At 40.1% G+C, this 58,360-nt stretch overlaps 3 protein-coding genes and 1 long non-coding RNA gene across 7 annotated transcripts; 3 read left to right on the forward strand and 1 right to left on the reverse strand.

Annotated features, from left to right (window-relative positions):
* Positions 1-208: 208 nt before the first annotated feature.
* Positions 209-30,951, reverse strand: LOC135977357 (uncharacterized). Its single transcript, XR_010594812.1, has 3 exons — positions 30,703-30,951; positions 29,811-29,925; positions 209-315 (listed from the first exon to the last, which is right to left on the reverse strand). It is a non-coding gene; the product is annotated as an uncharacterized LOC135977357 (long non-coding RNA).
* Positions 8,592-14,782, forward strand: LOC101946677 (keratin, type I cytoskeletal 24). The gene is given in 9 exon segments (XM_024100784.3): positions 8,592-9,183; positions 9,708-9,790; positions 10,192-10,348; positions 10,581-10,742; positions 10,842-10,967; positions 12,218-12,435; positions 13,725-13,777; positions 14,438-14,536; positions 14,539-14,782. Coding segments are annotated over 9 exon segments (1,518 nt in total). The 5' UTR covers positions 8,592-8,658; the 3' UTR covers positions 14,634-14,782.
* KRT222 (keratin 222) lies at positions 17,406-27,288 on the forward strand. 2 transcript variants are annotated; one of them, XM_005294112.5, is made up of 6 exons: positions 17,406-17,578; positions 19,569-19,697; positions 20,660-20,880; positions 22,318-22,394; positions 23,323-23,431; positions 26,505-27,288. In XM_005294112.5, the coding sequence occupies exons 1-6, from the start codon at positions 17,483-17,485 to the stop codon at positions 26,716-26,718; spliced, it is 846 nt and encodes a 281-aa protein (XP_005294169.2). In that variant the 5' UTR covers positions 17,406-17,482; the 3' UTR covers positions 26,719-27,288. The 2 variants fall into 2 exon arrangements, with proteins under 2 accessions (XP_005294169.2, XP_008160957.2); XM_008162735.3 differs by lacking the exon at positions 17,406-17,578 and adding an exon at positions 18,625-18,761.
* Positions 30,952-34,542: 3,591 nt separating the features above from the next.
* Positions 34,543-58,114, forward strand: SMARCE1 (SWI/SNF related, matrix associated, actin dependent regulator of chromatin, subfamily e, member 1). Of its 3 annotated transcripts, none has more exons than XM_024100679.3 (11): positions 34,543-34,936; positions 39,372-39,422; positions 40,525-40,568; positions 42,715-42,882; positions 45,162-45,242; positions 46,465-46,596; positions 48,963-49,134; positions 52,897-53,069; positions 54,319-54,420; positions 55,103-55,313; positions 56,118-58,114. In XM_024100679.3, exons 2-11 carry the CDS (start codon positions 39,416-39,418, stop codon positions 56,327-56,329), a joined length of 1,302 nt encoding a protein of 433 aa, XP_023956447.1. In that variant the 5' UTR covers positions 34,543-34,936; positions 39,372-39,415; the 3' UTR covers positions 56,330-58,114. The 3 variants fall into 3 exon arrangements, with proteins under 3 accessions (XP_023956447.1, XP_005294171.1, XP_042700527.1); XM_005294114.5 differs by having other exon boundaries at positions 34,589-34,936; positions 42,715-42,819; XM_042844593.2 differs by having other exon boundaries at positions 34,617-34,769.
* Positions 58,115-58,360: the final 246 nt, after the last annotated feature.

A 58,360-nucleotide genomic window follows, 5' to 3' on the forward strand; every position in this document is an offset into this window, starting at 1 on the left:
AGCAGCTAGCAACTACCATGACACTATTTTTAGCCCACACAGTTGCATCCGACGAGTGGGCATTCACCCACGAAAGCTTATGCTCCAATACATCTGTTAGTCTTAAAGGTGCCACAGGACTCTCTGTTGCTTAGTGCAAAAAATTTTACTCAAAATATCCAGAGTACAAAACTAAGTAAAAGGCAACAGCAGTAATTTAATGTAAGCATTCAAAGTTACTAGAATTCAAAAGGATATAAAAAACAGCAAAGAAAGAAATGTTCACACTTACCTTTTGCTGTCAGAAATTTCTATGCCTTGCCAGGAAGATGTTCTCTACACAGGAATGGCAAAAAGAAAGAAAAAAGAAATTTAATGCTAACTAAGTGAAAAATAAAGAAAATACACTACCTGCACACTTTTTGCAGTACATAAGGTTCTCCTCTTAAACTAGATGTTTCCCTTCACACTACAAAATGATTGATGCACATGAACCATGATGTCCAAAAACACCCTCGCTTCCGAGAAGCGCCAACAACTCACAGATTACTTTGGCTATGCAGCTAAAAACATCAAAGAAAACTGCTGCTGCAAGAAGCCACCCTTGGGCACTGAAGAAGATGGCAAACCAATCAAGGTATATAGAAATATTTTCCAAAGCCAAGGTCTATAAGGGTGAAAGACAGCTGCAACCGGCTGCAATTCCAATGGGGAGCTGTCTAGCTAACCATGGTCAGAAAAGAATTGGGATGCAATGTTTTGATTGATCTGAAAGATGCTCTGGCCTATCCTGTGTGGAGGACCTACGAATCAAAAGTAGGAATCCAGTGAAATGATATATTTAGAGAAAGAAACACTTTGTGTAGATGTGACATCTTTTTCATTTAGCCAATGTCTGTTTTAGAAAGTAACTGTCATAGCAGGATTTCAACAATTTTTGCCATTTCACTACAAGATTGTGCACTACATTATCATTTACTTCAGAGCACTGCCCCACCCACAGATCAAGGGGGGAAAGGGGATGAGAGAGGGTGTAAATTACTTTTCATGAAGCAGCTTACTCCCTGCTGTGCACCTAGCCAGCTACTGCGGCTAGAGGTGGGAGGGACCAGAGCTAAGGCTCCTTCCATTTTCCATCCTTCTTTGCCCCCTCCCCACACATTTCCCCAAACTAGGGAGTATAAGGCACTAGCCCCTGTTATCTTCACCGCAGTCAAAATCATAATTTAAGCGTGGCCACGGGAGGGAATAAGTACAGACCTTACTCCCTTGTGTGGCCAAGTAAGGGCTGTGACATTTAATCCACTAGAGACCAGACAACCCTTTCTTTAGCCTATCTGCCACCAAGGGTATGTCCAGACTACCCGCCAAATCGGCGGGAAGTAATCGCTCTATCGGGGATCGATATATCGCCTCTCGTCTAGTAAAGTCATGAATGGTGTGGAGGTTCTCATAACAAGAACCAGAGGTCAACTAATGAAATTAATAGGCAGAAGGTTTAGAACAAACGAAAGGAAGTACTTCTTTCACAGAATGCACAATCAACCTGTGGAACTAGTTGTCAGTGGATGTTGTGAAGGCCTAAGGTATAATTGGGTTCAAAAAAGAATTAGATAAATTTGTGGAAGATGGGTCCATCGATGGCTATCAGCAAGATGGTCTAGGATACAACCCCACGCTCTAGGGTTCCATATGCCTCCAACTGCCAGAAGCTGGGACTGGACAACAGGGGATGGATCATTCAATAATTGCTACTCTGTTCATTGCCTCTGAAACATCTGGCACCAGTCACTTTTGGAAGACAGGACACTGGGCTAGATGGACCATTGGTTTGACTTAATATGGCCATTCTTATGTTCTTACTATCTTCTCAAATAAAGAAATCTCTACAAGATAACCATCTTCAAGAAGTCCTACAAAAGGATGATCTAAATCAGTGTTTTTTAAACTGGGGTCCGCGGACCCCGCTGATCAACTCCCTCCACTCCCTCCCAGCGCCTCCTGCTTGTTGCTGGGTTTGCCGGATTCCTACCTGACCTGCCGAGAACCAGCTGTGCTGGTGGAAGCAGCAGGCAGGTGGAGCAGCAGCATCGGGGGAGGGGAGGGACCCGAGCTGCAGGGGTCACTTGGACAAAAAGCCAAGCCAGGTGACTTCTCTGGAGCAGGGGATGCCCCTTCTGCCCCCTGCTCCACTGCTGTATGCAGCTGCCGCTGCTCCTGTCCTCCACACACACACACACTTCCTCCCCGAATCCCTGGCCACCCCAGACTGGGAGCACCCTCCTGTCTGCTGTGCGGACACCTCGACATCAGTTCTCCCCCCCAACCCCCATGTACTGGGTCTCCACTGAGCTGGGGTGACGGGACAGGGAGAATCTATGTGTGCTGCTGCCTCTCTGGGTCTGGCAGCAACTGCTTGTGTCTCAACAAGCCTTCAGGTGCCTGATCCTGAGTGCTTTCTTGAAGAGAGTGTGCTCAACAATCACACTCACAGACAGTCCCCTCAACACAACACACATGGTGTGTGTGTGTCTCTCTCACACAGTCCCCCCAACACATACACCAGGACTCCCTGCATCCAGGTTACTTTCCCCACCTGGGTTGTGCGGTGAGATTAGCATCAGGAGCTGCTGCTCTCCTGCCTCCCCTACGCAGCCCAGGCAGGGAAAGTGACCTGGCTGCAGGGAGCCCTGACATCGCTCCGTGCTCCCCCCTCACAGCCACCTAGGAGTGCGCGGGGCAGAGGAGCAGCAGTGCCGTGTGGGAGCAAGCAGCAATGCCAGCTGCTCTGTCACTGCATCCAGGTCAGTTATCCCATGTGGGTGCAGGAGGAGGATGCAGAGGTTAGGGGCACAGGCAGGGGGCAGGGGCTGGGGTGAAGAGGGCACAGTACAGGGGTTGGGGCGGAGGAGGGAGCTGCAGGGGGAAGGAGTAAAGGGTGTGTAGGGATTAGGGGCACAGGCGGGGGGCAGGGGCTGGGGTGAAGAGAGCACAGTGCAGGGTTGAGGGTGCAGGAGGGAGGTGCAGAAGTTAGGGGTTCAGGGGTTGGGGAGCAGGAGGGGACGGGGGTTGGGGTGAAGAAAGCACAGTACAGGGGTTGGGACGGAGGAGGGAGCTGCAGGGGAAAGGAGTAAAGGATGTGTAGGGATTAGGGGCACAGGAGGGGAGTGCAGGGGTTGGCGTGAAGGGGGCACAGTGCACAGATTATTCATAGATTCATAGATTCTAGGACTGGAAGGGACCTCAAGAGGTCATTGAGTCCAGTCCCCTGCCCGCATGGCAGGACCAAATACTGTCTAGACCATCCCTGATAGACATTTATCTAATATTTAGGGGCACAGGAGTGGAGTGCAGGGATTAGGGGTGAAAGCACAGTGTTGGGGTTAGGAGTGAAGGGAGGGTGGGGAGCCAAGGGGGGCCAGGAGCAATGTGGGGAGGCACCACACCCTCGGGGGCTAGGCACATCAAAATGCAGGGAAGAAGAGGGGCAGAGGTGGGCGGGGTGGGGTCTTGGGGGAAGGGGTGGAGTGGAGGCGGGGCCTGGGGCTGAGCGGGGAGCTTGGGGGTCTGTGAAAAATTTTAAATCAAAATGGGGGCCCTTGGGTTGCTAACGTTTGATAACTGCTGATCTAAAGTATAGTGGAAAAAAATGGAGATGATAAAATAAATTATTTTGACGAAAAATGCTCTCATCATTAATGAGATAATATATCAAATATGTATCTTACAGTTACACAAATTACAGCAATCTAAACTGCTCCCCGTTAGCCCAAAAGTAAAGTGGAAGTGGTGGAGCCAGGGCCAGCATAGCAGGCTGGGCACATGTCACTCTGTACTCAAAAAATAAGAATGCCATGGCAGATCCACCAGGTGCCACTAACCCACCGTAACCCTGCCCTGTACTACATAGGCGAGCTGCTTAAGAACGAAGATATAAGAAGCATTAGATGCCAAGGTAATAGGTGCAATTAGATTAGATTTGATCAAATAAAATATCCTCTGCCCCCACATGCATTAGTGCAGGATTCCAACCTAGCATGCAAAAGATCTTATTTAAGATTCTACTGAAATGTATAGTATTTTGTTAAAATATCCATTAAAAAGTCTATCAGTATTTCTCCCTTGTAAAACAGTGAAGACACTGTTCCTACAATTTGTTCCCTCCCTCGCTTTAGGGTTTTTCTTTCTGATGAAGCAACCATTTCCCAGAGTTCAACCCTGGCTATTTTCCAAACATTAGGTATCATTTCAAAGTGGTAAAAATTACAATCCTGCAAAAAATACTACCAATTAAGGAGTTTTTTATATCTTTGTTTTTAATCTAAATTAGTAGCAAAACCCTTGTTGACTTCAACTGGAGCAGTATTAGTCCTACTATATAACCCAAGGGCTCACTTTGCTTAGCAAGATGTTATGATACAATATGAATTTCACTCATGGTGATTAAGCACAAAACAGATGTCACTACTATGCTCCAGAGGATTGACGTTCGAATGACTGCTTTAGAATAGATAATGTTTTCACCTCCCAGCTCATAGAGAGCAGAGAACATCATCGGTTCTATTGTCATGCATTACTGACTGTTAGTCTTAGTGACAGTATATGCTTGAATGAATTGAAAAACAATGAAGGGCCAAACATTTAAAATTAACTGGAATTCCTGAAATGATACATTTCTTTGAGGAGACTGGTTCCATTTTTGGTCAATGGTTTGTTAATCTCCTGGGCCTTTAGCTCCACCTGTCCCAGTTTTTCTACCTCAGCACAAAATCTGTAGTCCAGGTTCTCTTATTTGCTATAGACCCTTTACATGGGCAGCAAGAAAGAGTCACAAAACTGGCTTAATTCACTAGTTGAGGATTACGTGGATATTCTCAGCATACGGGAATCTCCAGGTGGAATAGCCATTTTTAACATAGCCACTACCTTGCAGTCCCCAGTATAGGGAGCATGGCTGCATAAAAGGCCAGAGTGCCTCTATGTTCATGTTCTTTTACTGTCAGAATGTCCTCTTAGAGCCACAGGTAGCCAGACATAGTGGTATACTGTAGAACCCTTGCGGCTGCTCTAAATTGAGCCAGGGGCTGAAGTGGCCTTCAGCTAGACTCAACAACAGGAGCTGCAAAGGTGGCCCAATGACTTCAATTCACCTTTTAAAAACACAACCTCTGTCCCAATTCCTTGATGTATATATAGAGGGGAGATGCAAGGTGCACCACCCATTGAGTGTGCAGCCTACTCATCCCCCAGCATGTCCTGCCAACTTTCTTCTACCTCCTACTATCATTTTGGAAACATCTGCCCTTATAGTGGCACATATACATATATGAAGCAGTCCTCACCCACTTCTGAGAACAAGGACTGAGCCTGTCCATGGATCTTGCATGTAGTGAGTAAATGTGGGTGAGATTCATTCTGTTCTTCTTGTTCTGTAGACCCACACAGGGGTAAGGAATAGTCTGTCTCTTTGCCTTCATGGTAACATAGAGCTGACTGAGCATATGTAAAAAATGAGCAACTGAGTCAAACCAGAATGTTGTGGTTGTTTTGTACCATAGAAACACTTCAAGTAACAAGTATCCGAGGGGGAGCCGTGTTAGTCTGGATCTGTAAAGAGCAACAGAGAGTCCTGGGGCACCTTTAAGACTAACAGATGCATTGGAGCATAAGCTTTCGTGAGTGAATACCCACTTCGTCAGACGCATGTGGGCACCTGTTAGTCTTAACGGTGCCACAGGACTCTCTGTTGCTTTTTACAAGTAACAACTAACCTATATCTAGGAGTGAAGCACTCCGTATTGGAAAGGGGCTCATTTTTGATTGATCTACTTTGAGGGAAGTTTAAATAAATCCTGACAATGTTGTACGATACATTATTTATTCCTCTCTTCTAAATGAGGCTTCCAATTAGCTGAATTACATCTGGGATGGAAACATCTTTCCCCTCCCACTGTACAGAAGGCTGAAAAGTGTTTTGGTTCTTTTAGGATTAGAGAAAGATCTTTCTCTAATGTATATCATTTACAGGTATTGATCCAAAGATCAGGCATGAGTTGACAAAGCTATTTTTGTTTAAAGCTGAATACAAAAGTGACAAAAGGTTATACAGTATTTTGCTCAGTTTAAAGAGACTTATTTTATATTTTAATGATTTTTCTAAGTATCTAAAAACAATAAAATACAAGTTTAAAAAAAAATAAGTATACACATATTCATTGCAAAAAGACCATTAACACAAGAGAAAGAAGTGAAAATCATCTCCCCGGTTGAGAGAACGGCAGACAAAGCATTATCTTTTCACCTTCTTGTTATGATCTATTAAACACAACACTGCTCAACACAAAGTCACCTACATGTTCTACACAAATACTCTGAACTTCAGTCAATTGCACAATGACACTGGGATCCAAAGGAAGGATTTGCACAGGCATCTAAGGGTGAGCTATACTAGTAGCCTCAATACCTCAACCAATTAAAATAAATCACATGCAAAAGGAAACTCAATTTATTAAACAACAGAACATTCAAACAACCATGTACATTATCCACTCCTCAGTTACTGCAAAGATCATCCTCAAATCAACTCAGAGTACCTAGCATTCACTGGATTTTAAGCTAAAAGGTTGGTACAAAATTTATAATAAATAATGCATACATACAGCATGTTGGCCCAATTCAGCAAAGCAATTAACCACATGCTTCAATTTAAGCATGTAAATCCATCCCTGTTCTGCAAGTCACTTAAGCACAGTCTTAACTTTTAGCAGATTGAAGAATGTGCTCAAGTGCTTCAGAGAACAAGGATGGACTTACTCAAGTTTTAAAGGCAAGTGCATAAGTAACTGATTTCTGAATTGGGGCAAATTCTGCAGAGTAGATTACTTTAATTGCACTCAAAAACAAAACAATGTAAAACTTCAGAGCCTAGAGGTCCACTCAGTCCTACTTCTTGATCAGCCAATCGCTAAGACAAACAAGTTTGTTTACATTTACAGGAGATAATGCTGCCCTCTTCTTATTTACGTCACCAGAAAGTGAGAACAGGCATTTGCATGGCACTTTTGAAGCCAGCATTGCAAGGTATTTATGGGCCAGATATGCTAAACATTCATATGCCTCTTCATGAAGCACCATTCCAGAGGACATGCTTCCATGCTGATGACACTCGTTAAAAAAATCGGTTAATAAATTTGTGATTGAACTCCTTGGGGGAGAATTGTATATCCTCTGCTCTCTTTTACCCACATTCTGACATATATTTCATGATATAGCAGTCTCGGATGATGACCCAGCACATGTTGTTCATTTTAAGAATACTTTCACTGCAGATCTGACAAAACGCAAAGAAGTTACCAATGTGAGATTTCGAAAGATAGCTACAGTACTCAACCCAAGGTTTAAGAATCTGAAATGCCTTCTAAAATCTGAGAGGGACAAGGTGTGGAGCATGCTTTCAAAAGTCTTAAAAGAGCAACACTCCGATGAGGAAACTACAGAACCTAAAACACCAAAAAAGAAAATCAACCTTCTGCTGGTAGCATCTGACTCAGATAATGAAAATGAACATGCGTCGGTCTGCACTGCTTTGGATTGTTATCAAGCAGAACCCGTCATCAGCATGACGCATGTCCCATGGAATGGTGGTTAAAGCATGAAGGGACATATGAATCTTTAGCACATCTGGCACGTAAATATCTTGCGACACCAGCTACAACAGTGCCATGGGAATGCCTGTTCTCATTTTCAGGTGACATTGTAAACAAGAAGCGGGCAGAATTATCTCCTGCAAATGTAACCAAACTTGTTTGTCTGAGCGATTGGCTGAACAAGAAGTACGACTAAGTGGACTTGCAGGCTCTAAAGCCTTACATTGTTTTATTTTTTTAATGCAGTTATTTTTTGTACATAATTCTACATTTGTAAGTTCAACTTTCATGATAAAGAGATTGCACTACAGTACTTGTATTAGGTGAACTGAAAAATACTATTTCTTCTTTTTTACAGTGCAAGTACTTGTAATCAAAAATAAATATAAAGTGAGCACTGTACACTTTGTATTATGTGTTGTAATTGAAATCAATATATTTGAAAATGTAGAAAACATCCAAAAATATTTAAATAGTATTCTATTATTAACAGTGCGATTAATCATGCAATTAATTTTTTATTGTGCAATTAATCGCGATTATTTTTTTTAATCGCTTGACAGCCCTATTAATTAATTATCAAAGACAGAAATTATAAGTTTGGTGGTAAGAATGATAAACATATGTCACTTGAAATTTTGCTCTATCTTCTTCGGGAATTATGAGAGTTATGCCTGAGGACTGGAAGAAGAAAAGGAATTACTCATCTATGATTAAAATGTAATAATGATTCTTTAGCTTTGTTCCACCCTTCTCTATTCCTGATATAACAAACATCTTCAGGGCACTAACCTCTTTACATGAATGGTCACCATTGACTTAAATGCTAATTAGGAGAAATCATCCAATCCTGGCTAACACTATGCTGAGTTGGCAAAACAAAAATATTTTGCCATAGGTAGGAGGAATCCAGAAAGAAACACCCTAATAATTCTGTATAAAAAGGTAAAGGAACTGCCTTCCCAAGACATTCTCTCACTCTACTTTGATGCCTTTGTTACACTTTAACAACTAATACCACCACTAAACCACTATGTCTCTTCGTATTGCTAGTGGATCCAGGAAAGTTTCCTCGTTTGGTGGAGGTGGTGGATCAGTCAGAGTATCCCGCATAGGAGGAAGCTTTGGTAGTGGGAGTGTATGTGGTTTGGCTGGGGGATCCGGTGTCGGATTAGGGAGTGGATTAGGAGGGGGAGCAGGTGGTAGCTTTGGTGGGGGCTTTAGTGGTGGTTTTGGTAATGTATCAGTTGGAGGAGGCTATGGAGATGGCTACTGCCGTAGCTCATTTGGGGGCTTGGGTAGCGGCTATGGTGGAGGCTTTAGTGGGGGCTTTGGTGGAGCTGATGGCAGCCTTCTGTCTGGTGGCGAAAAGGGAACCATGCAGAACCTTAATGACCGCCTAGCTAAATACCTGGATAAGGTGCGTGCTCTGGAGGAGGCAAATGCTGATCTTGAACATAAAATCCGGCAGTGGTATGAGAAACATGATCCTGCTGCTGCTGGATTACGCTATGACTACAGCAAATATTACCAGATAATTGAAGATCTTAAGAATCAGGTAATAAATAATTTTTCAGCACTTTACAATGGTATGCAGCTTGTAACCATATCGTGTGTTAAACTATAACTCACGAGCAGTGCACGAGTTATTACCAAATGAGAAATTCTGCTCAGAGTAATTTCAGACATTTATCATTTTCTGTTGACATTAAGAATACTTAAAGTAGTTGACTTTAAGATGTAATATTTCTACCAACGGATTTTTCACACACATTCTTGTTAATTTAATATTACTATAAAAGTATCTATTTTACTATTAAGCATGTTCAGTATTTTTACTGTTTATGTATGAAAATTAATTTGTTAACCTGGAAAGGAAATACTTAATTTTTAAAAAAGGGAAAGAAATCATATCTCTCTCTATGTTTAAACCATATATAAACAAATTATTTTTAAAATCTGCATTTTTCATTTTAGCCTCTAAATTTGCCCAGTGCTGCCTCAAAATTAAATGCAAAGGATATTTTCATAGTAGTCAGACAAATATTGCCTCTTTCCTTATCTATCTTTCTATTTATCCAGATCATCTCTGCAACTATTGACAATGCCAAATTAGTCTTGCAGATTGACAACGCAAAGCTTGCTGTTGATGACTTCAGACTTAAGTGAGTTCAGTGAAAACTACAGTTAGTAATGATGGGGTAGTAACAACTTGGGCCACCTCACGACATTTGTTTTTAAAGCAGAACTCACCATTGTTTTCTGCTTACAAACGTATTAAAAGAAATATGAAGTACTATTCCAAAAATGTTAACAATATTAAAATCAATTTTATAACTATAATATGCAATAGAGCTATATTTTTAATTTTAAAAACTATTAAAACTTTTGCCAAATCACAAAAAAAAGAATATAAAATAAACAGATAATAAAAATGCATTATTCTCACATCTTCTCTAATGACATTCTGTTTTATTAATAACAAATATTTTTCTTGCAAGGAAAAATTAATTTTTCTTTCTTTCTGATCTGATTATATTCTCAAAATTCTCCTAACACTTTAAAGGTATGAAAATGAGCTGTTCCTTCACCAAAGTATTGAAGCTGACATTAATGGTCTGCGTAGAGTCCTAGATGACCTGACTATGACAAGATCCAACCTGGAAGCACAGCTTGAAAGCCTGACTGAGGAGCTAGTGTATCTTAAGAAGAACCATGAGGGAGTAAGATCTTTGCCTTCCTTTTGCAAATATAGGTCCCAGTCCAACTCCCACTGAAGTCAATGAGAGTCTTTCCATTTAAAAGTGGTTTAAAAGTTAAATGATTTATGGGCAATTTACTATTTCAAAACATTCAGATTTTGACACTTAATGATTTCAGTTATTTAATTTTTCCCTGCTTCTGCAATTGCAATATATTTAAAATTTTAAATCTCCTTGTCTTTCATTTAACCAGGAAATGAAAAGCTTCCAGCATGGCTCTACGGGTGAAGTGAATGTAGAAATTAATGCTACTCCAGGAGTTGATCTAACAAAGCTTCTTAATGAGATGAGAGCTCAGTATGAATACCTTGCTGAGCAAAATCGTAGGGAGGCCGAAGAACAATTTAATAAAATGGTAAAAATATGACTGATAAATTATCTGAAAGCATATTCAAATCCAAAGATTTGTTTTATCACACTTTATTCACTATATTGTATTATGACTTTTCCCCAGAGTCAACAGCTGCAGCAACAAATCTCTGATGATGCTGGTGCAGCAGACTCAGCCAGGCATGAAATAACTGAGATCAAACGTACTCTCCAAACTCTGGACATTGAGCTACAATCCCTTCTGGCCAAGGTCTGTAATAGCTGCCACTTAAGGTAGCCTTTATAATTCAAAATTCTTATTAAAAACATTTACAGTATGCATAACAGCTTTATCCACTAGTTCAGCATTATGTAAGGGCATATTTGCATTTACTATATAATTGTTTCTAATATAGACATGTGTTTTGATAGCTCTCCTTAGTCTAAGCCCAGAGAAACAACTGTAATTCTAAATTAAATACTACAGTCTATAGAGAATGAAGAATGGTGAGTTTGACTAGTTAGAAAGAATAATCAAAATAAACAGATTTGTTTCGAACAGTCTCAAAAACACTTTATAAAGTTTTGTAATAGACATGGCTTCGAAAGAGGCATTCCAGCAATATTCCACCTTCATTACACACATGCCAGTTTATCCACTTTCAATGGAACTTTTTTTTTTGGCAAGAATCCAGTATGGAATATGGCCCACTGCCTTTTAAGTAACTGTAAAATGACTGAATATGTGTTTGGGGAATGCTGAATATTCAATAATCCCCTGGTGGCCTATTCAGTATTTTAATATTTACATATGATAAACCATTAATGTAAATAAAAAACAACAGGGTATTAAAATTAATGCCATCCAACATTTTGGCATCAAGTTGTTTTATCATGTTCTCTCAGTGACTATATTTTTCATTCATTCTGATCTGTGAAAAGACTACATCGAAAGGCTCTTATGGATTTCTTCAGAAGAGCAGCCAATAGCCAAACTACTTATCTCCAACATCTCGCCAATAAGAACAAATATGAATTCCTTTCAAACATCTCTATAGCAAATAATCATGCACCAAACAAATTAAATTCTTATATTCCCACTTTGACCTTTCATTTGTTTTCATAAGCTTAACATACAAGTACAATTGTTTTACATGCATATCCAATTAATTTAATAGATTTTACTTTGCATTGTTTGAGAAAAGTGTTACAGAAGAAGCAGTGTATATAGCAATAAAACACTATAAAACTAGTAATATAAAACTAGAAAACTATAGTGAGAAAGAGAGAAGAGAAAGGAAAAATTATTCCAGAGAATAATTTTCAACATAAAAACTAGTGGTATTGAAAACTGATAGAGAAAAAAAATGTAATGTTCGTTCGATGTAAGTGTTATGACTCGGAAAATAATTTTTTCTACTTGTCTGGTATAAATTATTTTCACTGTTAAAGAACTTTTTCCTTGTCTGTAATCAAGCATTTCAGCTTAATCAGTAACATGCCATTGTTATGCACTGACAGAAATGCTCCCTTGAAGGCACCTTGGCAGAAATTGAAGGAAACTACGGTTGTCAGCTTTCACAAATACAGCTTCAGATTAGCAATCTGGAGGAACAATTAAAGCAGATCAGATCTGAAATGGAATGCCAGAATGCAGAATATGAACAGCTCCTGGGCATCAAGACACGTCTAGAGATGGAGATTGAGACCTATAGGCGACTGCTAAATGGAGAAGGAGGGTAAGCAAACAGCCTGAAGAAAAAACTTATTTCAGTTAGATGAATTTATTTTGAAAAACAGAACACTAGACATAAGAAATAAACATCAATATAGTTTATTCCATGTTCTGTGCGTAGAGGGATAAATCCTGTAAGGTGCAGATCATTCCAGTTAAGTGCTTAACTACCTGAAATTCCACTGACTTCAGTGGAAGCTGAGGGCCTTCATAACCTTGCATGAGAGCTGAACACCATGCAGGACTGAGCCCACATTTCAAATAGGACCTATAGAAAGCATCTTCTTTTTCAAGAGGAGGATTTTTTCTTCTCTATTACACTATAAATCTGACCCTGCAATGTGATGAGTCAGTGTGCTCTTAAATCCACTGACTTCAATATGATTTGAAGTCATTGAGAGATTAAAAGTTTTGGACTCTGTATGTATTTTGTCTAAATAATATTTACTAAGAAGGATATTTCTTTCTTAGTAGCACATTTCATTAAATGTTCTTCAGAAATAAAAATATTTGTGAGGCTCTGTTGTGGGATGCAAGGACCTAATTCAACACACTTTGAAGTCAGTCAGAGCCTTGCAATGCTCACTGAAATAGACCTAAGTGTACTGAAAATAAATTGCTGTATCAGTTCTCTGTTCTGTCTCAGCAGCTGCAAATATTATAGAACTGTACATTATGTGCAGCTGCAAATACCTGAAAATGACTCCAGTTAACAGAATATCCACCACAGAAAAATTTTCATTTTATCAATCAAGGATAAAAGAGCAGTTTGATCTTACATCTGTATTTGATAAACAATTTTATTTAATTTTTATCCTGTAAAGCATTTTGGTGGAATCAATTATTCACCTTTTTGTTTGGCATCAAAAAAATGCATTCAGATGTATATGGTACATAGCAGTTCCAATCACTTACAAAACTGATTGCCTGCCTTGCTGTTTCTGGAAAGATAGCAATAAACTTGCTTTTAAAACCAGTATTCTCATCGACTCTCAAAATAATTATCTTTTCTTAAAAAGAACAGGAGTACTTGTGGCACCTTAGAGACTAACAAATTTATTAGAGCATAAGCTTTCGTGGACTACAGCCCACTTCTTCGGATGCATCCGAAGAAGTGGGCTGTAGTCCACGAAAGCTTATGCTCTAATAAATTTGTTAGTCTCTAAGGTGCCACAAGTACTCCTGTTCTTTTTGCGGATACAGACTAACACGGCTGCTACTCTGAAACCTATCTTTTCTTAGAATTCCAACAGTACTGTAAGATAACTAATGATTATTAATTATTTTTAACAGCGGCTTTAGATCTGGTGGTTATGAATATCAAGAATCAAGAGTTCAAATCAAAGGTAATTAAAATGAGTTACTGTTTTTATTTTCAAGTGTGTCTTTGAACTACAAGGATGTAGGAGTGCACTTTTTAAAATCAAACAGCATTACCTCTGCCAGTAAAGAACTCTTCAGATCTTGGTAACAAAATATTTGTATAAGTAATTACTTACTGAAGACCTGATCCAATCCCCACTGAAGTCAATGGAAAGTTTCCCATTGTCCTCACTGGGCACTGAATCAGGCCCCAATTCTTTATACTATATAAGGCTTTAATCCTACAAAGTGCTAAGCACTTCCTGTGAAGTGCTAGGAACCTTCAACTCCCACTGAGGTCAGCAGGAGACATAAAGCAACCCAGAGGATTGAGCCTGAAATGGTGAAATAAAATTAGTAATTCATTATAAAGAAAAAAAAGCCTCAAAAATTTTAATTTACATCACTATCTATCAAAGTTAAGATTTCAACCTCTTTTTTATGTTTGAGGTAACGTTCTGCTGCACTATGCATTTCAGCAAAGTGACAAAGATCTTATATATATATGATTTTTGCCATGAAAGTTTATACTGTCATAAGGCATACTCTCCTATGTTTATTTAACTGGACCATAACTTTTTACTTTATTTGATTCTTTACTTTAATATCTTGAATGGATAATACTATTAATATTTTATTTTTAGAACCATCTAAAACTAGAGTGGTCAAGACAATTGTTGAAGAGCTGGTGGATGGCAAAATAATCTCATCAAAAGTCCAGTCAGTTGAAGAAAGGCCAACTAAATAAGCAACATGAAAATGGAACAGAGGATCCTCTTATATGTACCTATAGACAGATCCAAAAACAAAGAAGTGTTCTGGACAAATGTAGAATTTTAAGTGGCTTAAGAGTTTCCCATCTTAAAAATAAGGGTTCTAGTATCTGCTTTCTCTTTTCACTTCACTGAGATGTAGTCTTTTATGGGTGCTAAAAAGTACATTCTATTTACTGCTGTTTTTCAATAAATTTTTTTAACTGTTGCAAATTATTTTTGCATTAGCCCTGATTATTTTTAACTTTGAAAATCCTCCCTTGTTCAACATGGAAGACTTCCTAAATAAACTGTGGTTTTACAGCCCTATGATTTATATGTGATATACAAAAGCTGTTAGCAATTAATTACTAATTATTATTACACAGACTATAACACACACATGCACATAGGTAGACTGAATCATGACTTTTTACAATGAGAAACAATAACAGAGTTAAACTTTCAGAACCTAGAAACATTTATTTAAATCAATAACAGTTACGCACATGGGTGCTTTTGAAAATTCCATTAGGTACCTATCTGCATCCTTAGGAACCTAGATACCTTAAAAGATCTGGCCCTGAGAAGTACCAGATTTCAATGAGACTAAGGCTCCTAAATCCATTTTGAAAATAGGACTTAGTCTCCTATGTAACTTAGACACTTTTGAAAATTTTACCTTTAGTCTTACAGCCTATACTTAGGCTCATCAGCCTGTAATCACCAGGATCTCCTTTAGAGCCCTTTTTAAAAATTAGCAATATTAGCTACTTTGCAGTCATCTGATATAGAGACAGATTTCAGTAATAGGTTACTACAGTTAGTAGTTCTGCAATTTCATATTTTAGTTCCTTCAGAACTTTTGAGTCAATATCATCTGGTCCTAGTGACTTATTACTGTTTTAACAATTCATTCTAAAACTTCAATTTGGGACAACATTTCAGATTTGTCACCCAAAAAGGATAGTTCTGATGTGGCTATCGCCCCCACATCCTCTGTAGTGAAGATTAATGCAAAGAATTAATTTAGCTTCTCTGCAATGGCCTTGTCTTCTCTGAGTGCTCCTTTAATACTTTTGTTGTCTATTGGCCCCACTGCCCACTTGGCAGGCTTTCGGCTTCTGATTTACTTTTTTTTTTTTAATTGCTTTTTCCATCTTTATCAAGTTGCTTAACAAATTATTTCTTGGGCTGCCTTATTATACTTTTACAATTTATTTGCCAGAGTTTTGCTGCTTCCTATTTTACTCACTAGAATTTAACTTCCAAATTTTAAAGGATGCCTTTTTGCCTCTAACAGCCTCAGTTACTCTGCTATTTATCTATGGTGACATTCTTTTGGTTCTCCTACTGTCTTTTTTGATTTGGAGTTTACATTTAGTCTGAGACTCTATTATGGTGTTTTCTTGACCCCAATAAAAAATAAGATACAGTTATGCTAACAGTAGATAAAACTGGCATAGAATAATGACTTCTACATACAGATTTAGATTTTGATAGAAACATTTTTTGGACTAAATTACACGGCAATGTTTCTAAAAGAACTTTTTTTCACAAGTAGATTTCAGCAAATTATATATCAATGTTAACTAATTAAGCAGAAATAACTAGATAAATGAAGATGTATAGTATTAGTTTTATCTAAATATTCACACCAAAAATTAACTGGAAAATATCAAATATATTATCACCAAAAGCATAAGTTAGCTGTCCTAATTGTACTACTGTACACTGTAAATCTATGTAGGTATTTAAAATTTCTAACATAACAACAGTCATATTGGGTCAGACCAATGGTTCATCTACCCCAGTATCTTGTCTTTTGATAGTGGGTAATGCCAGATGTTTCCAAGTAAATGAACAGAACAGTGCAATTATCAAGTGATTCTTCCCATTGTCCAGCTCCAGCACCTGCCAGTTCGAGGCTTTGTGACTTCTTTATTCACTTTCTATATACTAGTCATGATTTTATAGACCTCTATGATATCCTCCCCAGTTGTCTCTTTTCCAAGCTGAATAGTTCCAGTCTTTTTAATCTCTCCTCATATGGAGGCTGTTACATGCCTCTACACCTTAATATATCTTTTCTAAAATGGGGCGAACAGAACTGCATGGTGTGGGTGTACCACGGATTTATATAACAGCATTCTGATCTTTACTATCTTATTATCTATCCCTTTTCTAACGGTTCCTAACATTCTGTTCGCTTTTTTGACTGACGCTGCACATTGCGCGGATGGTTTCAGAGAACTATCCACAATGACTCAAAAATCTCTCTCTTGAGTAGTAACAGCTAATTTAGGCCACATAATTTTGTATGTCTACTTGGGATTATGTTTTCCAATGTGCATTACTTTGCATTTATCAGCATTGAATTTCATCTGCCATTTAGTTGCCCAGTCACCCAGTAGAACACTAGACTTTCTGACTGTTGTTAATGCTGGCTTCCTTCCCTCCTTTGCATTCCAGGAGTACAGCCAACCAAATTATGATTGCCACATGCAAGAGTGTATTGCCAGGAAAGTGTACTGTGCCCCCTCTCTGGTCTTTCAAATTCATACTGGACAGCTATAATTTTGCCCTTATTATCAATATTATATCTTTCAGACTCTAGTTTCTTGGGTAAGGGGCTGGCTTTACAATGTAATAAACACATGAAGATACTACTTGTGTTCATTTCATCACATTATCTGGGTCTTACCTTTTCAATCACTGCAGAATTGAGAGATATTTGTATTTTTAAACATGATCTTCAAAACCGATTAAAAGCAGATGATTTTTCAATGCTCCTACAAAAAGGAGCTCTGCATCTTTAAAATTCTGCTGTATTTTCTCTCCCTCTCTCTTCTTTCACTGCAGGCAGTGTAGGCTCTGCAGCAGCTGGCTCATCCTATCAATAAGGTTCCGTTAGTCAAGGTGGAGGATGGGAGCAGAATGGAACTGTCCCTGCTCCTCAATGAGATCAGGGCAAACTATGAAATGCTCATCACCAGAAATCAGATAGAGACCGTCCTCTCAACAAGAACCCAGGTAATGAGAATAAGGAGACAATCTATGTCTACCAAATTCAGCCTCAGCCTCTTTGAGGTACAGTATTTCCTTTTCAATGCAGCATATTACTGGATAAGGGATTTGGAATTTACTGCAGTATGACTAGACCTAGAAGCTAAAAAAAATATGTTATGTTTAGGTTATGAAACTCATTCTAAAGGAATGCTCTGTAATTAATCTGGATGTTTGTCTGTACATAAAAGACAGTTATATTGTTGTGACTAAAAAAACATGATGACATATACAATAACATGGTACCCTCTAGCCTCATTTAGAGTTATCCCTCAGGAGGAAAACATCTTGAGTATCATGTAGAGATGACGTAAAGAAGCCATTTATTAAGAGGATTTACAATTTTGAGCACATATGTTATGGAAAACTTTACCTTCTCGGGACAGATTTTCTATTGTTTTCATAAAACTATGCCATACTTGTCTGCAATGTTTATATTACTGTGTCATTTTTTAAAGGTTATAAATACCCTATTATAAATTCACACACAACTCATCTCTTCAGAACAACCATGTTACAATAATGTGCCAAATCTGGCTACAACCATCAAATGCCAAGAAATCCACGCTGAAATTTGGGTCTTATATCACCCTGTTGTACTTTAATATTGAAGAAATTCTGAATACTGAGAGATTTACTCACCATAGGCCTGATTCCCCAGTACACTCTGACTGCTTTGCGCCACTCTGAAGACGCAAAGCAGCCATAAACACAGTTTAACTATCTTATTAAGCCAACTTTACATTTTTTTTGCACCAGGGCAGCGCAAAGCAGCCAAAGCGTACTGAGAAATCTGGCCTCAGATGTGTTGCAGTACTTAAGACACAAAATGGCAGGTAGAGAACAGAATTCAGCGCGAAGTGTGAATTACATGGTTTTTGTTACCGTAATGGTGGATAGATAACATTAAAAACACATTAACATTTTAAAGACAAAATATTAGTTCTTCTTTTACTCTCCTGCCAAGACCTGAATTCAAGAATTTTTCTCCTCAGTAAGAGCTGATGTCATAACAAGAACCTATGGTAAAGCAGTAAAGTACGCGAAGGAAAATGTTCTGCTTCAGGTGCTTGTGATGTCACCAATGCTTGCAGGCAAAACACAGAAATGTGAAAGGAACCCTAATTATCATTATCGTAATAAACACTACGTAAGTACTGAGCATTATTCCTACTAGAGTGCATGGAAGAAACTGACCTGACATGACCATTTTAAAGTCATGTAGTATACCCCATAACTACAGCTACTGTCAATTTGCTTCTCAATCTAATTTATGTAACATATCTAATAGTGGAATAAGACCTGAAATAAGAATTGCAACTTCACTGCCTTCAGTGAAGCTAGGCCTATTTTACACAGGGCTGGATTTGGTCATAATACAGTTGGTAAGCCAATACTGGGTCAGCATTACATCCAAGAGTGTTATAAAGTGCAGGAGAAGAGTGTTCTAAACATCTGGTTTAGGTTCTCTAATAGGTTAGCCTGACCATCCCTATTCTATACTTTTCTGCACCGAAGATAATACAAGTCTCAAAATTATTAATAAAATATTTCAATGAATATCTGGTCCCGATATTGTTAATCAACTGAGATTTTGTACAGAATATGTCCAAGTTGTGTCTGTTTCTATGAATATTTATGTTAAGATAGTAGAGACAAAAAGTATTCTGTTTTCTTAAGCCTCTTTCGTAGAGGTGCAGCAGTTACTAAAGATGCAGCAAAGTATTTCCCAGTAGAGGTTGCAATACAAGAGGTTCCTCAGAGTTTACAATATTCTGATAATGACAGTTTAGCTTTTCATTACAACCTTGAACAAATATATTCAGTTGCCACACAAAAAAAAACCTGTTTTAAGAGAAGTAGATAAGGTTTTTTTCAAAACTAAATTTATTTTATGTTCATTCTTTTAAAATATTTTTTATTTGTGATACTGTTATCTTGTTTATATTTTCTGTAGCTAGAAGAAGCTACAAATGAAAGAATGGACAAAGATGAAGAAGCTTTAAAGGCAGCCAGAGCAGAGCTCAGTGAAGCCAGGCGACAATGGCATCATATGCAAATTGAAATTGAATCTCTCCAGGCTGTGGTAAGCATGGTCAAAAACTGATATTATCAACTTCCTGAAAAAAAAAACCCCATTTCTTCTTCTGACACGCAATATTCCGCAGTTAAATATGCACATCAATGACATCCAACAGATGATGGAAACACAGGAAGAACAGAAATGCATAGTGGCTTTGCCTTGGGCCTTTCTCTCTTCTTCTTGGTCATTAATTGCCAGAAAATCTCCCAGTCAGTTATCAATGCTTAAGAATATGACATATTTTGATTCAGAATCTATAATTCTGCATATTACGTTTACTTTTTTACTCCTGCCAATCAGGATTTCAAGAATTCTTCCACAGTATCCCCATATCAATTTCCTAATAAATATCCTGCCTGACTGATTCATTCAAATCATGTTTATTTTAATTCTTTGGAACTAGGGCTCTGAGTCAGCAAAACAATTAATCATATACTTTAAGTTAAGCATATAGGTAAATGTTTTGCTGAATCACAGCTTTAGGTCTATAGTGGTGCTGAAAACAATTCTGTCCATCTATCCTACTGCTCTGACTGACTACATTAGGGAACTTTAGAAAACAATCCTTCTCCCACTGCTATCACCAGTTCATCTGCTCTGGTGGGAGATCTAGTGTAGATTAGTTTCTGGCAGCTTCCAGTGTCACACCAAAAGAGACTTTTGTACACCAGCACTCCCACTGGTGTAGATAAAGTGGTGGTAGCACTGATGGGAATTTTTCCTAAAATTCACTGGTGATGACAAGGCCTAGGAATTACACTGTTTTTAACACTATTTCAGAGAGATCCACTACTGACAACAGGTGTTATATAAAGCTGGATTATATTACAGTTCCTAAAGATTATTTAGCAAATAAATTGAAAAGTAAATTTAAAAATATGTTGTCTGAATTGTTAGTAAACACTATGTGGAACTGAACTTTTAGAACTACTTTTGGGACCTTTAATTTTGAATTTATTTGCCAGGAAAGAGGTTTGGAAAGTTGTCTGCATGCCTCAGAGCAGCATTACCAGATGCAACTGCAGAATTTAAAAGCTGAGATTAAAGGTTTAGAGAAGGAGCTACAGCAAGTGAGGAGAGGTATTGAGAAACAGCTTCAAAAGCATGAAATACTACTGAACACTAAGATGAGGTTGGAGCAGGAGATAGCAACTTATCGCAGTTTGCTGGAGGAAGAGGAAAACAGGTATTTTACAGACTGGAGAAAGTGTATTTGCTTTTATATTATCTTTTAGAACTTCTGTTTGCAATACTTTTCAGAGTTGCAATCACATGAATGCCGCCATTAAATATAATAGTAAATCCTTCACAAAAGGATATTTCATTTTGACCTGTGCAAGGTTCTATACAGGCATATTTAAAATCTAAAATTAATATGTTAAATGATGGCATGAACAATTTTCATGCCATTAAAATATCTTATCTTACAAAGTCTGCAGTGCTTATTTTTTCTGATTTTCCATGTTTTTGTTTAGAAAAATTATGGGTTTGTTTTTAAAGTAAAATTCATTATTTAACCAATATTTAAAGGCAGTTTGGCCCCTACAGTAGGAAATGTTTAGGACTCACCAACCCTCACTGAAAAGAAAAAAGGATAGTACAGCGTGTGTGTGTGTGTAAAGTCACGTGTATTATCATATGTTTGCTTCAATACAGTTTTACCTAATTATACATAATGGACCTGATTCACCACAGTGTTACAGCACTTTGATTTCAATTGAGTTACACCACCATCAAACTGGAGTAAAATATATTGATCAAAACCTGTAAAAAAAATTTTGCTGTAATAATTCAACACAGATTTAGCTTTAAAGTTTTAAAGAGAGAAAACTTGAAAGAGAGAAAAGTTAAATAATTATAATTCCAAAGCTACTAGTTTAAACAGTTCCTCGTTTTCCCACATACGCTGTACTGCTCATACATTAAGCCTTCCCATGCTTTGAATATGTGAATTCCATGAAGATAAATTTCATAAATTTCATCTGGAAAATCTCAGGTATAGTGCAAATCAAAGGCAGGATTTGGGTTTTGCACATCTGAGTATCTGTTAACATAAATTATATTAAATATTGAAATATTGATAGGGTTCACATGTTAAAGAATAAGGGTCCCATTCTCCCTTAAATAGGGATAACCTCAATAGGCGACATGAAACTCCACTATTTTTGCAAGTGAAAGTATTTCTTAGGAATACTTTTGGGTGGGCGGGAATTTTGCCTCCTCAGCCCCATGCAGAAGAAGCTAGAGGGTTTCACTCCCAGAACCTCACAGGCAAAAACGTTTGCACATTAGAGCCCCAAGTGAGGGAACTTATTTGGCATTTTTTCAATATATTGCTATTTTATAATTATGTAAAAATATACATAGCTCATTATGAATAAAACAAAAGAAAAATATTAAGAAAAGGTCTTTCTGGCATAATTCAAAATTACTGAAAACCTTTCAACAAATACAAATTTTCAACATTCTTTAGTCCTACAATCAAAATAAAGTGTGACTACAATAAATCTATATATGAATCCCATTGTCATTATTTCTACATATTTTCCCCTCAGTTGCTCATCATTCAAGTTTTTTATTAAAATAACATTATTACATTTTTGTAATATTTTCATTTTTTCAGGTTTCATTTTTCTACACATGATAGAAAAGATGACAGAAAACCTACCACCAGCAAGATAGCTTTTATCCCACCTTCAAGTGAGTTTTTTAAGATAAGGGAACATTCCTAAAATAAAACCACAATAGTTTCTCAGTTCTTAATGTTGCCCAGCTGAATTTCCTAAACAGGAGCTACAAAAAGCTATTAGTGTTGTGATGGACCGCATGCTTCCTTCCCATGGATAAACCCAAAGGAGAGTAAAACTTGTACCCCAAATTCCAGGAGTTAAAACTTTACTGAATTAAAGTATATTGATGTATGCTGTGCATCAGATTTCTTACAGTAAATTATTAAAAAAACAAAGCTGATTCTACAAGGAGTCTGGTGGCACCTTAAAGACTATCAGATTTATTTGGGCATAAGCTTTCGTGGGTAAAAAATCCACTTCTTCAGATGCATAGCTGATTGTGTATTTGATTAATGCATAACTAGGAAAGAACTATTTCTGATTTCTCTTATCTCAGATCTATTGTCACATATTCTAGTCCACAGTATCTTTAAAAAACAATTAAATGCCTAATTTAGTCACAGATAATGCCAAAATAAACAATTTAGAGCTAATTCTGCTCAGGCCAGAATGGAGAAGATGGCCAGAGACATGACCTGGTGTATCATCCTCCACTGGAACTTTGTTTGCCAGGGCTGAATTCAGCTGGGTGAGTTAGGAGGGCATGCAGAGAAACACACATATTTTCTTCTGAAAGGGGGTAGTGTGTGCCCAAAGCTAGCACATACTGCTGATCACAACATATATTCCAGATAGGGGGCGTATCTGGTAACTGAGCTAAGTGACAGACTACAGTCCCTTAAGGAGATGGTACACAAGCTGGCATACTAGCCAGGATTGCCTCCTACTAGTCTCTTGAACATTATAAAGAGATCTTTTCCTGATGGTTGTACAAGGAGTGAAGGCTCCCTAGGAGGGCTCTGAAGAAATATCTAGTATATTTGCATTTTCCTTTACAGCTGGTGCCATAAAGAAGCATGAGGATGAAAAGGTGGAAAAATTGACAAAGCAAGCAATCTTAAATGGAAACATTGTGAAGGAAAGTGCTGAAGCTCATGGCACTATACAGTAAGACAAACATAAATTTAGCAAAATAATAATTATATATATATATATGTGTTCTATACATTTAAATTAAACCTCTCTGATCTACACTCTGTTTTCCCGGTAGCATCCTTCTTGTATACCATTTCCAGTTAGCAAGGATGCAACTATAAGATCAGTGTAGACAGCACCTCCACTAATAAGTGGTGCTGTATCATTATTTTAGTGCTAAGTTGTTGCCTTGTTTTGATAGTATGCTCTTGGATCTGAACAAGGGAGGAGAAAGGGGAGGGGAAGTTTTTAGTTCTGCCTGTGTGTACTGGAGTTGTTGCCTGCAGTGTCTCAATAAATCCTTTGATTTCTATAAGCGAGTATTACAACTGGTGGCAGTAGCTTCAAGATGGCAAAAGCACTGTGGCCTGAGAATAAATGTATTGGTCATGCAGGTGAGACTGGAATCTGTGAGTATTTTACAGACTTTGAGCTATTGCTCTCTGTAAATGAGTGGATTGATGAGAAAGAAGTACAGTACTTAGAAGTGTTTCTGGATGGTGATGCCAAAGCCTTTTGCTAGCACCTTCCTAGTGCAAATCATAGATCGTACAAAAAGTAACACAAACATTTATACACTGCTGGGAGGTGGCGGGGGGGGAATTGGCTCTTTTGAAGTACCAGAAGGAATGATAAGCCAGGAGGCGTCAGGAAGGTGGAATTCCTGCATAGTTATTTGTGGGGATTGAGGAGATTGTTCAACAGGGCTTTCCCTGCACCACCCTGTCCAGAAGATGACTTGAGTGAAGCAGAATGTGCTGCGCCAAATCTGGAACAGGCAATGCAGTGAGGGGCCTATGCCCAGTGGCAAGCCATGAGAGAATCCTGTGTGAAAAGATAGTTTATAAACAGTTTAATAGGGGAACTTCATAAACTGCTGGGGAAGGAAGATAACATACTAGATAATGCTATGGACCAGATTATATATAGAGTTACAAATGTGGAAGCAGAAATTGAGTTTCCTTAAAAGTATCAGCTGTTAATGCCCAGACTCGTGGTGACTTCTTTATGCCAGATGCAGCACTTCACTAAATAATTGCTAGTGAGATGGCTAAAATGCTGGAGAAGGCATGGGTGCAAGCTATTCTCAGGTGTCTCATGGGTTACATGAGACAGCAGACCAGATGACATTTGCAGGCAAAGTGAAGGAAAAGGCTACTGGAGTCAGAATTGCCCCAGCACAAGAACCCATACCGGAGAATCTAAAAATTGTTGAGGCAGTAGGGTCACCCTCGGCAACTATTAGCATGGGCCATTTGAAGAGCCGGACAGATACCTGTTACTATGTGTCTAGAGACATCAACAGCTGGAAAACCACAATGCTGTTGGACTCATGACCTGAATTAAGTCTGATTTATGGAGAACACACAGTGCTGAAAGGAAAAAAAAGTTTATGTAGGAGGTAAACTGATAAGTATTGATCATCAACCACTGCACATAATGGGAGAAATCCAGCTCCTACTGAAGTCAGGGTTTTTGCACACTAAATGGGCTTTTGTTGAGGTGACCAATATTTCTAATGCTGTAGTATTGGGAGTGGATTTCATCCAAGAGCATCACAAGAACTCCTGGGGTGTTAATAAAACAAATTTGCCCCCATACAATATTCAGATACCTCTGTTGGATGTGGGTAGGAGGAAGTGTGGATCCCGAGGGGCAACTTTTGGGGCCTTAGAGGTGACTCTATCATTACTACAGAAGGTGACAGAAATGAATGGCTTTCTGTGGTGGTTCAGAATAAAGTTGTGGTGCAGCCAGGTCATCATTCAATAATACCTTTAAGAATAAAGAACTGTTGCAGTGAACCTGTAGGAGTGTTGAAAGCTACAAACATCCATTTAGAATTGCTGTTTGGCAGAAATGTGTTGCAAGCTGGACCAAATGAGGACTGGCCAGGAATGACAGCTAGTGAAAAATCAGACCACGGGGACAGTGTCCAATGTAGCTAGCATCTCAAAGCCTCTCATGGGACAGAGGTCAAGAGCTGTGAAGCAATCCAGTCAGTAGTACAGCCTGGGGCTGACTTGACAGAAGCACCTGTAGAAGGCAATAAAAGGATCCGAACTGTTCTTACGATATGCTAGGGTGTTCTCCAAGAATACTGAAGAACTTGAGAGATATGATTAGCGGCAACATCAAACTGTGCTTAAACCAGAGAGCATTCCCATGATGCAGCCTCCACATCAGATCCCCCTGACATATCAGGTAACATTGAAATAGAAACAAGCAGTCCAGTGGCACCTTAAAGACTAACAAATTTATTTGGGCATAAGCTTTCGTGGGTAAAATTTGCCAAGTCTCCGTGTTGTTAATTAAAGCAATTATTAAGTATTATTTACCTTAACTTGCTTTACTAATATAGGACACCATCGTTGTTGTTTTTGCACTTTCTTTTTTTCATTAATATTTAATGAAAACTGGGCCAACTGTGTCACTAATATTTAATTACAATTACTCATTGCAATCATTAGGGCCTGATCCTGAAATCCTTATTTATGTAAGTAATCCATACTCATGCCAACTGTCTGATGGACTTAAATGGGACTACTTGCTTAAGTAAAGTTTACTCATGTGAGTGAAGGCTTTAGAATCAGGTTCTTAGCTACTATGTACTTAATTCTATCTTTACGCTAAAAGTAGGCTCAAGTTCTGAAGTCTGCATCTGGATTTCTAACCCTCCTTATTTTGAATGCATTCAGATCCAGGGACTTGGTTCTGCCCATTACAGATACAGAGATAACTGCAAAACTCAGATCTGGGGTTGGATTTCAAATAACCTTCCCACTAATACCCTGGGGATGTTTGGACTCATGGTTTTGACCCATTTCTATTTTTCTACAATAAGTAGATATATAATGAGGTCTAACTCTTTAGTCCATATTTCTTGAGAATGTAGCTGTGAAAAAAGAACTCTGAAATCTTTGCATTTACTAAAATTATCTCCCTATCCCATTACGTAATTTTTCATCGCATTTTAAAAGCATACTTTGAAGATGTGTATTACTGTGCCTTCAGGATCACATTTACATTTCATTTATTGTTTCAGGACAGAAAAAGTGGATGAAGTTATTAAAGAATGGGAAGGATCTTTCTTTAAGGACAATCCTCATTTAAGGAAAAAGTCTGTTTCTTTGCGCTTTGATCTCCACCTAGCAGCAACAGATGACGGATGTTTACAGACTAAACAAAATAACCTACCTGACATTGAAGTCAGGCTGGTAATGAGAAGGTCTTGCAGTATTCCATCTATCAAACCTTAACCTGCAGCAAACTAACTCAAGGGTCATTTATGATGGGCTTTGAAAATAAATAACGTTAAGACAGATCTAGATGGACCACATGGCTTCCCCTCATCTGGTCACAACTATGAAATGTTACTAAGTATTTGCTTTAATAAATATATGAATAATGTCAGATTCTCTTAAATGAAAGAGAGCAGGGTAAGGTGTTATATTTCAAGAAATCTAACTCCTATTAATTTTTTACTCTTTATTAATTTTCTCATTTGTTTTTTCCACAAACCTCGCTTTGCTTTGTAGAATTTCGTCAAATATTTAAGTATTGAATTATACCTTTATACTTTACATTACTTTTCTAACAAAGAATCTGTTTTCTCTTTTCAGTTAATGAAAACTGAACATTTTATTTTTGTAGTTCTTCAATATAAAAGTCATAATGTATCCTTGTATCACTTACAACACAAAAGTATCATACTGGATGGTATACATCTAAAACCATTTTTTTAACTGACAAAAGGTAAATGCATACAAACTCTTAAAGTATGTAAACTATTACAAATAATTATAAATAAATTTTCCTTTACAAGGAAATGGCTAATATTTTTTAAATTTATTTGAGAAAGTAACCCATCCAAAATAGTCTGTTTTCTCCTGTGCATCCATGCACATATTCCTTAAGACCAGTTTTACAAGGAAATAATATTGAGCGATATCATGCTATTGATTTTTAAGGAGAATTCTCCATTAAAATCAATTCAGGGTTCTATTTTAAAACTGAGGGTATGATATAGGCCATTGAGAATACTACATTTATAGGTTTCCCATTAACTACCTCTCTGAGTTCTAGTGAAATACAGAGGGTGAAATCCAGACTGCTCTGTAGTCAATAGGAGATTTGTAGTCAATAGGAGATTTGCAACTGATTTCACTGGGGCCAGGATTTCACCCGATGTGAAATACAAAATATTAAGCCTAGTCCCACACGCCCTCCATGCATGAGATTTCATGACTTTAATGGAAGTTCCACACTCAGAAGTCTTGTAGGATCAGCCCCAATGTGTTACTAGAAAGATCCACAGGCTCTATGGATACAGAGTAGAACCTCAAAGTTACAAACTGACCAGTCAACTACACACCTCATTTGGAACTGAAAGTACACAATCAGGCAGCAGAGTTGAATATAAACTACGGAAAAAATAAAAAATAATTAAACAAAAAGATTTGACAAGGTAAGGATCCTGTTTCTATGCTTATTTCATTTAAATTAAGATGGTTAAAAGCAGCATTTTTCTTCTGCAAGTAAACTTTCAAAGCTGTATTAAGTCAATGTTCAGTTGTAAGTTTTTGAAAGAACAGCCATAATGTTTTGTTCCAAGTTACAAACATTTCACAGTTATGAAGAACCTCCACTCCTGAGGTGTTTGTCACTCTGAGGTTCTACTGTATTGGCATTATATAAATATAAAATGAAAAATTCTAGAACTGCTTCTCCCTCCTGACTAATACATCTGTATTATCATCTGAGCAATAAGAAAATAGTTCCTTGAAGCTGTTAAAAATTTAGCCATCCCACTATTCTGAAAATAGTTATTTCCATACATTTCCAGTTGTTACAATAAGTGTTTAATTAAAGTAATTTATATAAAATCCTCTTTAAAAAGTAATTTATCCTACTGTCTTACAGTACACCTCTACCCCAATATAACACTGTCCTTGGGAGCCAAAAAATCTTACCGCGTTATAGGTGAAACACGTTATATTGAACTTGCTTTGATCTGCCGGAGCGCGCAGCCCCGCTGCTTTACCGCGTTTTATCCGAATTCGTGTTATATCGGGTCAGATTATATCGGGGTAGAGGTGTATATGGCACATCATTATTATGCCTGGGCTTATTTACTGTATATTTAATTAAATTAACCAAATAAGGACTACAATTTAAGTCACAGATTGTATTATACCTTTTATGGTATCTTCCAATGCTAATTCAAAGCAGCATGGGCAAACCTCAGCTACATTAGATAGCTTTCTTTCCACAAGAAAACAGAAATACAAACATTTTCTTTAATAGACTGTGAAACTAGGTTTAAACAACATATATGTTTAGGTAAGACTGACTGTTTACTTATGAAGAAGATCTAAGATGTTGACCTTCCAAACTCTAATTGAAGTTCATGGGAGCTGCAAGCATTCAGTATCTCTGAAATGCATTCAGTATCTCTGTTTTCTGATGTTTCACATTAGCATGTCAAAATTTTATTCAGGTGTCAGCAATTGCCCTATTACCTATGGCATGCAAAACAGATACTGGCACTGCAAATTTCATCCAGTATTTAGTTAACCGCTTCTAAATTGTATTAATGTAAAAACAATGCATTTATACTGTAGGCCATTGTTCTATATCTACTGTACTAAGCCAACTAATTAACATTAACCTTGACAGTCAAATATTGATCTGGTGGTGTTAATACTTGAGTACTTGGCATCCTGAATGTAATAGCCTGTTCTAGTAATTCCACTATGCAGCTTTTTTGTGTTTATAGTATATATCTTTTACAATACTTGAATTTAAACTAAGTTAAAACTGCTTTAAGGCACTTTGAACAGGGATATGAATTTACCAAAGTAAATGATACCACTGCTATAAAGAATAATAAAATTGAACCTGAAACTGCATATTATGTGATTTTGACATGCACTTACATTGAAAGGTGTGTGCAGGTGGGGAGGGGTGCGCGTGCACACACGCACACACACACCCTAAAATGAATGCAGTGGACTACAGGTGCTCTAGCATTACAACCCATGCTTGCTATAGATCTTCTCTACAAATATTATGATCCAGGTTTCCTATGAATCTTCTCATATCACATGGGGGGCAGGGGGGTGGGTATATTGCCTGGTATATCATCATTTATTTATTATTGACTGTTAGTATTTGGGTATGCCAGTGACCCTGACCAGGACTGGAGCCCCACTGTGCCAGCCACTGTACAAATACAGAATAGAAAACTGAAGAGTTTACAATCTAAAAGACAACAGCAAATAAGTAATTATCAGAAGTCTAGACTGATATATATGACAGTAAAAAACTATTTAGGCACATGGATACTCACAAGAAAAGTTTGCACAGGAACATAGGAATTGCCATACCAGATCAGAGCAATCATCCAGAATCTTGTATCTGACAATGGTCTGTACCAGATGCATCATAAGAAGGTGCTAGAATCCCTGCAATGGGTAAATATGGAATAACCTTACCCATAAGGAAAATTTCATTTTAACCATCCATCATTTGGCATATGCCATGAAACATGATATTCTCTGTATTTTTTATCCTATCTAATGCAACTACGACTGTTCTCACTACCCATATAAACTTTTATTGGACCAACTTCTGTTGGTGAGACAGGCAAGCTTTCTGGCTTATGCAGAACCCTTCTTCAGGTCTGTGAAACATATTCAGGGCATGTCTTCACTGGCAACATTAAAGTGCTGCCGCGGCAGTGCTTTAACGTGGCTTGTGTAGTTGCAGAATAGCGCTGGGAAAGAGCTCTCCTTCCAGCACTCTAAAAAAACCACCTCCATGAGGGGAATAGCTCCCAGCGCTGGTGCACTTTCTACACTGCCACTTTACAGCACTGAAACTTGCAGCACTCGGGGGGGGTGTTTTTTCACACCCCTAAGCGAGAAAGTTGCAGCGCTTTAAAGTGCCAGTGTAGACAAGCCCTTAGAGTGTCACAGTTAAATACAAGGTGCAACACCTTGTTTAGCATAAGCAGTGAACACATATATCAAGGAACCATTCAAGGTGAAGTGGCCTGTATTGTTCTAGTCATTTTCATTGTTCCTTGTTTTCAAGTTTTGATACCCAATTTAATCACATAAAGCATCTTCAGTGCCAATCAAATCTCTATTCAGTCTTCGAGTCACCAGAACTGACAGGTGACCCAACAAGCTATTTCTTTCTTTAAGAGATGGAGTAAACATTTCAAATACCCATTATACCTCATTGACAGACTTAACAGCAGTTCCTGTTATATTTCATTTTTCCTCTCGTTCCTGCCTGCATTCTCAATTAAGACCTCTCAGGTTCTTTAACAACTGAGATCTTCTGATGGAGACCAGTGGCAGCCTCCCATCTCTAGATGCAGGATCTTGGGGAACAGGCTGTCCCTTCATCATTGTGGAAGTAGATATTTTCTGGTAAAAGAATATATGAAGTACATTCCCTCTTCCAGGAGCTGCAGAGTTAACCTATTTTCAGAAGGAAAAACACAGGACCTAAATTACAATAAAGGGCATGTGGGAAGAAAACGGTATTTATTTATCCATGACCCAGTGACTGCTTTCTTCCCTGTCCCTTGAAAGCTCCACTAATTTTTTCTCCTCACTCTAAGTCCTCCAATACCTATTCTTGCTTATCTCCTTCAGTCCCTACACTGTGTCTTCATCCTTTGGAGTTTTCCACTCTACTGTATTTTCTGCTCTTTTGTCTTCTCCCATTTTTTTCTCTTATGCTGTCCTCACTCCTTGACCTTTTTCTTCGAATGTCCAACCATCAGCCCAACTCCTTACTTCCTTGCCTCTCCCCATATTTTTTTTTTCAATGACTATCTCTAACTGGGGAGAGGACGTGACATTACCATAGGCAGCACGTGAACCACCAGCTGGAGGAGGATAGCCCCCAGCTCCACCCCTTCTGCCCGAGGCCTCACCCCTTCCGTGTCCCGTCCCCGCCGCCGGAGCCCAGAGCCCCGCAATTGCAGCCACTGGCCTCTGCCCCAGGCTAGCCCCCCAAACCCCAGAGCACCGGGACGGTAGGTGAACATAAGAACGGCCATACTGGGACAGACCAAAGGTCCATCTAGCCCAGTATCCTGTCTTCCGACAGTGGCCAATGCCAGGTGCCCCAGAGGGAATGAACAGAACAGGTAATAATCAAGTGATTCATCCCCTGTCGCCCATTCCCAGCTTCTTGCAAACAGAGGATAGGGACACCAACCCTGTCCATCCTGGCTAATAGCCATTGATGGACCTATCCTCCATGAAGTTATTAGTTCTTTTTTGAACCCCGTTACAGTCTTGCCCTTCACAACATCCTCTGGCAAAGAGTTCCACAGGTTGACTGTGTGTTATGTGAAAAAATACTTCCTTTTTTTGTTTTAAATCTGCTACCTATTAATTTCATTTGGTGACCCCTAGTTCTTGTTTTATGCGGAGTAAACAACACTTCCTTATTTACTTTCTCCACACCAGCCATTTTATAGACCCCTATGATATTCCCCCTCAGTCATCTCTTTTCAAAGCTGAAAAGTCCTAATCTTATTAATTTCTCCTCATATGGCAGCCATTTCATACCCCTTATCATTTTTGTTGCCCTATTCTGAACCTTTTCCAATTTCAATATATCTTTTTTGAGATGGGGCGACCACATCTGCACGCTATATTCAAGATATGGGTGTACCATGGATTTATATAGAGGCAATATAATATTTTCTGTCTTATTATCTATCCCTTTCTTAATGATTCCCAACATTCTGTTTCCTTTTTTGACTGCCGCTGCACATTGAGTGGATGTTTTCAGAAAACTATGCACAATGACTCCAAGATCTCTTTCTTGAATGGTAACAGCTAATTTAGACCCCATCACTGTATATGTATAGTTGGGATTATGTTTTTCATTGTGTATTACTTTGCATTTATCAACACTGAATTTCATCTGCCTTTATATCAAGTATCAGGGGGTGGCTGTGTTAGTCTGTACCCACAAAAACAACAAGGAATCCGGTGACACCTCTGTTAGTCTTTAAAATGCCAACGGACTCCTTGTTGTTTATCTGCCATTTTGTTGCCCAGTCACCCAGTTTTGTGAGATCCTTTTGTAGCTCTTCGCAGTCTGCCTGGGACTTAACTATCTTGAGTAGTTTTGTATCATCTGCAAATTTTGCCACCTGTTTACATCTTTTTCCAAATCATTTATGAATGTGTTGAATAGGACCCCTGGGGGACACCACTATTTACTTCTCTCCATTCTGAAAACCGCGCATTTATTCCTACCCTTTGTTTCCTATCTTTTAAACAGTTACCAATCCATGAGAGGACCTTCCCTCTTATCCCATGACAGCTCCAGGGCAGCACAGGGTAGGAGGACTGGGGCGCGGATGCAGTCCTGGAGCACTGGGAGGACAAGCGGCAAGGCTGGAGCCACAGCCCCGCCAGGCCTGGAACGCCAGGACAGGTGGCACGGCCCCAGCCTGAGCCATGGCACAGGGGGAGCTGCAGAGTGGGAAGCAGGATGGAGCCTGCGGGGGAATAGGGGGGAGAGTGTGGGCGGGGCCACACCTGGCTGTTTGGGGAGGCACAACCTCCTCCAGCCTGTGATAGCTGCTGCCCATGGCCATTATGCCCGATTCTGCCAACTTTTCTCATTTTAAATTGAGCATTACTTAGCTTGTAGGCCTCTCAAGACTAGGGGGAAATGCTTGCAGTATCAACTACTATTCAGTATGAGTAAGCGTGGTAGAAATGAGCCCATTAGCAAAAACAGCCTTACAGATTAATACCAGAAAGCCCAATTATGCAATTTTTACTTGCATTGTTCTACATTTATTCACAACCCGTAGTCCCACTAATTCCAATGGGACTACTCTCGTGAGTTAAGTGCTCAACCACGTAAATATTACACAATTGGGACCAGAGTATACAAATGCCAATGAGAAACATTTCAAAAACCTAGACGCACATGACCATATCTAAGGCATCTTTCTCAGTATTTTAGCTTTTTCATATCCTCAAAATCATGTTATTGCTAGATTGGAGAGAAAAGTGTGGTGTAATGGTGTGAGCCCAAGACTGAAAGCCAGGATTCATGGATGTTAGTCCCACCTCTCACACACTAACTGCTACCTGCACTTTTCTCCATGAACTTCTTTACTAACAGCAGGGCAAAACCTGGGTAAAATGGTATTTTTCACATTTAAAAAGATTTTTTCTCATAAATGTTCTGATACTGTAAAAATGCTGGTTTAAAAAGCGCATGCAGCTGATCATAAAATATGTATGTTGGTTCCTTTTGTCTTTTAGTAGCCCAATGCAAGTCATGGATTTATCCCTTGTCCTTGAGCAAGTCTTGATTGTAGCCACAGATTGTGAACCAGTGAGGCCAGGGCCCTTGCCCTTCTATTTGTTTGCAAAGGTGACATTTCTTCAGTGACCAACATCTGCTTTAGACAAACGGTGAAGGCCCAGGAGAAAACGCTGGGTCCTATTTCTGCCAGCACCAAGCCCCCTACCTAGCTTCAGACACTGTATCAGTTCATACAGGTAATTAATAATAGTAACCATGTCCAGCACTGCCTCAGCAGGGGCATCTCCTTTTAGAGTCACAGCTGAGTGGGGCACGCCCTTGGGTTACAAAATAACCATATGCTAGTCCCATCCGATGTAGCGCCTCACAGCACTAACCCTGTGTGGGGCACAGGGACACCGCCTATGAGCATCACAGCCATGTGTGGGAATGCAGGGCTAGAGGCCGGTCTGGCAGAGCTGTAGCGCCTGCACGCGCTGTGCCCTGAGGCGCAAAGGGGGAGCTGACAGGACCCTAGGAAAGGGGAGCCCCAGGGGCAGCGCTCGCAGGCGGGAAAAGGCGCCCAAGCCCATTCGCGGCCTTCTCCTCGAGCGACGGCTGCCAGGCGGGAGGCGCGAGGCTAACAGCCACGAGAAGGAAAAAGGCGCCAAACCCAGCTCCTCCTCCCCCACCCCTCCCCTGAGGCACGAGACGAACGTACAAGCCGGGCGGGACCAACGCTCCGAACACCACCTCCCCTCCCCTCCAGCTGCCGCGCATGACGTGGTCTCTGACCTCCGCCTGATACGTCACTAGGCTCGCCTTGCGTCGCTCCGTTCGTTTTGCGGGTGCCGCACGTCACGTCACGTGGCATGCGTGCCGGCCCGGCGAAGCGGCTCCTCTCTTGGCTTTCTTTACCCGCTCGGCTCTTCAGATTCGCCATAGAATAACCGTCCGTCCCCTGCCCTTATTGTAGACGATAAAAATCCCCGGGTGACGTACGAAGGTGTCTGGCTCGGAATAAACCTGGGGAGGGAGCAAGGGAGCGGGGCCGCTGGGACGCCGTGTGGAATGTGCTGAGGCGGAAGGACAGGCGGCTTCCCGCTGCTGCCCGGACCCCCAGTCGCTCGGTGTTGGTTGGGAACAAAGGGGCCGAGGCCGGCGCTGGAGCGGGTGAGTCTCCGAGGGGGCGGCGCGTGGGAGTGGGGCCTGCAGCACCGGCCCGGCAGGTGCTGAGGCTCGGGCCCCGGGAATCACAGAGCCACGCGGCCTCTCGGCGGAGCCTCCGAAGGGGGATGGGGAAGGGCTGAGGGGGAGACGGAGCCGATCCCCACCCCCGCGTACACGCCCATGGCCGGGGGAGAGGGGAGCTACCCCCCCCACGCACACACACACACACACCCCTCCATGGGGGAGGGGGGAGCTACCCCCCCCCCCCCCACACACACACCCCTCCATGGGGGAGGGGGGAGCTACCCCCCCCACACACACACACACCCCTCCATGGGGGAGGGGGGAGCTACCCCCCCACACACACACACACCCCCCTCCATGGGGGAGGGGGGAGCTACCCCCCCCCCCACACACACACACACACCCCTCCATGGGGGAGGGGGGAGCTACCCCCCCCACACACACACACACACCCCTCCATGGGGGAGGGGGGAGCTACCCCCCCCCACACACACACACACCCCTCCATGGGGGAGGGGGGAGCTACCCCCCCCCCCACACACACACACCCCTCCATGGGGGAGGGGGGAGCTACCCCCCCCCCACACACACACCCCCCTCCATGGGGGAGGGGGGAGCTACCCCCACACACACACACACACACCCCTCCATGGGGGAGGGGGGAGCTACCCCACACACACACACACACACACACCCCTCCATGGGGGAGGGGGGAGCTACCCCACACACACACACACACACACACCCCTCCATGGGGGAGGGGGGAGCTACCCCCCCACACACACACACCCCCCTCCATGGGGGAGGGGGGAGCTACCCCCCCCACACACACACACACCCCCCTCCATGGGGGAGGGGGGAGCTACCCCCCCCCCCCACACACACACACCCCTCCATGGGGGAGGGGGGAGCTACCCCCCCACACACACACACACACCCCTCCATGGGGGAGGGGGGAGCTACCCCCCCCCCACACACACACACCCCCCTCCATGGGGGAGGGGGGAGCTACCCCCCCCACACACACACACACCCCCCTCCATGGGGGAGGGGGGAGCTACCCCCCCCACACACACACACACACCCCCCTCCATGGGGGAGGGGGGAGCTACCCCCCCCACACACACACACACCCCCCTCCATGGGGGAGGGGGGAGCTACCCCCCCCCACACACACACACACCCCCCTCCATGGGGGAGGGGGGAGCTACCCCCCCCCACACACACACACACCCCCCTCCATGGGGGAGGGGGGAGCTACCCCCCCCCACACACACACACACCCCCCTCCATGGGGGAGGGGGGAGCTACCCCCCCCACACACACACACACCCCCCTCCATGGGGGAGGGGGGAGCTACCCCCACACACACACACACACACACACCCCTCCATGGAGGAGGGGGGAGCTACCCCCACACACACACACACACCCCTCCATGGAGGAGGGGGGAGCTACCCCCCCCACACACACACACACCCCTCCATGGAGGAGGGGGGAGCTACCCCCCCCCACACACACACACACACCGCTCCATGGGGGAGGGGGGAGCCACCCACCCACACCCCTCCATGGGGGAGGGGGGAGCTACCCCGCCCACACCCCTCCATGGGGGAGGGGGGAGCTACCCCCCCCCACACACACACACACACACACCCTCCATGGGGGAGGGGGGAGCTACCCCCCCCACACACACACACACACCCTCCATGGGGGAGGGGGGAGCTACCCCCCCCACACACACACACACACCCTCCATGGGGGAGGGGGGAGCTACCCCCCACACACACACACACACACCCTCCATGGGGGAGGGGGGAGCTACCCCCCCCCCACACACACACACCCTCCATGGGGGAGGGGGGAGCTACCCCCCCACACACACACACACACCCCTCCATGGGGGAGGGGGGAGCTACCCCCCCCCACACCCCTCCATGGGGGAGCTAGCCCCCCCCGCCCCCCCCCCACACACACATCTCCATGGGGGAGAGGGGAGCTTACCCACACACACACACACATCACCATGGGGGAGGGAGGAAAGGCAGTCAAAAATATTTCTTGCCCCATCCCCAACATGCATCCCAAAAGTGGTAGAGAAGGAGGCAAGTACTATCTTCCCCTAAGCAAGTTCTCCTGCTGTAGTTAGGTGTTTTTTGAAGTGGGTTTTATTTTCTAAGGTACCATGTTACTGATTGGAGTAAAACTATCAAGGTTTGAAACCCTGTGGTTAGAAGTGACATGCTTGTGTTTTTATCACTCCAGTGCTTAGAATCTGCCGCCTCTTAAAAAAAAGGGGGGGGGTGAATTTGCATATTGCATATTATATTTGTATATTTAGCACATTCCCTCCCAGTCTCCCCAAAATTGGATGAGTAATGAGATCTTTCTGTTGCTCTGGAGCAGGGTCTCCATTTAGAATTGATATGTGTAAGCATTCTTTTCACTGGACTTTGTTTGGGAAGGGTTGTCTAGTGTTGTCAACGGTGCAGTCCATCTGTAGGCCTTGGGCATAAAAATACTCAAGCATGCATGGAACTTTATGTGCATAAGTAGTCCATTATGTGTGGGAATAATCACACGTTCAAAATTGAAGCACGTGTTTAGCAGTTTTAGTATTTGATGCCATAAACATTATTAATGTCAAATGCTGAGCGTTTACAGGACTGGGCCCAAATCTTGCTCTCTTAAGTCTTCAATAGCTTTAATTCATGAGAGAGGCTAGCAGGATATTGCTGTTATTTAACAGAGCATTTTACATATATGGGTTCACTCCTGCAACCGGTTGCACATGCCCAGCTCTCATTGACCATGACATTACTAGCTCTAATAGGTACATTTGCTTTTTCTGTTACGCTGAGGGGCAGTTTAGCCATGTGACAATGTATTACTATGAACTTGTTTATATTTTATAATGTTATTTAGGATACCATATGTGCACACTCCTGCATTCATATCCAGTCTTTGAAGCCAGCCGTATAAGACAAGTGATTGAAATCCAATATATAGTAGTGTGATTTTTATTAAAAGCGATGCACAAGTAAAATCTTTACAAGGAAGATCAGACGAACCTTGGATTTCAGTTTCAGAGCTGTTTATTTCATTCTAGTTGTTCATCCTTAAGGGCCAAGCTAGTTCACAGAAAGTTTGTCAGTCACTACAAGAAAATGTAGACCTAGTTTCTGGAAAGTTGTTTTTCTTTCGCTTCAAAGCTGACAAATTTGTGACTTTACCTGCAATACATGGTTATAATTAGGACTCCTTAAATTAGGTTTTAACCAGTAAACAACAGCTTTAATACAAACAGGAGGAAATACTTTTTCACACAGTGCACAATTGACCTGTGGAAATCATTCCCAGGGGATGTTGTGATGGCCAACATATAACTGGCTTTGAAAAAAATGACTAGGTAAATTCATGGAGAATAATCTCATCCATAACTATTATCCAAGATTGTCAGAGATGTAATGCCATGCTTCGGGGCAGCTCTAAAGCTCTGATTTCCAGAACCCTATAAAGGAAGCCAGGGTGGATCACTCCAAATGCCATGTTCTATATGCTCGCCCTGAAGCTCTGGTACTGACTACTGTTGAAGACAGGATACCTGGCTAGATGGACCATTGGTCTGATCCAGTATGGCCCTTCTTATATTCTTAAACATTAATAAAACACTCCTGATACCAAAAAAAAAATGAAATCTGTGTTTATCCAATAAACTGTGGGAAAACATTGGAAATGCTTACTTGTATCTAAGACCTTGTCTACACGGAGCAGTAGTACAGATTATAGGGCTGAGATTTCTAAAGCATACTGACATTAGCTGGTCCATGTAGACCCTGCTGGTGTGTGCTAAAGGTTCCCTTGTGTGCTTTAACATGGTATTCACAAAAAGAACAGGAGTACTTGTGGCACCTTAGAGACTAACAAATTTATTTGAGCATAAGCTTTCGTGGGCTAAAACCCACTTCATCGGATGCATGCAGTGGAAAATACAGTAGGAGGATGCATGCATCTGATGAAGTGGGTTTTAGCCCACGAAAGCTTATGCTCAAATAAATTTGTTAGTCTCTAAGGTGCCACAAGTACTCCTGTTCCTTTTGCGGATACAGACTAACAGAGCTGCTACTCTGAAACTTAACATGGTATTGTTTGTACTACATTAAAGCACATTAGGAAACATTACACAGATTACTCATTACAGTATATACAAAGAGCTCCCCCCCACCTCCCCAAACTGATTGGACATATACATAAAACCCCAAAATTGCTAAAAATAACCACACCCCCCAAATGAAATTAATAAACCCTAAAAAGTAGATGCTCTAGTTATAATGCTCTTCATTTTAATGGTTCATGAAAACAAAAATTATTCTGTTTAACAGTCTGACGTTGTGTTGTCTTTTTTGTCTTTCAGAGTTTGAGATATAATGTTAGCGGGCTGAAAATTTATCTACCAAAATGTCAAGTAAGTTTTTGTTGTTGTTTTTGTTTTAATTTAACAAGTAAAGATCTGTTTCAGCAGCCTTTACTTATGTGAATAATCCCATTGCTGTCACATGAGAAAGGGCTACTGGACCAAGCTCATTTTAAGAGGAATGTTACCATATACAGTAATTATAAGTGAACTACCAATCAGTTGGTACTAGATATTGCCACAGCTCAGAGCCAGGGCTGTGCACTGAGGATTTATTTGTGTCCAAACGATGAAAGAAACACACAAGCATCCTACCTGACAAGCTGCAGAATTGCTCTGTAGCCATTTCTCCAGTCTTAAGGATGGAATAGTCTCTGCCGTCTGGGTACGTCCTCCATAGTGGCAGAAGACCCATCCCATCATGCCTACCTCAGTGGCGTGCGTTGATCACCAATAGAGTTAGGCTTCGGGATTCATACTCCCTTACCATTTGTCCCCACAATTTTCCCCTCCAGTGGGCAGGACCTTTCACACCAAGGGACAAGATTTGCTCCTTCTTTAGTAAATATATATTGTAAGCAATTTGGACTAAATTCTGCACTCAGTTACTCTTGTGCAACTTCTAAATGAAGTAGGAAAAGATGTGCTCCCTCTATGCTTTTATTTAATGCCAGCTATATGCTACTGAAAGCCATGAATGAAACCACTTGGGGAGGGGATGAGCTGCACAACTGAATGTAAAATTTAGCCTACAGTTGTTTCATCTTAAAGCATACTGTTACATGTCAAGCTCTACATTTCAAATCCATTTTCTTGCCTCTGAAGAAAATCTAGTGTGCTTTAATTTCCATGGTGGCTAGCACAGGTTTTTTTAATTCTCTTCCTACATTTCTCTCCACCCCAGTACATCTAAATAAAAGGTTAGTAATCTGACACTGGTGTTGCCTTTTTTAAAATGCATCCCTTCTTCTTTCATCCTTTTTTTTTATTATTATTTTTTATTTTGTCAATGTAGATTGTAAACTCTTTGGGACAGGGATCATAAGTTTCTTACCAAATTATTGTTGTGTGCCTAGTACACTTTTGGATACCGTATGCATAATATATCTGAGTTGTCAGGAAGTTATGTATTTGTTTTTGTCTTTTTAAACAGAAAGGCCATCCTATGCCCCACCTCCCACCCCTGCTCCCACAACCGTAAGTATAATGAATTTTCACATTAACACAAATCTAGTAGTCTGGCTTTTAAGACAATAATTTGGTAGTCACAGCTATCAATATTAAAATATTATGAATATAAAACTACTTGCACTGAACTGTTGAAATGACATTCAGCATTTAAATTAAATTGACCTCCGAATTTTAAAAAGTGGTGGGGAAACTGATTCACTCAATACTTAGGGCCAGATCCTTCAAACACTTAAATTTGTGTTTAACTTTACATTGAAGCCAATGGGACTACCTACATGAGTAAAGTTAAATACAGTGGTGAATGTTTCTAGGCTTTGGGCCTGATATCCATGTATCCATTGTAAATATTCCAATTCGATATAACAGTAAACTAAGGGCTAAACTTTCTTGCCTCTAAAAGCTTAATGTCGGTCCAAGTTTTGAACATAATTTTTTGTACTTTTTACAGTGAATTTAAATTTGTATGTATAGTTTGTTTTCAGTGACATTCACACAGTTATGTAGAATTATGCAAACTTTCATTTATATTGGGTCAGAATAATGGAACCCTCATGATGAAAATCTTACTACTCAAATGTATTGAAATCCGTGGCGTTTTGTAATGTGAGCATTGTGTGAATAAAGTTTCCTACATAGTATAAGGTAAGTGCTTCTGTTTGCAAAGGAACCAATCTGTTGAGTACTTACCTGGAAAATTTTATTATATAATATCCAATCTTTCTTGACATAATGTGGCCAGGAAAGCATCTGAAAATATGTTTATACTTCTATAACAACTTGCATCCGATGACAGGAACACTCTACAAATTTAAACATCACAATGCTTTGTGATTGGGAGGGTGTGTGTGTGGGGGGGGAGTATTATCCGCATTTTATAGAAGAGTAAACAGGCACAAGTGAAATGGCTTGTAAAAGAAAATGTCGATAGACTTTTTAATTATATTAGTGCTCCTAGGATCTACTTTTTTCCCAGTCCTGTAGACGGTGACTACAAAATAGAAAATATGTAATGTTTTTTTATTATTAAACCAAAGTCCACATTTAAAGAGGTTGGAGAGCAGGAAATATATATTTGATGTCAACAAAATTTGTAAACTTTCCCATATAAATTTGCGGGCTAAGACTATTTTTGCATTAGCGTGCCAGTTGGGTGACAGCTTGAGTCCAAAGTTTTTTATTTAAAATTTTTTTTTTTGCTCTGCAAATACCTTACTTGGTTTTATATTAATGTTCAGATGTGACAGGCCGCCCGATCCTGCAATCAGTTCTGTGCATGCAGGTTCTTGCATATGCGTGGAACACCATTGATTTCAGTGGGACTCTCCATGAATGCAGTGTTTGTTTATTCATGTTCATTTTTAGATGTGCTACTTTCTTTAGTCAAATAAGCAAGTCTTTTAAAGAGTGATCTCAGATGTGCAGTTAGCAATGTGTGATTTGATGAGATAACTACAAAAATGTATCTAACATGTATATTCCATTGCAGCGGTTCTCCAGTTCTTTAATTCTGCAGACTACTTCATAAGGGAAAGATACCTCTATGGATCACCACCTCTTCCAGCCATTTAATCAAATCCCCTGGTACCCCCTGGTGCATAATTCCTAAAACATTTAATTTTGCAGGAATGGCTTCATACGCCATTGTTGGTCCACAGATTGCACTGTCCTGCTACTATCAGTATCAAGGGTTTTTTACGTTTTTGATCAATAGCCTGTGCTTCCATTGGTGCATATAATGAATGATGGCATTGGTGATTTCCACATAATCATGTGGACTGTAGTGCTTTGTATGTTAAATTCTTTTGTTTCGTTGGATACTAGATTCTTCCTGAATTGTTTGGCCACTTATGAAAAGTTTGCAAACTTTAATAGCCATAAGCAGGATGTATGGCACACTTATGTTAAAAGTTTGCACGCCTGATAATAAAACATCAGATGACAGTTGTAACACGTTCAGCTAAAAATCCTGTTTCCTGAACAGGTTTCTATTGGAATACTTCACATGTTGAGAGGAAACCAACTGCTACACCTCATTTGCTTGTTTAAATTCTAGTTGTTTTTGCATGCCATATTGCAGATCATTTTCATTTCTGTGTTTTCCTCGTTTGAGCTCATTTCTCATTCGTGTTTTTGTCTCATTTGTTTCCATCAGCAAATGCCCAGCACACCAGGGTTTGTGGGATACAATCCATACAGCCATCTGGCCTACAACAACTACAGGCTGGGAGGGAACCCGGGCACCAACAGCCGGGTCACGGTAGGAGAATCAACTATTACATCATCCGGCAAACAACAGGAATTGACCAGAAATGGCTTTAGAGTTAGGTTCTTCTGAATCTTGGCTGCTGCCACTTTTATAAAGAGAGAAAATTAACTCTGATTTTTCCCCCCCATCTTCTCCCCCCTCCTACCTCCCCCCTTTCATTGTGAAGCCTTGTACTGGAAAATAAGCTTCTGTGTAATAGATGGAGAGAGATCTATTATTCCCATCTGAGATGGGGAAAGTCTTTCTTTTTGGAATTCCATGGCTTGAAGCCTCAGTGATCACTGCACGTTTAAGGAAAGAACCTTAAGTATGGGTGTGGATTATATTTTCCTCTTGGAGGGAGGAAATTATAAATTGTATTGAGATTATAGGCATGAAACGAGAGGAAAGACAAGTTCCAAACTAGAAATTGTAACTGGTGATTACATCGCACTATTGTGCCGTGTAAGGAACCCATGTTTCTATTTTCCATTCCCGTCTTACTTTGTATGGTTAGTATCAGATCTCCAGATTCAACAGTGACTTCTCCAACCAAATGAGTGGTGTCGATAAAATAGGAGGGAGCCTGCTTTCTGTCCTCTATGGCTGGATGAAATGTGGATGCTTTGTAGACCCTTTAAGGAATACTTGGCATAAAGTGAGAGGAAATGTACTGATATGGGGTACCTCTGAGCTTGAGTGAAGATGCAGAACACGATTCACATACAGGCAAGAAAGAAAATAAAACTTTTAAATGCACACTTTACAGTTTTTACATTTAATATTAGGTGAAGACATACAGTATTCTTTTAAATTATTAAAAATTAAAATCATTTTTATATTATGTAATTTCTTTCTGAAGGTATAAAACTTATCTACACAACTTCTAGCCTCTTCAGAGTGTAATACAAATAAGAATTTGTCAGTTAATCCATAGATGTTGCTGTTTAATTCAGTATCCCTTTTTAAACTCCGTAAATTCAGCTTGTTTAATAAGGTGCCTAAAGAAAAGACCCCTTGCCCTGTAGTGAAGATATGAGCTGGCGTTTGATTGAACGTAGTGTCTGAACTTACATTTATGTTACTGAATACATGAATAGGTTAGATTTGTCAGAATTTTCATTGTTTCTGTATGTCATAAGCATATACAGCTTTCTCTGCCATGCATATGTCAATATGTATGGTATCTTTAAATTCCTGTTAATTTAAAAGCATTAAACAGTTTCAGTTAATGTTTTTCAAATCCATCTCTGTGTGTATATATGTATACATTTGGTAATGCATACACCTCATGTACATTATAACTCTATGCAAGTATGTATGCATTGTTTCATAGAACTTCATAAATGTAGTGAAACATAAAATTATCCAGATTAAAAATACTGAAAGCAAAAACACTGAACATTAACCTTCTTGGCCATTTTCAAGTGTGGAACCGCAGTCCGCAATCCTGCTAATACTTCTTTGAGTCTGATTAATTTTAGATATGAAAATAATCCCATGGAACTGCTCACGGGTGTTTGCAGGATTGGGGCCTTTAGAATCTACAGCTTTTACAAACTATATGATGTCAGTATACTATTCCAGGAGGAACAAACCTTGTCTTGTTATAAATGCACTATTTTTAACTGAGATGGTGTGTAGATGGAAGAGAACAGAAGAATAAGTGGATGCTACAGCTTTCAATCAATAACAATTACTGTTTAGTGTCTTTTTTTTTTTAAGTGCAGGCAACGTGCTTGGCATTGTACAAACCTAAAGGAAGACAAGGTCTCTCAAGGAGCTCACAATCTAATTTGGACAAGAACAATACAATTCGGACACAAATGATGCACAGGTTGAGGGATCAGTCTCATAGGGATTTTTTTTAATATTTGGATTGACTCCTAAGTTCCCATTGAAAGATTTCGTGGAAGAAGTGTATTTCTGAGACGGATTGAATGAAAGAATGTCTAGATAATTTCCTGCTCTTTCATACTTTCTCCTTATCCTTTTCCCAGTAGTAATTTCTTTAGTTATCAGAGCAGGTACCATAACAGTGATTCTCATCAAAATTGAGGAAAACAAACTGTTGGGACTGGTGAGCAGAAGCAAATGTTTAGACTCTTTTGGTTTTGAGAAAACTGTCCCCTTTTGGACTTCTATTGAATAACCTTTTTCAAACTAATACTTGGACAAATACATTTGGGGCCGGGGGAGGGGGAATTTTGCAAATTATTATGAGGACCAGTTATAGTACCTGTACATGTATTTAATATACAAGAGTATCTATATTCCCAGACTACTGTGTATTGAAATTGCCTAGTTTTCATGTTAAGAAATGGATTTATCCATTTTGTTTTTGTTTTTTATAGGCTTCCTCTGGTATTACAATTCCCAAACCCCCAAAGCCACCAGATAAGCCTCTGATGCCCTACATGAGGTACAGCAGGAAGGTGGGTACACAGTGTTTTGGATCTAGGTTGAATAAGTAGCATTAAAGGTTAAGTTTATGCCAACAATTGATTAGTTATTTTAGTTTCAACTTCTAAACTCTGTTAAATTCTAACAACCTGCAGAGTTTACTTATTCATAAAGGGAATTTTAAAACACAGTTGCTTTCCCCATCAGAGTAACAGCAACAATGGTTTAACCATATGGTAAACACCTTCTAGGAAAACAAAATTATCCCCAAAACAAAAGGTCAGCAACCTCTATTTTCCTGTGTGACGTTTTGTTTTTTTATCTACAGGGTTAGGGGAGGGGAAATTAAGATTTTTCTTTGAAATGGTTATTAACTACCGTTGTCCCTGCTGTCAAGGATCCACGTATTGTCAGCAATTCCTCTGTATAGAAAGTGCTCATTGTGGCATAGTATGGTGCTGTAGCTAGACTTGAAGAGTAGCAGTGGGAGAAATGTGTGTTCACCTACTAACCTGTAGCACTACTTCATTATTCTGTGAACTGTTTGAGAGGCAATGGGAAATTGAATATTGTGAAGAGTCTGGAATCTGATTCTGCATGGGAAGGGCGTGTGATCCAGTTTCAAGGAGTGGGTGAGCCAGAAGGAAATATACATGCCTTCCTGTTTCTGGTAAAGTGTCTTTACCAGCAGCCTGAATTAAGCCAACAGCCCTCCCACCCCTCATATCTGGTATTCCTAATCACACATAGCAAGTAATAATACTGACAGCTTGCTTTCTTTATATAAAGTTAGAAACTGGGTTTTGATGGAATCAGAACTTGTTGGAATTGAAAGTGATCAATATGACTGAAAACTTCTTGAATACACGAAGGTCCAAGTTCTGATCTTAAAAGTTCAATGCACATTGTCATGTGTCTGAACATAAATGTTGCTTGATGTGTTTGCATGGTAATATGTTTAATTTTTTCCCAGCGATACAGTGATGTGCATTTTGGAATAGAATTCACAGGTTTCAGGGCAAGATTCACAACTGAAGCTGGTGTCAATAAATCTGGCTGTTGCCAGCTTCAATAGATGACTGTACTACTGTCTTCCTGCCCCAAAAAGTAATCACTGGAGGTAGCCAGACTTTTACTTAATATAGCTTGGTTTTATAGTGATCTTTTCTGAAAGAATACTAAGATGATACCATAAAACATTTAATTTGGAAGTGTTTGCATGTCAGTAGTAAAGCGCCAGCTGTTTCTGTTAAGGTCTGGGATCAAGTGAAGGCATCCAACCCTGACTTGAAGTTATGGGAAATTGGCAAGATCATTGGTGGGATGTGGCGAGATCTCACTGATGAGGAGAAACAAGAGTACTTGAATGAATATGAAGCAGAAAAGGTAAAGGGATGAAATCTTTAGTTATTAATGCTGATTCTTTCATCTTATGCCCCTGGCACCACTGTCATAGAAGAGTTGAGCTTGTTCCCCAGTGCAGCCAGATAGTTAAGCATGTGCCCATCTTTAAGCACATGAGTAGTCCCATTGAAGTTAATAGAGTATTCTCACGCTCTAAGTTAAGCATATGCTTAAGTGCCTTGCTGAATTAGGGCCTTGTAACATTTCACAGTACACATAAATAGAAAATAACTACTTAGGTCATCTAGTCCTTTCTAGGATTGTTCCCCACATTGTCTTCCATCCTGTGGTGTTTGATGTTTTTATTCTAGAAACTACCCTGAGAATCAAATTTCATCTTTCCTATATGGTGGCTTGTGTATGTCATTTACTAAGCCCTGTATGTACTGATAAGCCTCTTGATCATAATCGTATGTCAAAAGGGACTTCAGTTTTTAGACCCTACTCAAAATGAAATGTTTATATTGAATAGGAATTTTAACTGAATGGACTTGATTTTTTTCCACACCAAAATCCTCTTTCAAAACTGATTCCCTGTAGCTACAGCTGGTCAGTTATGAATGTGTGTAAGAATTGGTTTCCATGGTACAGCCTTGCAAAATTTTACTCTGCCAGAATGTTGTTTTTGTTGTTTTTTGATGGGCAAGTAAAATATCACTAGTTTTTCATTATTGATCATCATGGCAAAGGGCAATAATATATTTTCTGTCCATGCTGATAGTTTTAAAGAGTTTTGCAAGGCTGCTACAGTCATAGATATCCACAGCTATGTAGGACAATTACAAGCTGTTAGTTTGACATCTCTTGTGTTGTGTTAAAATTGCAGCATCTGAGGTCATAGGTCACCTGGTCAAATAGGTGCTTAGAACTGTTTTCATCCAAAGTACCACCTTTCTGTTTTTAAAGAACAGAAACATTATTTTAAATTAGGGTTCTGCCATTTGAAGCAAAATCAAGGATTCCTACTTTTTAACTCAATAAAAAGGACTAATTTAGTAAAAGTTAAAGACACCTTTGGGTACATACAGCAGTATCGTACAGTATAACTGACCTTTAATACAGAGCATCTCAAAACAAGTGAAAGACTGTACTCAAAAAAAGTAGTTATCAATGGTTTGCTGTCAGACTGGGAGGGGGTATCTATACCAGAGGTCAGTCCTGGGTCCGGAACTATTAAATATTTTCATTAATGACTTGAATAATGGAGTGGAGTGGAAAGTATGCTTAAGTATTTGCAGATGACACCCAGCTGGGAAGGGTTGCAAGTACTTTGGAGGACAGGGAAGGAATTCAAAACAACTTTGACAAATTGGAGAACTGAATTCGACCAAGATAAGTGCAAAGGTGTAGTGATACAATTCTGCTACCTGAAGTGAGAAAATAGACTGTCTGGATCACCCCTAGCCACGTGTAGGGAGGGACTGAAGAACACAATAAAAGAATGAAAAGTGGGATTTTTAATACATGATGATGGAATTGACAAAAATAAAAAATGGTTCTGGCCTGTCCTGGAGGAAATGATAAGCAGGCTCTGAGATAAGAGGTATTGGGGGGAGGGAGGAGAGGACATCAGGATCAAGGTTAACTCTCAGGATTTTTAGATGTGTAAAGTAGTTGGAAGTGATAGAATTGGAAACATGGGATGTCTCTACAGTAGTTATAGACAAAACAAAGAATTGCTTGCAAGCTTTAATCTTTAATCATAGCAGTGAGGATAGCATTAGACTTCCCAGAATTAAATTCTTCTTGACTCTTGTGTGTAGGTGCCCCACCACCACTCAGATTAGTAGTGCACCCTAAATCAAGAGCAATATGAAAGAGGTTTGTGTAATTCTTTCCCCTACAGATAATTCTTTCTCAGGAATCTGGCTGGTGGGTCTTGCCCACATGCTTAGAGTCTAAGTGATCGCTATATTTGGGGTTGGGAATGAATTTTCCTCTAGATCAGATTGTCAGAGACTCTGGGATTTTTTGCCTTCCTCGGTAGCATGGGTTGCTTGCTGATTTAAATTAGATTAAATGATGGATTCTCTATAACTTGAAATCTTCTAATCAAGATCTGAGGACTTCAGTAACTCAGCCAAAGGCTCTGAGTCTATTGCAGGAGTGCAAGGGGGAGGTTCCATGGCCTGTGATGTGCAGGAGATCAACTAGATGATTGCAATGGTCCCTTCTGGCCTTAGTCTCTGAGTGTATGTACCTAAAAGAGAAATGCGTTAGAAAGGGAGGCAAATCGTTTATACCAAATTGTCCTTTTGGATATTTGACCGATGTCAATAAGCAAAACAGGGCTGCCAGGGTACAATAGATAGTTTTTATTGAAATAAAAACTATCCGTTAAATTTCAGATAGAGTACAATGAATCCATGAAGGCCTACCATAACTCGCCAGCTTACCTTGCCTACATCAACGCAAAGAGTCGGGCTGAGGCTGCGTTAGAGGAAGAAAGCCGACAAAGGCAATCACGCATGGAGAAAGGTGAACCTTATATGAGCATCCAGCCAGCAGAAGACCCAGATGGTAAGCAGAAAGGAGATTTGTATACACTTTTGGTGAGGTGTATATTTTTACCTTAGGACATAAAATCTAGAGTAAGTTTCAGGCAGCTGTTTTGTTTATTCCCTTGGTATTAAAAACTGTTAATATTTCACTGACTTACTCCTGGACTATAATGGGAAACACTTGCACACCATGTAACAAAGAAAATACTAAATGTATAACTTTAGTACTAAACTTTCAGAATCATCTTACCTCAAACTACAAGTTAAGGTGACACAACTGTTCTTCTTAACCTTAAGACTGAATTGACCATCAGCAGCCAGGCTACTCTTAAAGTTCTTGTAAACCTCTAATGTTGTGGGTTGCACCCCTGTTAAAAATATTTTCAAATAGCCGGTTTCAGACTTGACAAGTCGATGGTTATTTGTGGTTTAGGCTACAATTTTGCTAAAAATTTCCATTCTAAATTGCCCAGCAGAGATGCAGGGGTTAAAAAATGTAGCTTTCACTACAGCAACATACACAAGACTGGGAGCAAGCTCATGCTGCAGCTACTGTCCCTGTCTGATCATTGTAACCTTGTGCATGGGGTTGCAGTGCCACTCAGGTTTTGTCCCATTTGCCTCTCCGTAAATGGAAATGGAGGAGCTGATGGGTCAAATTTGATTGGCTTTGCAATCTAGCATATGAACCAGGTGGCAACACTTGATGTGGGGGCCTAATCGTATGTATTTTTACAGCCATTTCTAAAAGATTTAACTGACTTTTTATTCAAATTCACATTTTCTGTGATCTCAGTGACAAAATCCATAGACCTATTTGTAGTCTGTGCAGTACTTTATACTTCATAGGGCTCCACCAGTCCTACTTGAATGAAATGTTGAACTTTAATAATAGTCGCAGCAGGTAGTTCTGGCAGACTCTACTTAATTGTTGTCTTTCGACTTATTCCATATGGCGATTGAACACACCTAAGCAGCTGAACTTGAGAAGTTGACAGAAGCCTTTTTAACACACAGTGCAACTTAATGAAGAAACTGTCAAAACATTTTCTCTAATTGAAAGGAAATACCACTTTGGCATCCATATCTCACCCACTGAGAAAAGTCACACAAAGATCTTGTCAATTTCAGTTTTTAAAATGATGCTAAAAGGCTGACTGTTGAAATCTGAGGATGAAAAATGCAGCCAGGCAATGACACCTCCTCTTCTCCCTCCTCACCCCCAAACAAGCACAGCCACGAGATAATTCCCATGGTAAACAGCACTTTCCGCTGTGTGCAGCATAAGCTGTGTAAAACACATGAATGTGCCTGGGATTTTTTAGCAATTGGCATTTCACGGCCTACTGTTCAACCTGATTATCCCTCGGTCAAATTCAACTCCGATATAACCAGGGGCCACTCCCACTGAAGTGGGTTATACTTGTTTGTTAAGTGTGAACTTGGTCCACCATTTGACAGCATAGAAAGGGACTTGCAATCTCACGCTGAAATCACATATTGACGATTGTAGTTTTCTAATGGTAGAAGGCTCTTTAGTCTAGAAGATGAAGCTATAACAAGATCCAGTGGTTGGAAGCTGAAGCTAGACAAATTCAGAGTAGGAATTAAGCATTTTTTTAACAGCAAGGGTAGTAAAACAATAGAGAATCGACCACATACAAATTTCAGTCAGTTGAAGTCTAAATCAGGATTGGATGGCTTTCTAAAAGATGTGTTCTGGTGCAAAAACCAGACGTTATGGGCTTCTTTCAGGAATCACTTGGTGCAATTCTAGGTCTGATGATTATAAAGGTCCCTGTTGGCCTGAAAATCGCGGAAATAACTCTTTGCCACATTTCCTACTATTTTCCACTTTATTTTTATTTTCAAATTAATCTAATACTTTATACGTCCCAAATGTGAAACTGTTTTTTTTTTTTCTCTCTTCCAGAAAAGCAATATTCAGTCTGATGAGTTTCAATCAAAATTGGCCATCTCAATAATACTTTCTGGCATAACAGAATTTATTTTTAATTTTTTCCCCTCCAGTTTTGTGAAGAGTGGAGCAACAATCTCCACACGTGTCCCATAACTGGGAAAGTTGTGTAACATAAACAGAACTTAGACATTTCAAGGAGATGGGAAAAGATTTTTCAGTGATGACAGTGAAGATAGAAAATGAAAGCATAGGAGGACTATCATCCCTTAAACCTCTTTGATATTACAGTGATGGGACTATTGAAAACACGACGGGCATGTTGTCATGAAAACTTAGTGTGTGGCAAGCTGGAGTGGGAATGTAGCTCAACTAGCCTGCAGTCTTAACTGTACTTGTGGATGTTGCTGAGACACATTAGCAGTCTGTTCATGTGCTTTGAGCTAATCCATTTTGAAACAGGAATAGATCATAGTGCATTAATGAATTGATAATGCGCATCAGCTGTTTCCAAACAGACATCAGACTGTGGCAGGCTAGTGCAGGGTAGACTGACCCATTTGTTTGCCCTGAACTAAACATTCCTGTAGAGAAATCCTAAAATAAGAGAACCAGCTTAATAATCTTGGAGATTTTTTTTTTTTTTCTGGTGTGTTCTCAAAATGTTGTTCTGCTTTTTAAAGTGAATATCTAGTACATTCAGTAATATTTGGTTAATACAACAGTTTCACAAACCGGGCCGGCTCCAGGGTTTTGGCCGCCCCAAGCAGCCCCAAAAAAAAAAAAAAAGCCGCAATCGCGATCTGTGGCGGCAATTCGGCGGGAGATCCTTCGCTCCGAGGTAGAGTGAGGGACTGTCCGCTGAATTGCCGCCAAATACCTGGACGTGCCGCCCCTCTCCGGAGCGGCCGCCCCAAGCACCTGCTTGACAAGCTGGTGCCTGGAGCCGGCCCTGTTCACAAATAGTTACATGTAATCCTCAGAATAACATCTGCCTAAACTCCTATTTTGCCACATAGCTAAAGCTCCATTTTAATTAAGGAAAAAATGTCTTTGGTCTGTCATATACCTTTTGGGGTAGCTCTTCTACAAACGTATGAAAAAAAGGCAGTTCGTCATAGGCTTGAGACCAAACCTTTCTCTGGTATTTTCTTCTCCTCCCTCAAGAAGCTTGTAGGAGACTAGCACTTGACATTTGTTAACCTATAACTTTCTTCTAATGCATGTTTATCTCAATTTTTTTTTCCAGCAAGTGATTTTTGCTAATTAATTGCTTGGCTTCTGTGAACAAACTTAGAGTAGGTTTTGTTAGTGTGGCTTTTTTACATTAGGGCCTGAGTGGCAGAGCGTCTGCCATTTCTGTTTACGTCAGTTGGTGCTGCAGGTGCTCAGCCCTTTAGGTTTGAGGCACAAAGTTTACTTTCGTTGAACTCTCGTCTGTGTTTTAATGAGGAATTTATTGTAGTGAGCACCAGAAATTGTGAAGTTTCATTATCAGAGTTTGAATAATCAGTGTGTTTATCTCTCTTGTTCTTAACAAATTAAAAGTAGTGCGTTGGCATAGGCACTGATAATTGCTGTTTAAAGAGAATAGATCAGTTTGTAGCCGTGTGGGAGATCTGGCTAAAATCATAGCTCCCATGCTCTGCTGTCTCCCAGCCCATAAAATACTGTGTCTCCAAATTGAGTTTGTTTGATTATTTTACTGCTCTGTAATTCTAGTATTTTTGTACATAAACTTATTCATGGTGTCATGGCAGCAGTTTTGTTCCTGGTTGAATTGAAAACTGCCATGTATTTTAAGGATACATTTTAATGAGACTTGCCGCTTGACTTGTCTAATTTGTTAAATTTTTGTTTCAGATTATGATGATGGATTTTCTATGAAGCACACAGCTACAGCCCGCTTCCAAAGGAACCACCGTCTGATTAGTGAGATACTGAGTGAAAGTGTGGTACCAGACGTCCGCTCCGTTGTCACTACAGCTAGAATGCAAGTTCTCAAACGTCAAGTTCAGTCCTTAATGGTTCATCAGGTAAATATTTCAGAGTGGTAGCTGTGTTAGTCTGTATTGGCAAAAAGAACAAGGAGTACTTATGGCACCTTAGAGACTAACAAATGTATTTGGGCATAAGCTTTCGTGGGCTAAAACTCATGCATCCGATGAAGTGAGTTTTAGCCCACAAAATACATTTGTTAGTCTCTAAGGTGCCACAAGTACTCCGCATCAGGTAAATATTAATTACCTAAAACTTATTAAATATAATGGTTCTGGGCTGTACTCCAAGTTTAAAATAATTTGGATCACGTACATGAATGTACTTGTTAAAGTGTCAGTACTCTTCATGCCCCAGATAACTAACCTCTCCCTGGCTTTTTGGGAGGAGCAAGGGATAAGTCCAAACTTCTGTGATTCCCATGCATCATACAAAATTGTGACATTGTATCTATGAAAGGATATAATGCAGTGATTTAAGAGGTGTCGATTAACCTCTTACTTATACATCATGTCACAGTCCTCTGCAGTTATATATCCCTTCAACATGTAAAGAAAAGCTTTTGATTTAAAGGTATTGGTGCAGTTATGACTTTCAATAGCTTGTTACCTATAGCTATGTATTTGTTAGTGGCCCTCTTTTTAATGTGGTCAATCTCCCCCTTTTTAACATTTGTAACTGAAAATTAAAAGCATAAGTGAGTATCTAATAACTCACATTTAAGACACATTTCAGTTAACTTCAACAGATTCCTGTATGTGTATACCAATTGAAAAGAAAAGGCGGATTGATTGATCTATATTGTACGTGTATGTATATACATAACACTTGGGCAAATTAGGCAGAGACAAGAAAGAGTGAAGATTTCTTTTTAAATTGCAAAAGAAAGGGGAAAATGTGTTGCATCCGATTTCCTTCTCCCATTTAATCTCCATTTGTATTGTACTACCGCATATAATGCGCTAGGCACTGTAAATGTATAGAAAGACATAGATTGCAAGCTCTTCAGGTCAAGCACCTATCATCTTATGCCTAGAACTCCTTAGGGCACAATATAATTTATCCAATTTCTTTATGGTTTCTTATTACTACGACTTGGGGATGGGGGCTTCCCTCATTTGCACATTTGAGCTGTTGAGCATCAAATCAGGAAAGTCAGATTCCATCATAAGGGTGAGATGGATATAAAAAAAATGATCTACATTGTTTGTATGCATCAAAGCATTTTGTCCAGTATTTGGTATATTTGAGTATTAAGTTTCATAACTCAGTTACTTTCATTTTTAGCGAAAACTGGAAGCCGAGCTCCTGCAAATAGAAGAGCGCCACCAGGAAAAGAAGAGGAAGTTCTTGGAAAGCACAGAATCCTTTAACAATGAACTGAAGAGGGTACAGCTTTAAAATGTTCTCTCTCCTTCTAGGATACTACTTGTTGCACATTATTCAAAAAGAGTCCTCTGCCCAGCTTCTGTCTAGCTCTATATTTAAAAGAGGGTTCATGTTCTAGAATATCTTTTTGTGGTGCCCCAGAGCTATAGAATGCAGCGAATCTTGGCCAGAGGGCTTCCATGTCCCTTGGTGATTCTAGGCTTCTGCAATGGCCCACCGGGGTTATTGGCAGCCAGCATAATTAAAAGCAGCCTTCAGACTGATCTAATTGAAGCCAAGGAGATCAGCACTGTGCTCCCAAGGTCAAGAGATGGCAAAGATGGTTTAAAGCCACCTTTGCTTGCACGCTTCTCAAATGCACTGTGTAGTCCTTGAATAGAGCTGAGAATCAAGGCCTACATTGATTTTCTATTTTTGCTGCATAGTCTTATCCCAGATCTCTGAGAGAACTGATCGTCTATAGCTGCAGGAGCTCTCCATTTTACATTCTTAAACTTAGCAAACCAAGGTGCAAACATTGTCCCATGCAGCACTACTAAACTCAGAATGAGGTTTTCCTCTGTGTTATGTTCCAAAATGCGTTCTTAATGCACAAGATACCTGCTTTGCCTGACTCCAAAAGGCCAAACATAGAGAGCAAAGTACTGGATTAATAAAAGGACTTTTCTCTTCTGATTGCTAGTTATGCAGTTTGAAGGTGGAGGTGGACATGGAAAAAATAGCAGCTGAAATTGCTCAGGCCGAGGAACAGGCCCGCAAGAGGCAAGAGGAAAGGGAAAAGGAAGCCGTTGAGCAAGCTGAACGCAGTCAGACCAATGCAGCACCTGAGGCAGAGCAAGCCGTTAACAAGACGGAGGAGAAGAAGGAAGAAGAGAGCGCTCCCATGGAGACCGGTAACTGCACATGAAGGCTGGCTTCAGAATTCTCTGACCTCAATAGAACAAGCAGGAAGGGCCATAACCAAAGTTTAGGCTTTTTTTCACCTTTAAAAAACCTCAATTTTGAAAAGGGGGAAAAAGAATAGCAACAAAAACAGTCTATTGTGCAGGATGTCTGGTGCACCCAGCAGAAGAGGTTTGATTTCCAAACCTTCCCTAAATCTCACCTTATCTTTTAGTCATTAATGTAGATCGAAACAAACCAGGACATTTTCACTGCACCAGGGAAGGAGGAGAGGGAGCTCTCCCTCTGCTTTTAGCAGACATGGGAAAGCTGTACTTCCCTGGCTGTGCCTGTCTACTTTAACCTTTGCTTACCTCCCCCACTGTCAGATTTCCTTTCCAATCCAAAAGTGGTGGCACTAGTGGAAGAATTAGATATTGTAAGCATGACTGCATCATTTTGAACCACAGCTTGTTGTCATAACAGTTGGGGTAGGTGAGTGTGGTAGGGAAGTTGGAGTTCTGTTGCTCAATTTTCTTTTTTTATTTGTGGCTAGCATTCTTCTTAGGGTTAGAGGCTGCAGGGTACTTCTAAGAAGTAGTGTGGAAGGTACCTTGTATATTCATGCATGTTTTATGAGATTTTTCCAGAGCAGTAACTACTAAAAATTTCTAAACAATGTAAATTATTGATATCAAATAGAAATGTCAGTGATATCTTTGATACTTTTTCCCCCGTAGCTTTCTAGCTCCTAAAATGTATTTGCATTGCCAACTATACTGGTGTAAATGACACTGAGAAATGTCTTCTTCCAGAGGAGGCTCACCCAGAAGAAACTACAGAGAACCAGCAGAACGGTGAAGAAGGAACATCCACACCAGAAGATAAGGAGAGTGGCCAGGAAGGGGTTGACAGTACTGCGGAGGAAGGAACTAGTGATAGTAACACTGGTTCAGAGAGCAATAGCGCAACAGTTGAGGAGCCTCCAGCAGACCCTGCCCCCGAGGATAGTGAGAAGAAAGAATAAATATTGGTTTATTCCATGTCTCTTCTTAACAAGTATTGTTTTGAGTTTAAAATGTGCTGTGCTCTTTTTTTTTTTTTTTTTTTTTAATCTTCCTTGTCCAGATCATTTGTCACCAAAGGATACTGGGCATTAACTACTTGATTATCATAATGTATCAATACCAGCATGGCCAACCTAAAGGGGCCTTTAGGGGTGAGGAATGTCTTAATAGTAACCTACAAAGGAAAAGACAGTATTTGTGTCCTTAACCATTGCTCTATGATAGATAGAAAGATAGTATCCTTCATGGGCTGGGTTTTCTCTCTCTCTCCTCCCCCTTCCCCCCCACCCCCCAAGTTAATGATTTTTACACAAGAAATATCAGGTAACTACTCTGTCCTAACTAGGAATTCCTTCAATGACTGGTGTGGCATCCCCTCCCATTCAGCTGACGATTGGGTAAAGTACAGATTGGGTTTGACCTTTTGTGAGGGTCACCAAACCATTCCAGTTCTCTGCCTTAGCCTCAGGTGTTTTCCTCCAAATCCATCATCTTGGTTATCATAAGGGAGTACTAAATATGTACCCAGGGAGTTGATAACTCAACCCTGGATGCTAATGAAGTTGCATTGAATTGGCTGTTGGGGAAACTTTTGTTTGAAGCATTTGTACTCACTTCTATACAATAAACACTGGTTGGCATTAACATTTTTAGATGTTCTAGTGCAGTCTGCATTGGTGTCAACCAAGAAACTCCACTGGTTCCAGGCCATAATAGCGAGATCAGACCTCTGATTGCATAAGCCCCTCCACGGTTTGTTTTGTTTCTCTCTCTCAAACTAAAAACTAACTTAAATTCCTCTGGCTAAAATAATGGATTTGTCTTTCAGGTAGTTGTCATGTTGTTATCCATATGCCAGGAAAAGAGCAGGAAGTGTTAGAAGGGATAAAAGCGCAGCAGCATGGCATGTATTGCCACTTTGCTTTGCTTTTCTAGCTGCCTCCCTTTTTTGCCAAGTGCAATATCTCCAGTAAGTGCCAAGTCCTTCAGCCTTTGCTCACTGAAAACTTGCCTTTAAATCTACGAAGAGCTTTCCTCAATAAGGGCTGCAGGACTTGGTCCTAATTCTTCTGTGTGGTCTCTGCGCTCTCTTGTACAGTAACTGTTTCACAAGAGAGAAAAGGCAGGTTGTTCTGGTATGCTCTGAAGTGTCATGTGCACATTTCCAAATGATCAGAAGCTCGATCTGCTTCCAATGCTATTACTGTGGTTATGGTATGCCTCAGGGCTGTTTTATGTAATGTGGGATTCGTATCCGCATCAGTCCTTGTTCATCTATGCTCTTTGATCCCTTTGTTCAATACAAATGATTTTATTCAAAGGTGTGGCAAAATATAAAGCAAGGGAATACTTAAACAGCATATTTCTTGCCCTCCCATGCTGACTCTGTTGTAAACGCAGAACGAACAGTAACAAATAGACACCTCCCTTGACATGAGCTTTCAAAATCTCTAGCAGTTTCAAAACATGAAAATTCTGTTGTCCCCCACCCCAAACAACCAACCCTTCCAAACAAAATGCTCCTTACCTTTTGATAAAATTAAGGCAGACACCAGACATTTCATGACTTTTTCCAGCTAAAAGAGACCACATGATGCATTTGCTTCATGTAAACTCTAGTATGTTTTTACTGAATAGTAGTATTTCTGATAGTGTGTTCTCTTTTAAAAACAAAATAAAACCCTTTTGGTCTTTTTTTAAATGTTCTAAACATAATAAAATGGAACGTGTTTTTTTAAAAAAAATCTGCATCGGTCTGTGTTATCTGTCTATGAAGACATTGACTATACAAAGACCTCCTCTTTCCCCCCACCCAGCACGTCTCCCTTTTAAATCAGAGATGAAGTAAAATTTCAAGTCCACTATACACAAGCCTCATTTCTGTAGTATATTAAATACAAAAAGTTATTCTGCAATAATACTTGTTTTTGAGTTGGTTTGGGGTTTTATATTTGCTCTTGTCCTAAGAGCTTACATGCCAGATATCTCTG

Source organism: Chrysemys picta, chromosome 24, assembly GCF_011386835.1.
Source record: "Chrysemys picta bellii isolate R12L10 chromosome 24, ASM1138683v2, whole genome shotgun sequence".
Classification (NCBI taxonomy): domain Eukaryota; kingdom Metazoa; phylum Chordata; order Testudines; family Emydidae; genus Chrysemys; species Chrysemys picta.

Excerpts from the sequence above, each read along its gene's own strand:
- SMARCE1 (XM_024100679.3), top strand. Across the intron at positions 42,883-45,161 it reads TGACCAGAAATGGCTTTAGA|GCTTCCTCTGGTATTACAAT; the intron begins GTTAGGTTCTTC and ends TGTTTTTTATAG. Across the intron at positions 49,135-52,896 it reads GCCAGCAGAAGACCCAGATG|ATTATGATGATGGATTTTCT; the intron begins GTAAGCAGAAAG and ends TTTTTGTTTCAG.
- KRT222 (XM_005294112.5), top strand. The coding sequence starts at position 17,483 with ATGGAACTGTCCCTGCTCCTCAATGAGATCAGGGCAAACTATGAAATG. Across the intron at positions 19,698-20,659 it reads TTGAATCTCTCCAGGCTGTG|GAAAGAGGTTTGGAAAGTTG; the intron begins GTAAGCATGGTC and ends TTTATTTGCCAG. Across the intron at positions 22,395-23,322 it reads AGCTTTTATCCCACCTTCAA|CTGGTGCCATAAAGAAGCAT; the intron begins GTGAGTTTTTTA and ends TTTCCTTTACAG.